Genomic DNA, 72,089 nt, shown 5'->3' with positions numbered 1-72,089 from the left:
CCCTGCCTATAATCCACACTGCCAGAGGAGCTAGGAAACAAGGAGGACCCAAAGAGAAGAATACATGATCCCCAAAGAAGGGGAGTGGGACAAGAACCCCTGAGCAAATTAGGAGCACGGGGAGGGGGGAAGTAGGGGGGAATTGGAGAGGGGGAGTAGTGGAAAAGGGGAGGAGAACAGTATGACTGAGACAGGGGAGGAATAGAGGAGGTCAAGAAAGGAGATGCCTTGATAGAGGGAGACAGTACAGGTTTGGTGGAGAGGTCTGGCTTAGTGGAAATGTTTGGAGATCCGCAGGGATGACCACAACTAATAATCTAGGCAGTGGTACAGAGGCTTCCTTTGATGCCCTTCCCCTGTAGTAAGATTGATGACTACCTTAGTACCATTCCTAGAGCCTTCACCAAGTATTGAATCAGAAACAGGCACCAGCAGCTAAACACTGAGCCATACTCCTGGAATCCAGTTCTGGAGAGGGAGGAGGGATGAGCGAAGGAGTCAAGACTGTGCTTGAGAAATCCATAGAAACTGTTGCCCTGACCTAGTGAGAGCTCAGAGACCCTGGTCATAAAGCTGGGGAACCAGCATTGGATCGAACAAAGACCTCTGAATGTAGGTGACAGCTAGGCTGTCAAGGCAGCCTATGGAAAATCTAACAGTGAAGCCAGTGATTGTCCCTAGATCACAAATGTACTTTGTGAGCCCATTCTCTATGGAGGGATACTATTACAGGTCAGATATGGGAAAGAGTGCCTGTGCACTCCCTCAAATGATGTGACAGTCTTTGATAATATCCTGTGGATGGCCTCATTATCCATGGGGAGTTGGCAAGGGATGGGTTGTGGGATCTATGGGGTGCATGGGAGGATGGGAAGGTGAAGAAATGTGGGGATAGGTATGTAAATGAGAGTTCTTCTAAAATAAATAAAATATGTCAAAAATTCTCTAACTTTTGTTCTCCCTTTGTTGTCTATATATCTCAATCTTCTTAGTCATAAAACAAGAACATGGAGGGAAAGAAAAATCTGAGATACCATATGTTACAGTCAAGTTATTTCAGGAGCAGTGTTCCCATTGGTAGCACAAAGAGTCTGCCTCTAAGGGAATCTGGGTTATTGTCAGAACTGTCTTCTTAGGGACTGTCTGGTTAAGGGGGCTGGAGTTTTATTTGCTATAGAGTAAGTAGAGGTCATTTTGCATCCTATAGGTCACTTCAGTTCCCCTACTTGTGAGATTGTCTGTAGTCAAAGCAGAAAGGAGATCTGAGAGCAAAACAGAAAGGTATCCTCACCCTTTGGTTGCTGACACTTCTCATCAAGTGAACATAACCCTGGATTTCAATGGTCTCAAGCCTAAGTGGGTGGATTCAATCTGGAGCCACCAATGTGCATGGACTTCTGTAGAGCCAGGGCTCTCTGAAGGTCCAGGGACTTACCTGACAGTGAAAGAGCCTCTCTATAATAGGGTTATTTACACTAATGAGATCATGTCACAGTGAAGGCAGGTCTCCTTCATGTCCATGTTTCAGTCCTGTGATTTCTTTCCCCACTCATCATGCTCTCCAGAGTTGCCACCCAACCAGGACAATACTGATAGCAGGGTATGTGACAGAGAGGGTAGGAAGCTCTGCTCAGCTCTCTCACTGCAATGCTAAATGTGATCAGCAGAAACTGCTTGCATGCAATGAGGGAAATTATTGGTTCCAGGGTAGATCTTGTGGGTGTCAGACACTTGCCCACCACAGGGATAGGAATAAAAAACAAACTTAAGGCCAGGAGTCAACTAGTTTTCCCTGCTCCCTGTGCATATAACAGGCAGTGCTAACTTCTAAGGACACAATTTCTCCAGTACTTCATCCTTTCTCACTTGTGTGCTTCATTCTTTATTTTCACTGCATCTATATTAGTTTTCCACTCTATTATATTGAAAAATACATGTTATCTTTAAACTTTCCTCATGTCCTTCATTAATATTTTTTGTTTGAATTAGAAACAAGAATGTTTTACATGTCAATCCCAGTTCCCCCTCCCTCCCCCTTTCCCCTACTACACTGAAACTAAAACCCTACCTATTGCATATCCTTTCTGCTCCTCAGGGAGGGTGAGGACTTCCCTAGGGGGTCATCAGAGTCTGTTGTATCCTTTGGATATGGTCTAGGACCATCCCATGTGTCTTGGCTCAGAGACTATCCCACTATGTGGGATGGGCTCCCAGAGTCCACTTCTTGGCTAGGGATAAGTACTGATAAGTACGGAGGCCCCATAGATTTCTGAGGTCTCCTCACTGACACCCACTTTTCTGGGGTCTGGATGGAGTCCCATGCTGGTTTCCCAGCTACCAGACTAGGGGCCAAGAGCTCCCCCTTGTTCAGGTCAGCTGTTTCTGTGGGTTTCGTCAGCCTTGTCTGGACCCCTTTGCTCATCACTCATTCTTCTCTGCAACTGGATTCCAGTTCAGTTCAGTGATTAGTTGTGGGTGTCTCCTTCTACTTCCACCAGCTGCTGGATGATGGCTATAGGATGGTATATAAGCTGGTCATCAATCTCATTATGAGGGGAGGGCATTTATGGTAGCTTCTCTTCTCCTTAGATTGTTAATTGGTGTCTTCTTTGTAGATCTCCAGACATTTCCCTAGTTCCTGATTTCTCTTTAAACTCAAAACATCTCCCTCTATTATGGTATATCCTTTCTTTTTTTCTTCATTTCTTCTCCTGACTCAAGCTTTCTAGTCCCTCAGTCCTCCTCACCCCTTCTCTTCTCCCCTTCTCATTCACCTAGCTCCCTCCCCCTCCACCCATGCTCCCAATTTGCTCAGGAGCTCTGTCCTTTTACCTTCTCCAGGGGACCATGTATGTCTCTCTTAGGATCCTCCTTGTTTACTAGTTTCTCTGGCAATGTGGATTGTAGGCTAGTAATCCTTTACTCTATGTCTAAAATCCATATATGAGTGAGTAACCAGATGGCTTCAGTTGAGAATCCTACCAGAAATTCAAGGAACAGTTATCATTAGTCCTCTTCAAAGTATTCCATACAATACAGCAGAGGAGTCATTGCCAAACTCTTTTTACCAACTTCAATAACCTTGATACCAAAGCCACACAAAGATGGAACTAAAAAAAAGAACTATGGACCAATATACCTCATGTACATTGATGCAAAAATAATCAAGAAAATACTGGCAAATCAAATCCAAGAACACATGAGAGTAATCATCCATCATGGTCAAGTAGACTTCATCCCAGGGATGCAAGGATGGTTCCACATATGAAATGCAATCCACCATTTATAAACAGAATAAGGAAAAAAACACATGATCATCTCACTCGTTGCCCAAAAAGGCTTTAAAAAAATCCAACAACTCTTCATGATAAAGGTCTTGGAGTGATCAGTGATAACAGGAACATACCTTAACATAATAAATCATTATGCAGTAAGACGATAGCCAACTTCAAATTAAATGGAGACAAACTCAACTCAATTCCTCTAAAACTGGGGAGAAGGCAAGACTCTCTCCATACCTCTTCAAGATTGTCCTTGAATTTCAAGCTAGAGCTATAAGCTAGAGCCATAAGACAACCAAAGGCGATCAAGGGGATACAAATCAGGAATGAAAAAGTCAAACTTTCACTATTTGCAGATGATATGATAGTCTACACAAGCGACCTGAAAAAAATCTACCAGGAACTCATGCAACTGAAAAACACCTTAAGCAAAAAGGCAGGATACAAGATTAACTCAAAACAATCTGTAGCCCTAATATATACAGATGCTACATTCTTGGAGAAAGAAATCAGAGAAACATCACCCTTAACAATTGCCACAAACAACATAAAATACCTTGGGGTAATGCTAACCAAAAGAGTGAAAGACCTGTACCATAAGAATTTGAGTTTCTTGAGAGATAAATTAAAGAAGATACTAGAAAATGGAAGGATCTCCCATGTTCTCTGATAGGTAGGATCAACATAGTAAAAATGACAATCTTGTCAAAAGTAATCTACAGATTAAATGCAGTCTCCATCAAAATACCAACAAAATTCTTCAAAGACCTTGAATGAACAATTCTCAACTTTATATGGAAAAACAAAAGACCTAGGATAGCGAAAACAATCTTGTACAGTAAAGGAACTTCTGGAGGTATAACCATCCCTGTCTTCAAGATCTATTACTGAGCTATAGTCCTGAGAACAGCTTGGTATTGGCACTAAGATAGACAGGTAGACAAATGGAATATAGCTGAAAACCCTGACATTAACCCATACATCCATGAACACCTGATTTTGACAAAGAAGCTATATTTATAAGATGGAATAAAGAAAGCATCTTCAACAAATGTTGCTGGCACAACTGGATGCTGGCCTGTAGAAGACTGCAGATATATCCATGTCCATTGCCATGCTCTAAACTTTATTAATATTGTGTATACCACCAATTCATTTATTGGCGTGTCAATTTTCATTTTATGAAGGAAATTGAAGATCTCTACAACGAAATCATTGGGACATTGACAAATATAGTCACAGAATTCCAGGATGAAAAGATCCCTCAGACTCATAGAGAAAGAGACAGGGACATGATGCCAAGCTGATATATGAATGCAATCCACTTAAATATCCCAGTGACATTCCTCCCAAGGCAGGAAAAGCAATGCTGAAACTTATTATCTCACTAACCTCAAGTGAAGTGGGTGCTTGCAGTTCAGTTGTGGAGTCACTTAAGCATCTTTATCTTGAATTTCACTGGATGTGTTGGAGTTAATGTTGGCTTAGTTTAGGAGGTTCTGCTCCATTGAAGGAAGGTCATGTGTGAGTCTGTGGTGAGGCAGCACACTAGGACAGGAGTGTGTGGAACAAAGCTGAGCATCTTGTCGAGAGGAAAGAGGAGATCACAGGCACACAGTTCTCCCGATGAGCACAGTGTTAGTGACCTCAAAACTTCCCAGTGGCCCTCTATTTATACATGTTCCATCACCATGCCAAAAAGCCAAAACAAAGCAACAAAAAGAAAACCTAAAAAACAACTCCCAAGGAATTCCTCATACTTGGTTGCCTTAACAAGCCTTAATACAAAGAGTGGAGTTTAGTTGCAACTCAGCTTGATGTGCCATGCTTTCTTGACACCCATGGGAGGCCTGCCCCTTTCTGAACAGAAACAGAGGAGTGGATTGGTGGGGACAGAGGAGAGTTGGGGTGGCACACCAAATCCAGAAGATTCTCTGTGACAAGTTCTACAGACAATAACTTCAAAAGAAGAAGGTCTCCTGGAAACAGTTGTGGAACACTCAGCTGCAGAAAAATATTGGGCTGTGATTCTTGTGGCAATTTCTGTTTTTTCTTCTATTCCTTTTTTGCACATTAACAGGATGTTCCTGACAGCATACACTGACATTTTATGCGAGAGATATAAATAAGATTCCATGCCCTGAGGTGGGGCCACTAGCCATGACCTCATCTTAGGAAAAAACAGCACTTTCCAAATCATTCATGTCATTCACATAAGTACAAATAGATAAAACATCATATGGTCATAGCGCTAAATGCCCACATGAAGAAACAGGAGAATAATCACACTAGAAAATTAACAGCACAACCGAAAGCTTTAGAAAACAAGAAGCCAATACAGCCTGGAGGAGCAGATGCCAGGAAATAATCAAATTGAGGGCAGAAATCAATAAAATGGAAACTAGGAGAACAATACAAACAATCAATATAACAAAAAGCTGGTTCTTTGAAAAAATCAACAAGATAGACAAACCTATATCCAAACTTATAAAACAACAAAGAGTGAACATGCAAATTAATAAAATCAGGAATGAAAAAGGGGACATAACAACAGACACAGAGGAAATCCAGAGAATCATTAGGTCATACTTTGAAAACCTATATTCCTCAAAATTTGAAAATCTAAAGGAAATGGACATTTTCTGGACAGATTTCACTTACCAAAATTAAATCAGAACAGATAAACAACTTACATAGACCTATAACCTCTAATGAAATTGAAACAGTCATTAGAAGTCTCCTAACCAAAAAAAGCCCAGGGCTAGATGGCTTCAGTGCAGAATTCTACCATAAATTCAAAGTACAGCTAATACCAATTCTCCTCAAAGTATTCCACACAATAGAAGCAGAAGGGTCATTACCAAACTCTTTTTATGAGGCCACAATAACCTTGATCTCAAGCCACACAAAGACACAACTAAGAAAGAGAACTACAGACCAATATCCCTCATGATCATTGATGCAAAAATTCTCAGTAACATATTGGCAAATCGAGTCCAAGAACACATCAGAGAAATCATCCATCCCGATCAAGTAGACTTCATCCCATGGATGCAAGGATGGTTCAACATACGAAAATCCATGAATGTAATCCACCATATAAACAGACTGAGGAAAAAAATCACATGATCATCTCACTAGATGCTGAAAAAGCCTTTGACAAAATCCAACACCCCTTCAAGATAAAGGTCCTGGAGAAATCAGGGATAACAGGAACATACCTCAACATAATAAAAGCAATATACAGCAAGCCAACATCGAACATCAAATTAAATGGTAAGAAACTCAATGCAATTCCTCTAAAATCAGGAACAAGGGAAAGCTGTCCACTCTCTCCATACCTCTTAAATATGTCCTTGAAGTTCTGGCTAGAGCAATAAGACAACAAAAGGAGATCAAGGGAATACAAATCGGAAAGGAAGAAGTCAAACTCTCACTATTTGCAGATCATAGGATAGTAGGATAGTCTACGTAAGTGACCCAAAAAACTCAACAAGGGAACTCCTACAGCTGATAAACCCCTTCAGCAAAATGGCAGGATACAAGATTAACTCAAAAAAATCTGTAGCCCTACTATATACAGATGACACATTGGTGGAAAAAGAGATCAGAGAAGCATCACCCTTTACAATTGCCACAAACAACATAAAATACCTTGGAGTAACACTAAACATGGGTGGCAATTTGTCATGACCTGGCTTGTCTCAGCTTGAACCCACACAGCCATGAGGTTCAGCCTGAGTGGGGGTGTGAACAATTTCACAATTCTAAATTTTTTCTTTATTCCCTGCCTGGGACTCAATGCCCCTTCAAACTTTTCTATTACTTGCTCAAAGTCCGAAGTCCTAACATCAGGTTTGTAATATCAGTCTTTGAAAGTTAACTAAAAAGTCTCTTGTCCATGTCTTGTTTATTACTTCTCTTTACCTCTGGCTAATATTTCTGTTTCATATTTACAATTACCTGCATTTTTCATTCTGGAGTTTAACACCTTATATTTTACTACTTTATCACCTGACTGAACATTTCAGTCTCACACCTACTGTGTGCATTTTCTCTTATTTTAAGGGTTAAATAACCTGCTTTACCTATTTTCATCAGCTGCTGGCTGACATTCTCTCATTTGCCCATCTTCATTCCTTTAAGGGTTAAATAACCCGCTTTACCTTTTTTCGTCAGCTGCTGGCTGACATCTTCCTATTTTATATTACATATATCTGTTTTCTATTTCTACCATTATATACAGTTTTATTCCTGACTTAACGCTGTTCACTCACCACATTCATCTACTTCTTTCTTCTTTTTCCTGTGCGTGCTTTTTCCCCAACCGGTTTGCCTGCGACTACTACCTCTCCAAAGTGTCCAAGCCTCTGCCTTGCCTGTTTCTTCTTGGTGTCCATGGCTTATGTCCCGTACTCAGCCCCACGTTGGGCCCCAATTTGTCATGACCCAGCTTATCTCAGCTTTAACCCACGACAGCGATGAGGTTCTACCTGAGTGGGGGAGATTGGACCTGGAAGCTTCATGGAACCCAATGTCGATAAAGATCAAACACAGGCATCTTGTCATTTTCAGAGAATTCTCAGTTCCATGTTGTGGAACTAGAGCCATTCCTTTATTAACCATCTTTTCTGGTGTCTCTTAACCATCCTGCTAATACCACGAGGCAACCATTTCTCTCTTTGTTCCCTCTCCTTCCTGCTCTGGCCTCTTGCCTGCTTTGTTCCTCACCTCATACTTTACTCACAGATCTGTAGCCCACAGCCAGGTGAGGGCCTATTCAGATGCTTAGGCACATATAGATGCAAATAAGAGGCATATTACCCTCAGGCCATGGTAAAGAAATGTACCCCTGCTGACATTAACAATACAATAGTGGGCCTGAGTTTCCTGGTCCCACCACTGTTGACAGCCAGAGCCTGGGACCCCATATTCGGTCCCCCACAGAATTTTGAGTCTCTAAAGAAAGAAATTAAAGAAGATACCCGAAAATGGAAAGATCTACCATGCTCTTGGATAGGCAGGCTCAACATAGTAAAAATGGCAATCTTACCAAAAGCAATCTACAGATTCAAGACAATCCCCATCTAAATCCCAACACAATTCTTCACTGACCTTGAAAGAACAATTCTCAGCTTTATATGGAGAAGCAACAGACCCAGGATAGCCAAAACAACCCTGTACAATAGAGGAACTTCTGGAGGCATCACCATCCCTAACTTTAAGCTCTATTACAGAGCTATAGTCCTGAAAACAGCTTGGTGTTGGCACAAAAAGAGACAGGTAGACCAATGGAATAGAATTGAAAACCGTGATATTAACCCACACATCTATTAACACCTGATTTTTGACAAACAATCCAAATTTATAAAATGGGACAAAGAGAATATCTTCCACAAATTGTGCTGGCATAACTGGATGCAAACATGTAGAAGACTACAGATAACACCCAAGCCTTTCGCTCTGCACAAAACTTCAGTCAAAATGGATCAAAGACCTCAACATAAACCCAGCCACACTGAACCTACTAGAAGATAAAGTGGGAAATACCCTTGAATTAATCGGTACAGGAGACTGCTTCCTATACATAACACCAGTAACACAGACACTGAGATCAACAATTAATTAATGAGACCTCCTGAAACTGAGAAGCTTCTGTGTGGCAAAGGACATAGTCACCAAGACAAAACGACAGCCCACAGACTGGGAAAAGATATTTAGCAACCCCACATCTGACAGAGGGCTGATCTCTAAAATATACATCGAACTCATGAAGGTATTCTCGAAAACACCAAACAATCCAATTAAAAAATGGGGTATAGAACTAAATAGACAATTCTCAATAGAGGAATCTAAAATGGCTGAAAGACACATGAGAAAGTGTTCAACATCCTTAATCATCAGGGAAATGCAAATCAAAACAACTTTGAGATACCATCTTACTCCTGTCAGAATGGCTAAAATCAAAATTACCAATGACAGTTTATGCTGGAAAGGATGTGGAGAAAGAGGAACACTCCTCCACTGCTGGTGGGAGTGTCAACTTGTACAGTCACTGTGGAAATCAGTATGGCAACTCCTCAAGAAATTGGGAATGAGTTTATCACAAGATCCAGCAATTCCACTCCTAGGCATATACCCCAAAGAAGCACATTCATATAACAAGGACGTATATTCAACCATGTTCATAGCAGCATTATTTATAATAGCCAGAATCTAGAAGCAGCCTAGATGCCCCTCAAACGAAGAATGGATAGAGAAATTGTGGTACATTTACACAATGGAGTACTACTCAGCAGAAAAAAACAATGGAATCTTGAAATTTGCAGGAAAATGCATGGAACTCGAAGAAACCATTCTGAACGAGGAAACCCAATCACAAAAAGACAAACATGATACGTACTCACTCATATGTGGACCTGTTTTATGATACATAGTAGTGACCATGCTTCATCAGCGGTGTTTTTATTGATGTTGCTCAGAATGGTTTAATCTCAGATGATGATTCAGAAGCTAATTTTAAAAAAAATGGGGTCAAATACCACAAGAGTAACAGAACTGTGCTGTTTTCTGGGATTTTGTTTTTACATTTATGTTGTTGTTGTTTGGTTGGTTTTTTTGTTTGTGTTTTTTTGTTTTTTGTTTTTTTTTTAATGGAGTGTGCTGATGTATCTACAATTTTGTTCAAATGACTGCAGAACCTGGAAAAGCTGTTGCTGCTATTGATGCATAACATAGTGCCATTATTTGTGTATATATATATATATGTGATGAAACTCAAATATGTGATGAATCCAAGGTGTTTCAGTGAGTGCTCACCTGTGCATGCAAATTTGATTTCCTCTTTAGTAAGTAGTAAAGTCATATTCTTGCCAAAATAAATAAGTGATACACTGGAAGACAAATGTCACACAATTTCAATTTTATGTGTTACCTAGAAATGATGAACTTATGTGAGCAGAGAGCAGAACTGTGGCTATTAGGCTTCAATGTGGTTCTTTTAACAATGGGGAATGATTGATTCAAGGATATAAAACTGCAGTTGGACAAGAGGCATGGACTCTGTGATGTCTTAAGGTCTACTGAGAGCATGATAAATATGGTTGATAACAATATGCTATACTTTAAAAGTTGTGAGATAGTATACTTTAAGTGTTCTCAAAACAAAAATGATGAATATGTGTGATAAAACATGTTAATTGGTTTAATTTAGCCATGCCGTTGTGAACATACTGTATTATGTATCATAATTGTGCATGACTTTATTTATGAGCTAAATAAATGAATGAAGAAAAAATCAAATTTTTATAATTTTGCATGATCATAAAAACAATATGAACATGTGCAAATGTTAAAGAAATCAACTCCAAAGCTCTGAGAAAAAAACACTAAAAAACAACTCCCAAGGAATTACTCATACTTGTTTGCCTTAACAAGCCTTTATACAAAGGGTGGACCTTAGCTGTACCTCAGCTTCATGTGCCATGCTTTGTTGACTGACACCTATGGCAGGCGTGCCCCTTTCTGAACAGAAACATTGGAGCAGTGGATTGATGGGGACAGAGGAGAGTTGAAGTGCCACACCAAACCCAGCAGATTCTGTGTGACAAGTTCCACAGGCAATAACTTGAAAAGAAGGAGGTCTCCTGGAAACGGTTGTGGAACACTCAGCCGGAGAAAAATATTGGGCTGTGATTGTTGTGGCAATTTTTGTTTTTTCTTCTATTCCTTTTTTTCACATTAATAGAATGTTTCTGAAAGGTTACACTGACATTTTAAGCAAGAGATATAGATAAGAATCCATCCCCTGAGGTGGGGCCACTAGCCATGACTTCATCTTAGGAAAAACCAACACTTTCCAAATCATTCATGTCATTCACATAAATACAAACAGACAAAACTTTCCCAACAATATTATTTTATATGGCTGTACATGTGTCCTTGAGAGTGGGCTTAGGTTTTTGGTCAAGAAAGCTTTTAGTAAGAAAGAGTTAAAATTGTTAAAATAGTTTAATATTTCAAAAACTCACAAGAACTAGGTAATAGATGTTAAACAATAACTGACCATAAAATTTATTAATTTGTTTCAAGAAATATGTGGTTAATTCTGGATGATTTCATGTTTTGGATTTCTGAATCACTGTGCCAAGTAACAACAATGTCATATCCTTGGGTTTGCTTAACAAAACATCCCCTGAGAAAATGTTTCTATAAAAAACCTCGATTGAGAGCTGCAAAATACACTGAGATTCAAACTGCCTCTGTGTTTGTTTCTGTTCATCACTGCTGAATCCTTATCCACGTAGTCTTTGAGGACATTCATCCCATCGGACTCCCATACCTGACTGGGGTAGTTCGTGGGAATGGGAAGAAAGAAACTGTGGGAGGGGAAACTGTGGTCAGGATGTAAATAAATGAATAAATTTAACTAATAAAAATTCAAAACAAACAAAAATTCAAACAAATAAACTAACAAACAACCCCAAACGAGCCTGGAGGGTTTATCATATGGCCCTTCTGGGGGACAGTCAGGCTACAATCTATTTCAGTCCTTGAGAGGGAGTGCCAAGTTTCACTCAGCCCATGAATTATACAGGTGTTATTTGTGGACACGAGGGTCTAGGGCCTTTCTCCCTGTCAAATACTTGAATTGGAAATGTTTTAGTTTCCCTTGTATTATATACATAATGTTCCCCATTGTCAATGCATCCAGTAATGCATTGCCTGTAATGAAATAGCCCCAGCTAACCTGGGGTTTGTCTTAAAGGCTGCAGTCCTGTGTGGAATTGTTGGTGAGTGTTGGGAGGGACCCAAGTCCAGCGTCATAATCTGCCTTGCATTTCAGACAGTGGCATTGCCATGCTTTCTGATACTGTCCACCAGTTGGGTTTAGAAAGCTGAGTGGTTTTATGACTGGGTTGATTCTAAGTTTAGATTTCCAGCCTCCTTCTTTTATCCCATGCTCACAAATCACTGCTGTTTCTGCTCCTGATGACATTTAGATTAATTCCTCTTAGTAAAGCCAACTTCCCTTATTTTTCCCCTGTCTTATTAAATCTGATTTTTTCTCTTTTTGAGAAGTATTACAATACAAAATATGGTGGTATTATCAGATGCAAATATTAGTTTAGGCAAGTGTGATGGCTTAGTCATTAAGAGCCTGTCCTGCTCTCGGAGAGGACCTGGTTTCACAGCACTTAAGCTTTTCTGAACTGATTTGCATATTGAGACATTGGCAACAGTGCAGATTCCTTAAACCATATTTAAAGGCATCTTCCCAGTGCCCATGAAGCTACCTCTCTGTATTTCAGATCTCAGAGATGGGGTCAGCTGCTCTCCTGCTCTGGGTACTGCTGCTCTAGGTTCCTGGTGAGAGGATGCAGTGTTGGGCATATCCATCTTGGCCATCATTGTTTCTTATGCTTTGGTGTCATGATCATTGAAATTATGGTATTTCATTAGTTTTAATTTTCTCTTTTATTTTATAGGTCCTCAGAATGTAGCTTATGACTGCTGTTACAGATTCCTCATGCATGATAATTTTATAATGGCCTGCTTTCAGTGTATCTGTGACAGTAATATGTGTTCATCATTCCAGGTTCCACTGGGCACATCGTGCTTCGTTGGTCATGTTTTTAGGGCATAGGGACACCATCTCCTGCAAGGCCAGCCAGAGTGTCACTATGGGACCTATTGATTTTATAAGCTGGTATCAGCAGAAACCAGGACAACCTCACAACCTCCTCATCTATGTAGCATCCAACCAACATATGGCATCCATGCCAGGTTCAGTGGCAGTGGGTCTGGGACAGACTTCACCCTCACCATCCATCCTGTGGAGGCTGATAATGTTGCAACTTATTACTGTCAGCAAGGTCTAGTGGTTCTTCCCACAGTGCTCCAGGGCTGAACCAAAACATCGTGGGGTTGCTGTTCATTGAAGCTCAGTCTCTGAGCTGTTTCTCACCAGACATCTCAACCATGTGATTCTAGGAATCTTGTTTGTAAAAAGAGTTAAGCTGTGAAACAGAGATTTTAGAACCTGATACGTGTGTTTGTCCCACATTTTTCATTTTGCTTCATTATTAAATTCTTCCTTTCAAAGCATTTTTGGTGTGTGTTCAAGAGGTTGAGTAGACAATTATTTTAAACTTACAGGAAACTTTTCTCAGTCACTCAAAATAATCAGAGTTTTATATATAGATGGTTCTTGGTTGTCTTGCAGATACAAGCTGACATTCTCACTCTTATGTCACATTTCTACTTGTATTTACTAGAGATGCAAAAAGTCGGTCTTCTGTGGATCATGCATAGAAGCCTCCTGCAGCTGATTTACTGCTTATCTTCTGATTTTCATCTCTGTGTGTCATTAGCTGTTCTTTTCTCTGCATCCAAGACTCAGATCTTTTTTTCTGTAATATCTCCTACAATGTGGACACATTCCCCTTTTTTTGCCTTTTGCTATTATCTGTTGTGGGTAGAGTGCAACGTCTCCCTATATATCCAGAGCGGCCCTGGAAATTACTATCGAGTGCCCAGTGATCCTGAACTGGTGGTTCACCTGCTCCTTCCCTCTGACTATTAGATCACATGACACGATGACCAGCTACTCTTCATTTTCTAGTTGTTCTACCATTGCAGGTGCATGGACTCTACATGCCCAAGAGTGCACAGTCAAGATCATGGAGGTTTACAGCCTAGACACCCTTGACTTCTACATGAGTCTTCTTTGACTTCCTCCCGATGTGGAGTGGGAAACCTCAACACAGGGATTCCTAGCCTCTTCTAACAGATGCACATCTCTGAGGTTTTTCCAGTTTACAGTTCTAGCTTAAGATAGTGAACTTATATTGTTATTAGTTTTCTACTGCTTCATAACAAGTTAAATACAAATGTAGTGGTAACCAGAGCACCTATAACTTGATAGTGTATTGCCTGGGTACTCTCTCAGGTCCTATAGTTACAGTCAAGGTGCTGTCAACGCTTCACTCTCATCTGGGTACTAAAGAGAGTCTTTTCCCAAGGCCTGTGAGGCTATTTGGACCATCTCTTTTAGATGTGTCTTTCTGTAAAGAGGGCAGCCAGGAAACACATATGGAGCTGAGTACTATCCAGTCTTGCACACATACTCTGTGAGTTCTCAGATCTTTCTTCCCTTTGACATTTGCCTGTCTCATCTACTCTGCTTTGTCCTATTTTCTGTTACTGTAACTGAATACCAGAAGCTGGGTATGTAACAGAAAATACATCTATTTATTTCTGCTCTGTGCTTGAGGAATCCTAAGAGCATGTTACTATGATTGTACCACATCTCCTGAGGGCTTTCTTTGTGTTTTATAACATAATAGAAGAAATCACATGTTGATATTGACAGTTTGTCAGATCTTCTACTTTTCTCCTCTAATGATAAAGCAAATGTGCCTCCTGGGGACCTTCCCATAATCTCCCAAGACCTCATGTAATGCCACCTACCTCCCAAACACAATACTATCAAATTCCTTGATCTGAATTTGAACATTGAGTTTCCAACTCTTACATTTGGCATGATGCACTCCTTCAGATACAGCCCACTCTTCCTTAACTTTCTTTTCCACTCTATAGTCACATATTGTCCTTTTTCATTTGTATTCTTTCCTGATAGTTCCTGCTGTGTTGTGTGCTCCACAGATATGTACTTCTGGACGATCTTCACTGGTTACAGTAAGTTGCTCCTCTCACTCTTCTAAACATTAAGGATTTTCACAGTAACCAACAGGGACAGTCTGATTATGTATTTTCTATTTTTTTGATGTGAGCATTTCCAATTACTTCCTCTTCCTTACATCTGATCCTATTATTTAACAATCAGGCTAACCTTTACCTTTTAAATTCAGCATTTCCACCTTCTACTCATTAAGACATGGTACAGATAAAGAACTTAACAACAAATAATAATCTGACAGTTCAGGTTATTAGGGCATTTTCTCCGCACTGATGATGAAATCAGTTTGTCTGAGTCATTCCTAATCCTTTGTATTGCATTCCCATGTTATAGTTAAGTATACAATCACAAAGCATGTTCCTGCCTAGTGTCATGATACACTAAGCAGAGTCAGTAGACCAGCATGAAAGCTTGTCGTGGATTTCGAGGACAAAACATGGGCCTGCCTTGTGGTCTTGGACAGATGGAGCATTGTTATGGTGAGCAAATGTCCAATGTGTTATGGGAGAAAGAGACAAAGAGAAAGGTTCAATTCTATTAGACAGAGCCCTATCTGAAGAAGTGAAAGCATTGAGGAGTGGTATGAAGTGGGTGGCTTGATGGCCACTAGTGACATGGTAATGTCTGGGCCTTGGCTGCTGCTGGGCCCCATGCCTAGGTTTATGACCTTGATGCTGTGACAGTCTGTGTTGATGCCTGATGTCTTTGATACCCCCAGAGAGGATAGAGTTGTACAGAGTTGTCCCAGACCCTCTTGTCTGCCAAGTGGTATCATGGGTATGGGAAAGATCACCTCCTCCCCTTGGCCTTCAACACTGCAACAGTTCAGGGACCTGATTCAATCCCTCGCCAGCTGCAGTACTTGGGATAGGCAGCACAATAGATTTGACCCTGTGGACAGGGACATGTGTGAGCCAGCCCTGAGTGCATGAGTGGGCCATACCAGGTGCTGCCTCTCTCATCTGCAGTGTGGTGGTGGGGGGGAAGAAAAGAGACCATTTCCCCTTCCTCTACTGCCTCAAACTGGTGAGGGACATGACTCTTTTACCAGCTGCAACACTCAGGAAATCAGGCCTTAGGCCTTGTCTGGGCTGACCCCTTTGATGAGTGATAGGCATGGGATGTCTTCTGTACATGTGTTTCTCTTATTGGTAGTTGAATAAAGAAAGCACTGTGGCCAATGAGGCAGGACAATAGTTGGGTCTAGGAGAGAAGGAGGATTCTGGGAAGGGCAGTCACAGAGAGATGTGATGTAGACTGCAATGGAGTAAGAACCCTGGGCATTTTCGATGGTAAGATAAGGCCCCTGTGAGTATGGGAGACCTGGCCCCTTCCCTGATCTGCCATACGTGGCATGGGTGGCGGAGAAATGCCCCCATCAATGCCTGAGGCAATTGGGAGAACTGCCTCTCAGGTTCAAGAGCAGTAGAACTCCTCCTACTCTGACCAGCTGCAACAATTGTGAGAACAGACCCAGAACCTTGCATAAGCAGCACAATAGAGCAAACTCTATTGACCGAGGTGTGGGTGAGCCAGGCCCAAAGTTGTGAGCATGGGATAACTGTCCTCATCCTGCATCTGTCATTTGGCAGCATGAGTGGGGGAGAGATCTTCAGCCCTTGCTTATCCACTCCTGAGGCAGGTGGGAGAGCTGTCACCATTACTCATTAGTCATGTGATGTCATGAGCGGAGGGACAGAATTCCCTCTCCCACCTAAGGTGGGAGAGTCATCCCTGCCCCTCATCAGCCTCAGCACTCATGAGAGTTGTCCACACATCTCAAGTGGTTAACATAGTAGATCTAGCCTTGTAGGTATAGATGTGGGAGGACCAATTTTGGGGATGTGAAAACAGGAGAACTAGCCCCACTCCCTGTTCATTTATGCAAGGGGTGAACTCGCCAGGGCAATGCTGGAGAACTCACCCTGGTGGTGAAGACATGGAGAGCTGGTGGTCTGGCCAACCCTGCAACTACTCAGGTTCAGGTTTATGAGTTGGCTAACCCCATCACCCAGTGCAGCTGTTATCTGTTGGAGCACAGGTGAGTGTGTGTGTGTGGGGGGCTGTTAATATCCAGGGCTAGAGGATCTCCATGGCACAGGGCAGCAACAAGACATCCAGGAAGGGTATCAGTTAGGGACCAGTGTCATTAGTGGACCAGTATCGTAGCAGGCCTTGAACCAAACTAACAGTTCTTTGTGATCAATGTCTACATATGAAGATGTATGGATAAAGGGATTTACATAGTGACTCAGTGTGTCACACTGCAGCCTCCATGAGAAGATTTTCCCTTCTTTCAAGAATATAAATAATGAACAAAGGTTGAAAATTTATGACTTAAAAATGTTTAAGCATGTCTATGCTAGTATGAGACAATGTAGACTCTAGGAATAAAGAAGGGGTTTGTATAACATTAAAATGGTTGATTTATCAGGTAACATTGTAATTTCCAATGTTTATGCAAGCTCTGTTGATATGGAACTTCAAATGTTGTAAAGGAAATTTGATCAAATTAATGAAAAGAAGAAATAAAGTATAATTATACCTGGGGAGATAAACATGTCTCTATATACCATTTTTAGAATTGGAGATAGGGTGTCATGCATGCTAGACTTATGCTCTATTAATAAGATCTTTTACTAGCCCTTAATTTCTGTTTCTGTTTTTAAATAGGGTCTCACTTAGATTCTAAAATTGACCCTGAATTTCCAATTGTCCTTGAAGGAACCAGCTTCCCTTTTGGCAGCCATAATGGTTGAACATGTGCTTCTATGACCTTGACCTAGTCACTAAAGTCAGATGCCTGTCTCGTGACAAGGGGCCAATCAGAGGTTAGCTGGTGGTGCTATGCTTTAGGACCCTGGGTGTGCTTTACGGACAAGCACACAGCAATGACATAGAGAGCATAGCAACCACCCTGGGAGGGCCTATGGGCCATAACAACCAGTTGACCAATCAACACAGGGCAAGCCCTCCAAGCCTGGAGGCACACCAATCGTGAGCCTGTGCGTAAGCCTGTGCGTACCCCTAGACACTCCCCTTACGCTGCCCTATAAGATCTTTTGGGAGATGCTAGGAGCCGTCTTTTCTAGCCGTCCGCCATGGCGGGTGGGTAAAAGACCTGAGCTAATATGGGGTTAACTCGTTAAATTACAATAAAGCCTCTTGCAGTTTGCAGCAAGCTCTCGAATCCGCCTGGTGATTGGGGTGACCGCGAACGTGGCCTGGGACCCCGAATACTTGATTTTTCGGGGGTCTAACAGTCCTCACTCTACCACTCATGTGTCAGTATTAGAAGCCTGATCCACCCTGCCCAATAGTTTTCTCAGCAACTGAAAGATCATGCAGTCATGAAGTCATCAAGGATGTATAAGATTGCAATACCACTCCTACTCCACCTGGACTAGGAGAACTTGGCTGAACTGTATCCCCCAACACAGCAAAATAAGTACTCTTTCAAACTGACAATGAGTATTCCATATAGTGAGTAAATTTGGTTAGATCTATGTGTTAAACAATATTGATGTATAACATCATTAAGCTATAAAGGTATAAATGAAGATATCAGAAAATTCTGAAATATTGGTCACTGCATATCTGTTTTGAAATAACTCACAGACAAATGCAATTAGAGAATATTTGTTCCACCTCCACCTCACAATTTGCTCAGGAGTTCTTGTCCCCCTCTGCTCCTTCGAGAGAATATGCAATCTTCTGTTGGGGTCCTCCTTGTTTCCTAGCTGCTGTGGCAGTGTGGATTGTAGGCTGGTAATCCTTTGCACTATGTCTAATATCCACATATGAATGAGTACATACCATGTTTGTCTTTTTGTTACTGGGTTACCTCACTCAGGATTGTTTCTATTAGTTACATCCATTTGCCTGTGAATTTCAAGATTCCATTTTTTCCCCACTGAGTAGTTCTCTATTGTGTAAAAGTACCACATTTTCTCTATCCATTCTTCAGTTGAGGGACATCTAGGCTGTTTCCAGGTTCTGGCTATTCCAAATAGTGCTGTTATGAACATAGTTAAATATATGTCTTTATTGTGTGTATGTGCATTCTTGGGGTATATGCCCAAGAGAATTGCTGGATCATTAGGTAGACTGATTCCCATTTTAATGCAAAACCGCCATTCTGATTTCCACAGTGGTTGTACAAGTTTGCACTACAGCAGCAATGGAGGAAAGTTCCTCTTTCTCCACATCCTTTCCAGCATAGATTGTCAATGGTGGTGTTAATTTTAGCCATTCTGACAGGAGTTAGATAGTATCTCAGAGTGGTTTTGAGTTGCATTTCCTTGATGGCTAAGGATGTTGAACACTTTCTTTTTTATGATTTTTTTTAACTTTTTAAAATTTGAATTAGAAATAGGCTTGTTTTACATGACAATCCCAGTTCCCTTCTCCCTCCTGTCCTCCCCTAACACCCCCCTCCCAACTAAATCATTTTCTATTTCATATCCTTTCTACTACCCCTGGGTGGTGAGGCCTTACACAGTGTCATCAGAGTATATTGTATCCTTTGGGATAGGGCCTAGGCCCACCCCCGTGTGTCTTGGCTCAGGGAGTATTCCTCTATGTGGAATGGGTTCCCAAAATCCACACCTATGCTAGGGATAAGTACTGAACTACTACAGGTAGTCTGGTAGATTTCTGAGGTTTCCTCACAGAAACCCATGTCCTGGGGTCTGGATCAGTCCCCTGCTGGTATTCCAGGTATTAGTCTGTGGAACAAGAGTTCCCTGATGTTAAGGTCAGCTGTTTCTATGGGTTTCACCAGCCTGATCTGGACCCCTTTGCTTTTCACTGGTCTTTCTCTGCATCAGGGTTCTAGTTCAGTTTGGATATTAGTTGTGGGTGTATGCTTCTACTTCTACTCATTGCTGGATGAAGGCTATAGGATGGCATATAAGTTAGTCATCAATCTCATTATCAGGGGAGGGCATTCAAGGCAGCCTCTCCTCTGTTGCTTAGATTGTTAGCTGGTGTCATCTTTGTAGATTCCCAGATATTTCCCTAGTGCCTTATTTCTCTGTAAACCAAAAATGTCTCCCTGTATTATGGCATCTCCTTTCTTGTTATCATCTATTCTTCCCCTGACTCAACCTTTTTCCTCCCCCATGTCCTCTGCATCCCTCCTCTTCTCTCCTCATTCTACTGGCTCCCTCACCCCTGTTTCCGTGCTCCCATTTTGTTCAGGGTATCTTGTCCCTTTCCTCTTCTCCAGGGGATCATGTATGTCTCTCTTAGGGTCCTCCTTGTTTACTAGCTTCTTTGGCAGTGTGGATTGTAGGCTGGTAATCCTTTATTCTATGCCTAAAATCTGCATATGAGTGAGTGCATACCATGTTTGTCTTTTTGTGATTGGGTTACCTCGATAAGTATGATTTCTTCTTTTTCCATCCATTTTCCTGCAAGTTTCAAGAATCCATTGTTTTTTTTCCCTCTGAGTAGTACTCCATTGTGTAAATGTACCACATTTTCTCTATCCATTCTTCAGTTGATGGGCATCTAGGCTGCTTCCAGTTTCTGGCTATTACAAATAGTGATGCTATAAACATGGTTGAACAGATGTCCTTGTTGTATGAATGTACTTTTTTTGGGTATATACCTCAGAGTGGAATTGCTGGTTCTTGTGGTAGACTGATTCCCAATTTCCTGAGGAGACACCATACTGATTTCCAAAGTGGCTGTACATGTTGGCACTCCCATCAGCAGTGGAGAAGTGTTCCCCTTTCTTCATATCCTCTCCAGCATGAACTCCTATTGGTGTTTTTAATTTTGGTTGAACGCTTTCTTAAGTGTCTTTTGGCCATTTTAGATTCCTCTGTTGAGAATTCTCTATTTAGTTCTGCACTCCACATTTTATTTGCATTGTTCGGTGTTTTGGTGTTAGCTTTTTGAGTTCATTGTATACTTTAATCGTCAGCCCTCTGTCAGATGTGGGGTTGGCAAAGATCTTTTCCCATTCTGTGGGTTAAGAGTTTGTCTTGCTATGTCCTTTGCCTTACAGAAGCTTCTCAGTTTCAGGAGGTCCCATTTATTAATTGTTGATCTCAATGTCTGTGCTACTGGAGCTATGTTCAGGAATCAATCTCCTGTACCAATTTGTTCAGGGTATCACCTACTTTCTCTTCTAGGAGGTACAGTGTGACTGAATTTATGTTTATGTCTTTGATCTATTTGGACTTTAGTTTTGTGCATGGTGATAGATATGGATCTAATTACAATCTTCTACATTTCTGAATACCGTCATGCCATTACCATTTGTTCAATGCTATATTTTTCCCATTGTATATCTTTAGATTCTTTGTCAAAAATCAGGTGTTGTTAGGTCCTATCCCAAAGGATATGGCAGACTCTGAATACCCTCCATGAAATGTCTCACCCTCCCTGGGGAGCAGAAAGGGTGTGGGACAGTTAGGGTGTTAGTGGGGGGCAGGGAAAGAGAGGAGGGAGAAGGAACTGGGATTGACATGTAAAAGAAGCTTATTTCTAATATAAAATTAGTCTAATTACCATTATAAAACAATCAGTCTAATTTAAAGAAAGAAAGAAAGAAAGAAAGAACGAAAGAAAGAAAGAAAGAAAGAAAGAAAGAAAGAAAGAAAGAAAAAATTGAGAATTCTGGCACTAGGGATCTACAAGTTTGACCACTACTAACAACCTAAGCTGTTAGGAGCCGTTACAAGCTATGCGCATGCGCACTAGGTAACTTTGTAACTTTCCAGCCCTTAGTCTCCGCCCCTCCTGTTACGTCATATGGTCTGATCAGCTGACGTCTTATGGTCCGATCAATTGATGTCATATGGTCCGATGAGCTTCAGCCAGTCAGAGAGTAACAGTCTGAGGCGACTGTTGCCAGCCTATATAAGGAGGGGTTTTTGGGTGTTCAGAGTCTCCGCTCTGTAAGCTGATGCTCTCCCTCTCAAGTAAAATTAGAGCTTTACTGCAGAAGGATCCTGAGGAGTGTCCCCGTGTCATTTTTGCTGGTGAGACGGTTAGCGCGGGACACTAAGCAATAGTTGAGAGGATATCTTGAATGTCCTTATCTAATAATGAGATTGATGACTACTTTATATGCTATCATAAGAGCCTTCATCCAGTTGCTGATGTAAGCAGAAGCAGACACCCAAAACTACACTCTGAACTGGACTCTGGAATCCAGTTGCAGAGAGAGGAATGATGACCGAAGTGGTCAAGAAGAAACCTACAGAAACAGCTGACCTGAACAAGGGCATGCTCATGGACTCCAGTTTGATAGCTGGGAAACCAGCATAGGACTGTTCCAGACCTCCTGAATGAGGAGGTCAGTTTGCAGTTCTGGCTAATCTATGTGGCCTCTGGTAGTGTATCAATATTTACCCCTAGAACAGGAATGTACTTTGGGAGCCATGTAGAGGGATAATCTCTCATCCTAGACACATGAGGGACCATCTAGACTCCGTTCCAAATGATTTGAAGATTCCCCATGGAAGGCCTCACCCTCCCTGGGGAACAGAAAGGGTTTGGGACAGGGGATCAGTGTGGGGCAGGGGAGGAGTGGAGGGAGAGGGAACTGAGAATGACATGTAATAGAAGCATGTTTCTAATTTAAAATTGGTCTAATTACCATTATAAAAATAAAGAATATATAAAAAATAAAAACACATGATAATCTAGAAGTCTGTAACCATCTTTAAAAGAGCAAAGATATGTTGATACATTAAAACTTTCATTGCATTTAATCACATATACTTATTTAGAAGTTATTTGAACAATGTTTATTCTTCTGTTCTGTATTTCCTGTCTGAGGATGGCAGAGCTGAGAGAACCATTCAGGGTTGCCTGTGAAACTGTGTTTCCCATCAGGTACACAATTCAGCTGTAATTCATTGATCTGCTGTTTTCCTTATAGAAAAATGTCTGAACTTTTTGTATGATTTTTCAAAGGTAAGTAGCACATGATAACAGTTGCACTGTTTAGGTAGGGAGGTTTTCATTTTAGGCTAAAGCACTGTATGATGTCACCAAAGACTTCAAATACAAAGCCCACATGTTCATTCTCACATGAGGGTCCTAGCTACAAACCACAAGGACACTTGCTCAGCTACATTCATAGCAGCATTATTTGTAATAGCCAGAATCTGGAAACAACCTAAAATCCCCTCAACTGAAGAATGGATAAAGAAAATGTGACTCATTTACACAATGGAGTATTACTCAACAGTATAAAACAATCACATCATCAATGTTTCAGGTAAGAAACAGTCAGAAACAGAAAGCAATAAATGAACTCATGCTGCCTGCTTGTTCACTATTTCGCCTCTTCACTCTTGTACAGTTCATGGTGCCATCCAGGAAATTGTGCTGTTTGCATTCCAGGGGTGTCTTTTGGCCTCAATTAACAATGAAAATAGTCTGTCCCAGAAATGCCCACATGACAACCTCAGCTAGAGAATTCCTCAGTTAAGGGTTTCTTCTCACGTGACTCCAGGAGAAATTAACAAGGCAAGAAAATGAGTTTGACAAGGACAGAGGATCACCACCTGGCAAAGATGTCTCATGTATCCCATTTGAACACAAAACTAGAAATATTCCATGGGCCAGGGTGTTTCTCGGTTAAAATTTCCAAAACAAGGTAGTTTTTCCCAAAATGCTAACACATAAGTCTTAGAGGGTCTTTGTTCTTGGCAGGCTCTGTGTAACTAATGTTTACTTTCCCCCAGTGTAGAGGTCAATCAAACTTACTTTCCAGATTCTGTTTAACCTACTATGTAAACTACATACTATTTGATTTTCCCCTGACAACTGTTTTTCTTTCTTTTACATTTTTTAATTCTTTAATTACTCCTCATGTTTACATATCCATCCCCCCTTCCCTTGCCTTCCTATCCTTCCATGTTCCCCTCCAATCCCCCCAACACATCCCCAACTCCTCCCCAGGGAAGAGTCCATTATAGTCGGTGCAATTATTGTATACTGCAAAGGAGTCAGAGCAAGTTTGATGAACAGATGTTTAATAGGAGAGTATTCACAAGATGAAATCAGTCCAGTACAACCAGGCGAACCATGGATCAGAGAGAGCCTTGTGTTTGCAACCCTCATATTTAAGGTCTTGCTACATCACTCTGACCATGCCCTGGTGTGCTGGGTCAGCATCACCTGTGCCAGCCTAACAATGTGTGTGGCTAACAATTCCCCTACAGTCCCTCATATCATTTTGGGGAGGACCTAGGCCCACCTTGCTGTATCTGGGCTGCAATAGTATTCCTTCATAGGGAATGGGCTCCCAAAGTCCATATGGAATTGATGTGATTGTCTAGAGGGACACCAAGTCTAGCATTATTATCCTCCTTGTGTTTCAGAGAAGACATTACCAGGATATTTGTCACTCTCTCTACAAGTTTGTGAAGACATCGTGTGGGGTCAGCATTGGATTGGCATGAGAAGATGGAGAGACCTGCCTTATCCACAGTGGCATACATTCATTCTAAGTTTAGGTTTCCAGCCTCCTTCTTCATCCCATGCTCTCAGCTCACTGCCTCTTCTGTTCCTGATGACATTTAGAATAACGCCTATATTGCAGTCAACTTCAATTTCTAACCCAAACCATGACACATTTTTTTCTCTGTTACTAAACCAGGTTGTTTTCTCTTTTTGAGAAGTACCACAATGCCAAATACATTGATGCTGTGTTGAGATTCAAAAATTATTTGGGGGATAGAGTGTTATCTCAGTGTTTAATAGCCCTCCCTGGTCTTCCAGAGGACTTGGGCTCAGATTCCAGCATCTATATGGCAATTCATAACCTCCTGTATGCCTAATTCTGGTGGATCACATGTCCCTTTCTGGAATCCAAGGGCAACACAGACACACACACACACACACACACACACACACACACACACACACACAAAGACTCACACACACAAAGAAACACACACAATGCACAGGCATAGATGCAGACAAAACACAATACACATAAAGGAAAAATAAATAAAAGTTTAATTCTGAGGGATCACAGTGCTCTTGCAACTCACATCATTTACAGCAGAGTAGTGACAGTGCTCTCCCCACATGAAACCTCTCAGTAACAGAACATGATGATTCCACAGGGCCTGTCACAAAATCACCTGGGATACACTAAAGTACTCAAGGGGATTCTTTGCTAATCCTAACTGCCATGGGGTGACACAAGAGCAGGTGTCCTGTGAGCACCAAGTGAAGCTCTTCTGAGCTGATTTGCATAATGAGACATTAGCGAAAGTGCAGATTGTTCAGCCATTTTTAAAGGCAGTTTGCTAGGACCCAAGAAACAGCCTCTAGTCCAGGTCTCAGAGATGGGGCCAGCTTCTCATCTGCTGTGGTACTGTTACTCAGGTTTCCAGATGAGAGACTGTAATATTGGGAAAATCCACTGTGGCCATTATTGAATTTTATGACTTGGTATCCTGATCAATGAAATTATGGCATTTAATCGGTTTTAAATTTCCATTTTATTTTCTGTTTCTCAGAGTATAGTTCATGACTGCTGTTACAGGTTCCACATATATGATGGCTTTACATTGGGGTGATATCAGTATATGTGTGACAGCAATGTGTGCTTATCACCACAGTTTCTACTGGGGAAATTGTGCTGACTAATCTCCAGCTTCCTTGACTGTGTCTCCAGGGCAAAGTGCCACCATCTCCTGCAGAGCCAGCCAGAGTGTCAATACAGTTGGTATTCCTCTTATGAACTGGTATCAACAGAAACCAGGACAGCTCTCCAAACTCCTCATCTATGATTCATCCAACCTAGTATCTGGGGTCCCTGCCAGGTTCAGTTGCAGTAGGTCTGGGACAGACTTAACCCACACCATCCACCCTGTGGAGGCTGATGATGTTACAACCTATTACTGTCAGCAAGGTCTAGAGGTTCCTCTCACAGTGCTCCAGAGCTGAACCAAAATATCCTAGGGTTGCTGTCCACTGAAGCTCAGTCTCTAAGCTTTTTCTAACCAGACACCACAACCATGTGATTCTACCAATATTGTTTGTAAATAGGTTGAATCTGTGAAATAGAATTCTCAAAGTAAGTGTGTTTGCCCTATTGTGCATTCTTTACAAATTAAGTGTTTGCTTACTTAATAAAGACCCACCTGATACTATTTTCAAGGCTCTTTTACTGTTCAATAAACTGAGTAGACAGGCTTCAACTTTACAACTTCATTCAATGGCATCTCTGGGGCTTCATCCAGGGACACTACTGATACATGCCTGGCCTCAGAAGCATTCCTTAGTCTCAGAACATTCTATAGCCCTTGTCAAGTGTCCTTGACTCTAAAGCCAGAGCCACAAGCCCAAAGTTGCCAAATTCTGTTGCTTTTCGGGACTGAAACATAACCCCCTCATTGAATTACATCTCCACCAGTTTTCTACTTTCCATGATTTCATTCACTGCCTAAGCTTGGCTGTCCTGGAACTTGCTCTGTGGATCAGACTGGCCTCAAGCTCAGAGATATGCCAGCCCCTGCTTTCCCACTGCTGGGATTTAAGGCTGTACAACCACAGCTGGCTCTAAGCTTCTCTTTAATTCCTTTCACAAGCTGGAAATTTAGCTGGGTAAATCTTTCCCTGTAGTCACTACTCCTTTTATTCCATCTCATAATCTGTTCATCTCCTTGAACACAGGACTTAACTCCATTTCACTTCCAGTTGCTCCTCATATTAGTCTACATTGTGCATTTTGTCTTGTTCAGCTTTCTCCTTTTCATTATATATCTTTATTAGAGTTACCATTAAAAAGTACATGGCAGAGCCTATACAATGCTGTTTTTGAGATTACCTCTGTCAACGGATTTAATCCAAATCTATCACTTCAGCCTCAGACAAACTTTTTGGGACAATTGCAAAAAGCAGCCACATACTTCATCAAAATTTCAAAAGAGTAATCACTAGGTAACATACTAAAATTCTTCTGCGAAACCCCTTGAAGCAGTGCCTCTACAGTTCAAATCCAGAAAAATATAGGATCTACAAATTAGACTTAATGTGTGACATACATACACACACACATACACACAAAACCTTTATGTGTATATTAAACAGCACTTCTGCTTTCTTCTTTCTTTATGGCCTGCATTCTACTTTGATGTCTCCCTACTGGCCTTTGATCTTTGAATACTGAGAAACCTCAATCTATCCTCATTGAAGGTGATAATTTTGTGTCACCATGACATCTCTTCTATCCTTTATATCTTATGATGATGAATAGAATTTAGGACTTGTGGAAGGGAGAGCAATTTGCCAAGTGAAATATTGTGATATCTTATCAAATTCATGTATTTAATAAAAACTATTTGATTAGTCGCTGTAGAACACAGAAATTCATTAGGGACAAAGTCTTGTAGACCACAATAGATAGTCTCAAACCCATGTATCTCAGAGATGTTTGGTTGGGAATAAACCTGTTTTATAGTTAATGTTCTATTCTGTGGAGAGATGCCATGACCAATACAACTCATATAAAGGGAAGTCATTGGGTGTTTGCAGTTGTCCTTGGTTGCCCCCCAGAGTTGGAAGGTAAGTAAGACTCTATTACTTTTATTTTTTATTTTAGAAGCACTCTTATTTACATATTAATCTCCCATTACCTCACATTCCCATCTTCCCATGCTCCCCACTGACCATTCAACCCACACCATACCCACTTCCCAGGGATAGTGAGACTCTCCATGGGGAACCAGCAAGGTCCATCACATCATTTGGGGGTGGGCCTAGGCCCTCCTTCCTGTATCTGGGCTGCAGTAGTATCCCTCCATAGAAAATGGGCTCACACAGTCCATTTGTGCTCCAGTGGTCCACTGTTAGAAGTCCCATAGACTGCCTTGTCCTCCTAGCTGGCGCCCACATTCAGAGGGCTTGGTTCAGTCCAATGTTGGTTCACCAGATTTATGACTAGGGTCTCTGTGCTCTCACTAGGTCAAGTCAACTGTTTCTGTGGGTTTCTCCAGTACAGTTTGTCTCCTTATGAGGCCTCTGTGCATGTGTGTACTCAGGCTGTGTGAGAGTAGCATGCTTCAATGATGGTAAGACTCTGTTTCTAAAGACACTACACATTTTGTTCACAGGAATTTGAAGATTCTGTCAGGATCTGACTTGGAAGACTCTTCCATGGGAACTAGATCAACCACTACTGTAAGGTTCTATATAAGCTGCCCCGTGAGAAAAATATTCAACATATATGTTCCTGACTCTAAAGCCCATGAATCACAACAATGACTAACTCAGAAGGATATCCTCAGTGTTGCAATAGTAGCCTTTTTGTTTTTGGAGTGAACAAAATTGGCCTCTTTGGTTTTAAAATTTTCTCAGTGGGAAGGTATTCATGCCTGGTACTGGTAAGTAAGACAAGTATTTTTGCTAGGAGTTTTTACAACCTTTAGAAGAGAACTCACTGTTATTCTTTTGTTTAAATTAAAAATAAAGAAGAAAAGAGGCTGATGAGACAAAAGACTAAGATACATATTAGACATATTAAGCAGTTTATTATAGGCTCAGCAGAGTAGGGAGACTAAAGGAGAAGAGGAAAAAGGGTTAATGGCTGACTGCCATGGCTGGTTGCCAGAGAGAGAGAGAGAGAGAACAGAAACAGAAGCAGAAGCAGAGAAGAGGAGAAGAGTAGGGAGTGTAGAGAGAGAAGTGTAGAGAGAGTGTAAAATGGCAGGGATCAGTCTTTTAAAGGTGTTCTCTGCATCTGCATGCAGATTTAGTTCCCATGGAACCCTAGGCTGACCAGGGTACTGCCTGTTCTGCCAGGTAATGGGGCAGGCCAGCATAATGCCTGAATCTTTCATTCCCACATTTACTTATTATTAAAAAAAAAAGATGGGCTATTATTAATGGCAGATTAAGGAATAAGAGTGTCAAATTCTCAAGACTACTTCCTGCTGACATGGGGGATGTTGACCATCTTTGTGGGACCTGAGGACATTGGGGTGCTGCCATTTCCTGGGGTAGCTGGTTGTTTCATCACAGTTCAGGGTGTATGGAACTCCCTGGCTCCTCTTAGACCTGGCAAGATTTTGGCAGAGTAGAGGACAAGGTTAAGTTTAGAAAAAATTTTTCTTAGGTCCTGTCACTTGAGCAGAAGATTGTAAGATGAGGGAGGGGTTCCTGAAGAGTTCCAACATGAGGGAAGGGAGTCCTGGGACCAGGGAATGATTGAATAACTGGAGTGACTCTGACCTGTTTGTTTGGATTCAATTGAGCTCCCTGGAACTTACAAGAATCCTTAGTTTGTGGAAACATAAGTATTAGACATATTAGCAGCATATTTTGTTAGAAGCAACTTGGCTGAAAGCATTAACAGTTTAAAATTGACAGATATATTTTTAGGACAATGAAAAGCATCTTAATCTTGACCCTGTACTTATGATCCTATAGTGGTATTACAGAACTTTACTAAGCACAGTACCATGAGAAACAGAGAAATCCAAAACATATTTCATTCTTTTTAATGTCTCAACTCACTTTATCATCACTTAAGCCTTTTTATCCTCAGACCTTCATAACTTTAATTCATACATCTTACATTACCATCTTAGACCTTCCATTTTCAGACCTTTATACCTTCCATTCTCAGACCTTCATAACTTGTATTTATCCACTGTATTAGACCTTTCCATCCTCAGACCTTTGTAAGTACATTCCCAGATCTTCATACACCTTATACTTTCCTATATTCACATAGGAATACCCAAAATACCTGTTCCTGAAATCTGTTTTGCTTTAAGCTGGCAAGACTACCAGTCATCAAAAGCATCAGAGTTCATGAGAAAGATAAGATTTTACCTGAATTAATGATTAAAGAATAACAGAGACTTGCCAGAAGGCTGCATGGACAGCTACCCCCAATTTCCTCCATCCATAGTAGAGGGATGCATGACACTTGCCTTCTTGCTGATAGCATGTGACCTATGGATTATGGACTACAGGAAGCCTCCCTACCGTTGGCCCAAGAAATGCAGGGAAAGTGGATTCCACTGTCTTCTTGTCCATGGTCTGGAGTATTTTGTAGCAACTGAGGTAAAGGCCAGGGTGGCTCAGTGACTAGCGTTGTCACTGACTCTAGATGAAGTTTCTTTAATGCCCATCAGTCTTCTTGAAGGAAATTGGGTGGTGCCAGCAGCTGGCCTGTCTCTCTGTTGTGAAAAGCTTTTAAACAAAACATTTTAAATGCCATGTTCTCTAGAACTCTTAGCATTTGAGGGCTGCCTGTCTGATTAGTATCTCAGCAGTCAAAAATTTGCCTTTAGTTAGAGAAAACTCCCTTTTTGTAATAAAAAAGCTGTACCTTTGTAAATGGCTCACAGGATGGACTGAGTGGTATAAATATTTTGTTAATTTGAAATAGACCTTTATGGTTTTAAGCTTTCATCATCATTTAAAGATACATGAGGTAAATTTAAGTTGTATAGACTTAGCTTATATTTTAAGTATAGTGAAATTAGATCTTTATGACTTTAAATGTCTACCATCATTTAAAGATACATAGCAATTTAGAAATATGAGTCTTAGCACAGTTTAATTTAAATTGTATATAGTTAGATAGGTATACAGTTAAATTACAGGTACAGAGACAAGCAGGACTGGATAACAGTAAAAGGGTGAACCAGAATGTAATCTCTGATCCGTACATTGTAGTAAACAGACATGAGATTTAAAAGGACAGAGTAGACTTAAACAGAGGGCCCTGAAAAGGCACAGTATTCAGTAAACGAGCCATGAGCAATAGAGCCAAGAAAGAAGAAATCACAGTTAAAAAAAAAAAAGCAAAAAGAATCTGAGAGAAAGCAAAAATCCAGCATTCAGGTTTGCTGACACAGGCCGTGGGAGTAGGTGTGCCTACAGGTAGATCACATGGCCAAGATGGCAGCCCCCAGGTTAGACATGGCCCAGATGGTGGCGACCATAAGCCACATTTTTGTCTGTTCACCTGCCTGTTGGCTACAACCAGAAAGGTTCCTCTATACATTTCCCATGGGTGAGGCAAATGGAAAAACTGGCAAAAAGCTCCTCTCTGGATTCCTGTGTGCCCATGAGAGTTGCCAGGGGCCTGGCCCGGAAGGGGACACAGCTGTTCTGAAACTGAAAATGACCCAGGGTTCTGAACTGAAAAAGCAAAAAAGCACCACTCCTGGAGCGGGATCCCAAACCTGACCCATGGAAAATTCAAGGGATGTATTACCGGATTGTAGTGAACAGGCAGATGAGTGGGTTCCAAAGATGATTAGTTGGAAAAGCAGCGAGTAGAAGTGTACAGAGTTACATCATCTCAGGCAGCTGCAGGCAGGAGGAAGTGCCAGGAAAAGTAGAGATGGAAAGTGGGTTATGAGTTCAGATTTTATGATCCCTGAAATTTCCCATGTCCCTGGCAGGATAGGTTACAGAGAAAGCCTAGCCCTCCAGCAAGCTGCAAGAGCGCTTACAGAGAGAGCCTAAACTGAATTGGGCACTAATGTTGTTCATTTGTTTAAATGAAAAATAAAGAAGAAAAGAGTCAGATGAGACAAAAGACTAAAAGACACATTAGACATATTAAGCAGTTTATTATAGGCCCAGCAGCGTAGGAAGACTAAAGAAGAAGAGAAACAGGGTTAATGGCTGACTGCCATGTCAGGTTGCCATAGAGAGAGAGAAGAAAAGCAGAAGCAGACAGAGAAGAGGAGAAGAGTAGAGAGTGTGTAGAGAGAAGTGTAGAGAGAGCATAAATGGGCAGGGGTCTGTCTTTTAAAGGGGTCCTCTGTACCTGCGTGCAGATTTAGTTCCCATGGAACCCTGGGCTGACCAGGGTACTGCCTGTTCCACCAGGTAACAGGGGCAGGCCAGTGTATTGCCTGAATCTTTCACTCACAGTGGCTATTTTCCTCATCCAATGTAAGTACTCAGTTTATCCTAAATAATTATGGCTGTACTCTCAAATAACTGAAGCTCTCACTCCTCATCAAAGAATCTTCTCTTTTAAATAGGAAGTATTACAGAGATATATAACTGTTCAAAATGCAAAGCATAAGTGGTCATGACATGGCCAGCCTCAATCTACAGCACAGCATCTGATTTTCTAATAGGTTTTCTAGTCCCCAGTGGTCAGCCTCAATAAATCCACATAAGAACAACACTAAGAGAACTCAGTAGTGTGTCCTGTGTGTGTTTGTATGTGTGTGTGTGTGTGTGTGTGTGTGTGTGTGTGTATGTGTGTGTGTGTGTGCAAATAGTAATTAAAGAAGAGATCACTAAGTGAAGAAGTTGGGGGCTTAGAGGAGGAGCTGAAACAGAAAGGCATGGGGTAAAAATGATATACATGTACTACTTATGTATCAATTTCTGAAAAAAATTACATGTCTTTTTATCTATATTTAATTACTCTTATTTTCATTTATTAACTTGCATATTTGTCCAATCTTACAGCTTAGTTGTTATCAGTTCTTACACCTCCCATGCAAGCACCTTTCTAACGTATATCCACAGAGCTTCGATACTCCAATATTCCTTCAGTGACCATCATCAGGTTCTAACAACACTGCATTGACACCTACCTGACCCAGTCAGAGAAACTCCCACCTAGAGGACTTTTATGCAAGTTAACTCTTCCTACCTCTTAGGAGAATACTCTGAGCTCCCGCTGAACCACTCTTCCACTTTCCCTTTAAAAGAAGGAAAATCAGGCATCCTTAATACAGGCAGGTATCAAGAAAATAAATGAATCTATGAATCTTTTTGCACATCTGAGATTGTGACATAGTGAATGATCATGTCCTAGATACAATAGTACCAATAACATAATGTGATGAAACATGGAATATTCAAAATAACATGCACCTCTCAAGGCTCAGGATTCCTTTGGTACCTTTTTCCTCAGAGGAACACACATTCTTTCTATTAAAATATGCTCATGCCTGGTCTGTCCTGAGACACCAGGAAACCCTGATTTCTTGCTGAATTAATGAACTGAACCAGGCCTGCAGCTGTGCACAGCCCCTGGGGATTTGCATGTGCTCAGAGTACAACCCATCGCCCTGAGGACTTATTCATAAGACTGTCACAGTTTATGCTGTACCAGTTCTGAGCAGGCCACAGCATGGACATGGGGTTCCCCACTCAGTTCCTTGTATTCCTGCTGCTGTGGATCCCAGGTAAGGAAGCACAGCAATGGTCATTTATTTAGGCCAATGTGATTGGTCCTGACTGAAATTATCAGGTAATTTGTCTTTCCACATGCTTACTCATTGGCTCTGTTTTGTGATTTTAATTGTAGGTGGCAGATGTGACATCCAAATGACACAAACTCCATCCTCCTTGTCTGCATCTGTGGGAGACAGAGTCAGCATCACTTGCAAGGCTAGTGAGGGCATTTCTGATGCATTATCATGGTACCAGCAGAAACCAGGGAAAGCTCCTAAGCTCCTGATCTATTATGCAAACAGCTTGGAAGATGGAGTCCCATCGAGGTTCAGTGGCAGTGGGTCTGGGACACAGTTTTCTCTCAAAATTAGCAGCCTGGAGGCTGAGGATGCTGGCATTTATTTCTGTCAGCAAGGTTATAATCCTCCTCCCACAGTGATACATGCCATGTCATAAACCGTCCAGAGATGCAAAGTGTGAGGCCGGGCTGCCTCACCTGCTCCTCCTGGTTTCTGCATCAGCTGAGAGTCATTGTCAGGCACTGTGTGGCATTGAAAGACACTGGAGAGGGAGGGTTAGTATAAGCAGCCAAGGGAATCTCATGATTTCCCAACTTTTAGTTTTTTTGTCATCAGCAGCACAAAAATAATTATAATCTCAATTTCAGTACATAAAATGTTACAATACTTAGTGCTCTGAGCTGTATATTCAGTTGAGATCGTGAAACAAAGCAGAAGACAGCATAAACACAAGAAGCTAGGATTTGGGTTCTATTCTGCAGCCATTCACTTGCTTAAGTCGAGCAGTGTCAGGTGTTCAGGAAGGTTGGCAATGTAAGTGAGGGATAGTCTGGTTGTATAGAAGTTAGAGTTCATTTGCTAAAGAACTTGTGGACTGGGTAAACATGTGCTCCTGATACTTAGCCTTGTAGCATAAGTTTAGGGTGCCCCGGATCCCAGCTGTCTGCAACAGCATGATGGTGATAATACTATATCGCTTACATATATCCTTGCATCTGTCTAAAGTTGCTGATGGATATCGTACTGTGCTTTTCTGACTCTGAGATCTTATGTGAGGGCTCATAAATGAGTATTTCTCTGAGAAAAGATACATAGTCCAGAATTCACCAGCACCAGTTATATAACTGTCATTTTATTGGAAAGTTAAAGTAAGTTAGTGTTCTGGCTTCTGGAAGATTTTAAACATCAATACATTTGCATATTAAGAAAAAGAATCTTTTTCTTTAAATTTCTATGTATGTCATGACATTCCTCCTTTTCCATTATGTTTTAATGAGGATTCTGAATTTGTTCTTTTTTGTATTTATTTTACATATCAATACCAGGTCCCTTTCATTCCCACCCTTCTTCTCCCCTGTCTCCTCCCCAACATAACTCCATCCATTCTTCAGACAGAGTAAAGCCTCCCATGGGAATCATAAAAATCTGTCATATCAGTTAGGCAGAACCAAGGCCCTCCCTTCTGTATCTAGGCTGAACAAGGTATCCCACCATAGGAAATGGGCTCCAAAAATCCAGTTCATCTACTAGGGAAAAACACCAGTTCCACTGCTAGTGGCTACATAAAGTGCCCAAGCTTCCCAGTTGTCACCCACATTTAGAGGGTCAAGTTCAATGTTATGCAGTTCTCTGGCTGTCAGTCTGGAATCAGTGAGCTCCCACTTGTCCTGGTCAGCTATTTCTATTGGTTTTCACATCATGATCTGCTCTTAATATTAAGTATTGTCTGCTCCTCCTTATCACCACTTTTTTGGAAGCCTACTTTCCAGATATTCTTTGTCTTGTCTGTGTCCTTCAACTATGGGTCTTGCTTTACAGTATGAGACTAAGAGTAGAATGAATCAATATCCATATCTAAGTATGCACATAAAGATGCTGGTAGAAATGAGGACTGGAGTACCACCCAAAAAGTACTGTGGGGACTAAAGAACATTAAAACCCCATCCCTAGGCTTCCTGGACATATCTGAAGACAAGAGACCTAAAGTCTCTACCTTAACATAGATATCTATAGGAATACATAATATGAATCTCCTATTAGAGTTATAGACCTTCTTGAAATAATAGATTCCTTTATAATTAATTAATTTTGTAAGGCTTATTCTAAAATTTCCATTAGATATAGTTTAAGATAATCTCAGCACTCAGGAGGCAGAGGCAGTCATATTTTTGTGAGTTCAAAACCAGCATGGTCTATAGAGTGAGTACCAGGACTACACAGAGAAACCCTATCTTGAGAAATAGTTTAAGAAATAAAGGTTAATTTTAGTTCATGTTTTCAAATGATTCAGCCCATCATATAATGCAAATACAAGGTATGATATTTTTAACACATATGTGCTAATCACAGGTACACTCAATTTCCTAAAAGACATAATATTGGATTTAAAAGCATAGATCAACCATCATATAACTATAGTAGATGACTTTAATGACCTACTTTCAGCAGTAACAGTTCTTTTGGGAGAAAATAACCAGAGAAATACCAGAGTTAAAGAAAGCTTAAACCAAATTGACCTAACACACAATCAAGAAGAACATTTTGTTATACAGTAATGAATATACTTTCTTCTTATGAGCACATGCAAAATTCTCTCAAAATCAGGTCTCAACAAACATAGACCAATCAAGTTAATATTATGTATTTTATATGACGACAAGAAAATAAAACTGGATATGAAGAGCAATAGAAAGCATAAAATGTGCATAGTCTCATAGGAACTATGCAGCACAGTATTTAATTATTATTGATTCAAGGAAGAAATCAAGAAAAAATTTAAATTCCTACAATGAAATGAAATAAAATATGGAAACTCTCCAACAAGCCATGTCTTTGATATCCTTCTCCTCAGATTAATTCAGTGAGTCTCCCTGTCCCCCTTCTGTCACACACCTTCCCCAATTTACCAGACCTAGCTCCAGTCCCACATTCATTGTCCCACCTTTGTCTGGCCACCCCTATCTGCCTGTGTACCAAGCAACATCTAGGATCCTGCTAGGTTTTTCCTGCCCTCCTAGAACCTTCATCCAGCAGTTGATGGAAGCAGAAACAGACACCCACAGGTAAGCACTGAACCAAAATCCTGGAATCCAGTTGCAGAGAGGGAGGAGTGAAGAGCACAGGGTTCAAGACCAGCCTGGAGAAACACACAGAAACAGCTGACCTAAAAAATGGGAGCTCACGGATCCCAGACTGATATCTGGGAAACCAGGATAGGACCGACCCAGACCCCCTGAATGTGGGTGTCAGTTAGGAGGCCTGGGCAACCTATGAAGTCTCTGGTAGTGGATCAGTATTTATCTCTATTATATGAATGGATTTTGGGAGCCCATTCCACATAGAGGGATACTCTCTCATCCTAGACACAAGGGAGAGGGCCTAGTCCCTTCTCCAAATGATATGACAGAATTTGAAGATCCCCATTGAAGGCCTCCACCTCCCTGGGGAGCAGATATGGTATGGGATTTGTAGATAGTGGGAGCAGGGGAGGAGGGGAGGGAGAGGGAACTGGGGTTGATATGTAAAACAAGCTTGTTTATAATTTAAATAAAAAGAAAGCCATTAACTCAAAGTGATATTGGAGCTTAAAATTAAAACTAACAATCCAGAGAAAATGGAAGTGGGTTTGAAGAGGCCAAATGCCTCAGGAAAATCAGACACTGTGACTCATCCTCACTCTGAATAGCCAGTAGCCTTAGAAACAATTATTTTCACACAAAATAGATAAACACATATGCACAACACACATATTCATACATTCCAAATCTTGTTTGACAAATCAGTGAGGTAGTATATCCAATGAAATAATGAATGGAATAGAGGTTTAAAAATTCTATTTCTGCATGTGCTTTACCTAGGAAGAAGCCACTCCCTGTTAACAAAAATGAAGAGATTGAAATAATTGTAAACTCATCAATCCTGTTTAGACTCATAGGAGAAAGGAGGTCCCAGATCAGAGTCCACTCCCTGAGATTACAAGGCTGTTACAGAGAATCACAAGATAAAAAGATATAATTATCCCTTGACGATGGTAAGAGGGAAAACTCTGAAGTGTTCTGATGATTGCTGGAGGCTCCCTGTGGACAAGTCTAAGAGTGAACGCAAACTCAGAAACTAACACAAGTCTAGGTGTGTTGCTTGGGCAGAGTGTGGGCTATCTTGAGGCAAGTGAGGGAGAGGGAAAACTCACTGTCTCATAGCATGCTTCTTCCAGAATACACCACTGAATATAACTTGTGTGTGTCAGTGAATTGACCTTCCCTGCCACTTTTTTTTCTTACGGTCAGCCTTTCTCTCCTCATGACTTCAGAAATGAAGTGGCCATTTCTCTCAATATATTATGAGATACATGAATTGAGAAACCTTTTCTGGAAGGTCATCTATGTTCTGCTGGATTGAGTTCTGGGATCTAAGGTACATTTGGTGAGCATTGTTATTGAAAAGGAAAGGAGCCTAAACAAATGTGTAGAAAGTTGCAACCAAAAAGAATGAATCCTGGTGGTCTATTGGTAAAGGGACTAGAGTTGCAAGTGATATATATTTCAATATTTCTATTTGATCTTAATTCATGTACCTCAAGGAAATGGTAAATGATTGATGTAGAAGAACTGATGATATACCTATACATATACGTATATGTACACATACATGTGAGATTATCTAGGTTAAAATTGACTTTTGTGAGCCAGGCGTTGGTGGCACACACATTTAATCCCAGCACTTGAGAGGCAGAGGCAGGCAGATCTCTGTGAGTTCGAGGCTAGCCTGGTCTTGAGCGAGAGTGCCAGGATAGGCTCCAAAGCTACACAGAAACCCTGTCTCGAAAAACCAAAACCAAACCAAAACAAAACAAAAAAATTGGCTTTTGTGAATGTCTGAGAGGGATTATCTTTATTAGGTGAATTGATGTTGGAAAACCCTTTCACCTGTGGGCAAAACCATGCCCTGTGTGTGGCTCTTGACCTGCACAAAATGGAGAAAGCGAGTTGAGCTCTAGCTTCCTTCACTCTCTGCATCTTAGTTGTGGTTGTGATGTGAGTAACTGCTTGAAGCTCCTTCCACTGTGTCTTACAAATTATAATAGTTTTACTCTCAAACTGTGCCCTCAAACAATCTATGTTCCAAAGTAAGGAACAAAGCTTACTCAGCTTGCTTTTGTAGGTGTTCTATCACAGCAACAAAGAGAGACAAGGACACATTCCCGTGTTCTCAGAAGTTACGTCTTTACTCCTGTGGTTCCCCCAGAAATGCACTCAGACTCTTCAGTCATGATGGAGAGGAAAATTGGATTCTGCATCAAGGTAATCCCCTGGTACCTGAAATAAGAAGAGAGAAAAGAAAGATTAGCTACAAACTCCTGGTTTCAAATGAAGTAATTTTCATTTGTAAGCAATTTGCTTTGCATCTTGGTTGAAAGAAGAACAGACTTTACAAGGCACAAGGAACCTTTAGAAGCCATTTAAACATCCTCCTCTTTCTACTGCTCTCCTCTTCCTGAGTCACAGTCTTTATTGGTGCGCGGGTCTTTAATTTTTCAGCAATTTTCCTCATTCTCCATCATGTCTGTTTACTCAGAGGGCATTTGTATGGCTGTGGAGCTGTCTCATTGTTTAAGAGAACTCACTGGCTGCTCTTCCAGAAGATCTGTGTTCAACTCCCAGTACCCACATGGTGGCTCACAATGATTTCTGACCCCATTTTCAGGGAATCTTCCTCCCTATTCTGTCTTTTATAGACCCCTGGCACGTGTATTGCACAGACATGTATGCATACAAGACACCCATAGACATAAAAAATTAAAATATATGATGCTGGCTCCATTTTTATTTTTCTACTAGTATGCCATCTATGGCTGTTGAAGCTGATGGGTCACTAATGGGCTTATTTTAAATGCATTTTGGAACAGGCTAAGACTCCTCAGCTATGACAAGCTTCTTCTCCACCTTTATCCTTTCACATAGACTCAGAGAATCTGCAACCCCCCCCCCCCCGAGAGAAGCAGCATCCATGACTCTGGGCTCCGTGAGCAGGCAAATTTTCTTCATGGCTGTCACTCTGTGTAAGAAACTCTTTTATGTATCTTGAATTCAGTACTAAACTTCAACGTTCTCAGTTACCTCATTGCTATTTTAACAAGGAATAATATGCCAATGTGTTATTTGAGTTACTAAAAAACTTCATATGTCTACCATTTCTTGTTGTGGATATTGGGTAGCCACAGACTGTCATCCAAAGAATCAAAGATTCTATGTGATGGAACAGAAAGTCTGAGTTCAGTGTTGAACTGTCTCAAGTTAGCATTAATCTAACATTAACATTTCCTGGGCCTCCATCTACAGTGGTGCCTGTGGAAGAGAGTGCTGTATCCCATGAGCTCAAGGTCATCAACTTCAGACTCCCTGATTCCAAAGCTTTGAGCAAATCAACCAATATTGTTTTCAATCCGAAGGTTTATAGTTCATCTTTAATCACAGCTCACAGAATCTAATTCACCAAGAATGCTTTTCATATTATATTATACATTATATAACATGAAATTTTCATCTTTAATACCAGTACTCTCCCCATACACACTGTGAAACCACACGATTAATGGCAGGAGCCTTTAGAATTGTAAGCTCCCGTCTCCATCTGTCCAATCTGAATGAGAAGCAGTAAATGACATGAAAGCATGTTCTGAGCTCACTGCAGCTGTCACAAAGCAAAGTAAAATGTTTATCAAAGATGGAGAGCACATGACAGCTTGTTAGACACTGACAGGGGCAGTTACTCATCTGTCACATTCTTGACAGTGAGATTGGGAACATTCTCAACCTATACACTGTTGGTCTCACTCTTATGATGGTGGGTTAGCAGCTGACAAAGGAGACTGAATATGCTTACCACATAAAATTCACCATTTTATCCTGAAAAAGTATTGTATAAAATTATATATTTAATTAAAAATAAGATGGAAATGCATGGTGCTTAAATGCATATTTAATTTTCAGTAATATTCTTGGATTAATGCTAACTTGTTAACAGAATAATAACTTCAGATATCAAATATCTTGAGGAACTTTGGAATCAGTTGGTTAATGACAAATATTTTTATGAGATTATCTCCATGCATAGCTTAGACTGGCCTAGAATATGTTATGTACCTCACACTGGTCTCAACCTCATGATGCTCCTGCTTCTGTGTCCCCAGTTTTGGGATTACAAATGTGAATCTTGACTCATTGCAACATTTTATTCATTTATTTTTCTGTTTCTCTTACTTTATACATAATAATGGGTTTATAATTCACTTCTTATATATACACATTCAGAGACTACTAACCTGAAGTCCAGGCAGGTTCTGTGATTTTTTATTGCTATTGATTTTCATTCATACTCAAACATTATTTCCTTTATATGGCAACAATCTCTAATGTTGAGGTCCATTGGTCTCTGTAAAACTGTTACTTAATTCAGGATGGCTGCATCCCCCTCTGGAATATCTTTTCCTGTTCACGATGTTAGTAAGACCATCTTAACAAGTTTTAATACTGATAATTTCTAGATTACTCTAGAATATGCATTTCTGGACTAAACCCTTTTGGTAGTGTTGGTCTACATCTACGGTTTCTTGAAGAAATCTTATTGTTTTCATTCCCCAATTTAAAGCCTTCTTTCTGTTTCATGAAATTGTAAGGAGTATGTATACTTGCTAGTTTCTGTTGTGTTTACCTTTGCTTGAAGATTAAAGTTCCTCTGATCTCAGGTTTAAATTAATGCCCCAAGGATTTCCACAGAGTGAATATGGGCTACTCTTTGCATCTCTGTTCCATGTTTGGCCCAGAATCTGCAGCCCAAATGTCTGAGTCACTGTTCATCTTGCTTAGAATTAAGAATGGCCTTGGAGATGGGAGATAATGAAAAACATTAGCATGAATTCTCTAATTTTTTGGCTTTACTCTTTTCTTCTGTAACCCTTCTTTTCTTTTGTTACATGTTTTTGTTTACTCTGTTACATAATTTGTTGTTGTAATTTTTTGAATATATTGTTTCCCTAGGACTGACAATCCGATAGAACTAAACTAATGTTTCTGCAAAGGTCACCTGATTTAAATACTCCTTAGATTTTAACCAAAGCTTGTATTAGGGAACCTAGTAGACTTCTGTTGGAGAGCTGAAAGCCAATATCTTCAGTGATATTTCATGGTCTCTGTGATGGTATATTTGCCTGCTGATTGACACAAGCCTCTCTCACACCTACTGCCCAGGCATCTGCTTTTGTATTTGTTGACTGTTTTGCATAGGGGCCTCCAGCCTAGCCCAGATGCTTGGAGTTTATAAACCAGGCCTTGATAGGGAGAACTAAGCATCATCAGACAGGCAGGGGAAGCAAGATGGAGTCACACACCCAGGTCCTCATGTCTCTTCTGCTCTGGGTGTCTGGTGAGAAAAGTATTATATTATTTTCAGAGTCTCTTCTTTGTATCTAAGAAATTCACAATGTGTGCCAGGGTTCAATATATTTTATGCCATAGTAGTTTGACAATATGACACTACAAGAACATTAAATGACTTATTTGATATTTATTAAATCCTTTTTATATTACACATGATTATTGTTTTTCCTGATTGCAGGTGCCTGTGCAGATTTGTGATGACGCAGTCTCCATCCTCCCTGGCTGTGTCAGCAGGAGACAAGGCCACCATCAGCTGCAAGACCAGTCAGAGTCTTTTATCCAGTGCAAAGCAGAAGACTACTTGGCCTGGTACAAGTAGAAAGCAGGGCAGTCTCCTAAACTGCTGACCTACTATGCATCCATTTGGCTCACTGGGGTCTCTGATCACTTCATAGGTAGTGGGTCTCAGACAGATTTCACTCTCACTATCAGCAGTGTCCAGGCTGAAGACATGGGAGATCACTACTGTATGCAGAGTTATAGTACTCCTCCCACAGTGCTTCATCCTCCAACAAAATCTGTCTCTGAGAGTCTTACCAGCTGCTTGCACCACACACAGCCCTGGACCTGCACACTTCCCTCTTCTGACTGAAAGCCTGAATACTCATGAAACACCCATTAAAATGTTTGCAAAGTCCAGCCAAAATAATGGGTTCAATATCTCTTATGTCTTCTGGTATAAAAAAACTACTATACAAAAGTGCAAAGGAGAACTCAGTATTATCCTATCCCTTCTGTAATACATTACCACAAATTGTTGTTTGAATATGAAGGATTTATCTTTTTTTCCTTTTCAAATTTAAATTAGAAACATGCTTCATTTACATGTTAATCCCAGTTCCCACTCCCTCCCCTCCTTCCCTAGCCTCCATTTCTGCTCCCTCCGGAGGGTGAGGCCTTCCATGGGGATCTTTAAAGTCTGTCACATAATTTGGAGCAGGGCCTAGGCCTTCCCCATATTTCCAGGCTGAGAGAGTATCCCTCAATGTGGAGTGGGCTCCAAAAGTCTATTTGTATACCAGGGATAAATACTGATCCACTACCTGAAGCTCCATTGATTAACCAGACTCCAAACTGACATCCTCATTTAGGGGGTCTTGCACAGTCCTATGCTGGTTTCCCAGCTATCAGTATGGGGTCCATGAGCAACCCTTTTTTCAGGCATTAAGGTAGCCTCTCCACTATTGCTTAGGTTGTTAATTGGGGCCAACCTTGTAATTCTCAGAATATTTCTCTAGTGCCAGATTTCTCTTTAAACTTATAATGGCTCTGTCTATTATGGTATGTCTTTTCTTGCTCTCCTCTATTCTTCCCCTGACTCAGTCTTCCTACACCCTCATGCCCTCCTCTCCCCTCCTTCTCTCCCCTTCTCTTTCTTCTAACACCCTCTCTTTCTCCACCATGCTCCCAATTAGTTCAGGAGATCTTTTCCCTTTCCCCTTCTCCAGGGGACCATGTATGCCTCTCTTAGAGTCCTCCTTGTTTCCTAGCATGTCTGGCAGTGTGGATTGTAAGCTAGTATTCCTTTGCTCTATGTCTAAAATCCATATATGAATGAGTACATACCATTTTTTCTTTTAGTGGCTGGTTTACCTAACTCAGGCTGGTTTATTCTAATTCCATCCATTTGCCTGCGAATTTCAATATTCCATTATTTTTTTCTGCTAAGTAGTAGTCCATTGTGTAAATGTACCACATTTTCTTTATCTGTTATTCAGTTGAGGGGCTTCTAGGCTGCTTCCATGTTCTGGCTATTACAAATAATTCTGCTGTGAACATGGTTGAACATTCTTACTTGTTGTATGAATGTGCATCTTTTGGGTATATGCCTAAGAGTGGAATTGCTGGATCTTGTGGTAGACTGTTTCCCATTTTCTTGTGGAGTCCCCATACTGATTTCCTAAGTGGCTGTACAAGTTGGCACTCCTACCAGCAGTGGAGGAGTGTTCCTCTTTTTCCACATCCTCTGCAGCATAAAGTGCCATTGGTGTTTTTTGATTTTAACCATTTTGACAGGAATAAGATGGTATCTCAGATTTGTTTTGATTTTCATTTCCCTGATGGCTAAGGATTTTGAGCACTTTCTTATGTGTCTTATAGCTATTTTAGTTCCCACTATTGAGAATTCTCTATTTATTTCTGTACCCCACCTTTTAATTGGTTTATTTGGTGTTTTGGTGACTAGCTTGTTGAGTTCTTTGTATATTTTGGAAATCAGCCCTCTGTGGAATGTGGGGTTGGTGAATATCTTTTCCCATTTTGTGGGCTGGCTTTTTGTCTTGTTGACTGTGTCCTTTTCCTTACAAAAGCTTCTCAGTTTCAGGAGGTACCCTTTAGTAATTGTTGATCTCAGTGTCTGTGCTAATGGTGTTATGTTCAGGAAGTGTTATCCTGTACCATTTCATTTGAGGTTACCACCTAATTTCTCTTCTAAGAGTTTCAGTGTAGCTGGGTTTATGTTGAAGTGTTTGATCCATGTGGACTTAGTTTTTGTGCATGGTGATAAATGTCCATAAGGTTAGGCTCCAGAGATTAGCATTGGATTGGCAGAATACAATGCTTTTTGTAGCTCAGAAGTAGGGGGTTTCCAAGTTGGGGGTTTGGCAGGCAAAATATGTGGGGATATAGGAGTAGAACACAATATAATAAGTTTGTCCCTCCTGAAACAAAGACATGGCTACAACATGGCCATAGCAACAAGTAATCATAAGTGGTCATATACCTTTTGAAACAAAGGTAGGGTTAAAAGATGGTTATAAAGAACTTCTTGAAATAAAGACATGATCATCATTCCTGGTAGAGTCAATCCAGAACCACATGTAGTTAAGATCGGGGTGGGGGAAAACAAAGATTTAATCATAAACAGGACTCGGTTTGTCTTCATGGGAAGGTGGCATTGAAGACCAAGATGGAGGCAGGCTGGTTCTTCACAGCCTTTCCTACCCATGCCCACATCTTTGGATTCCACAAGACCTCCTAATGTTCTATCCCCTGCTTGTGAAGGGCTCCCATTCCCAACTACAGTGTCCATCTTCTGCTAAACCACAAGACAAGCCTGCCAGAAAACCAGGTAGGCTGCCTGCAGGACTCTTTTTCCCCCCACACTGAATCCCTCAAGTCTTGTCCCTAGAACTTTATCACATCACCATCTGAAGTCTTCATTTTCTCCTGGCTTCATCTCTTGTGGATTCCACAACCATCCCTTCCCCTCCCACCCCTTGCTCCTTTTTTATAGAGGCCAGGACACCAACAGGAATTTCTGCTCTTTCCTGAGAAACATACAAATATGTATGCTTTTGATCTCCTTTTTGCTCTATCTAGAACCTCAAGTACTGTATTGAATAGATGCTGAGAGAGTGGACAGTCTTATCTTGTTCCTGATTTTAGTGGAATAGCTTTGAGTTTCTCTCTGTTTAATTTGATGTTGGCTGTGGGCTTGTAGTATATTGCCTTTATTATGTTTAGGTATGCTCCTTGTATCCCCGATTTCTCCAAGAAGTTTATCATGAAGTGGTATTGATTTTGGTCAAAGAACTTTTTAGCATCTAATGAGATGATGCTGTGACATTTTCCCCTCAGTTTGTGTATAAGGTGAATGACATTGAAAGATTTTCTTTTTTACCTTTAAAATTTTAAATTAGAAATAAGCTTCATTTACATGCTAATACCAGTTTCTTCTCTCTCCTCTCTTCCACTGCCCCCTTCCAACTCCCTATTCCATACCCTTTCGGCTCCCTAGGGAGGGTGAGGCTGTCCATGGGGGATCTTCAAAGTCTGTCATATCATTTGGAGCAGGGCCTAGACTCTCCCCCATGTGTCTAGGCTGAGAGAATATACCTCTATGTGAAGTGGGCTCCCAAATTCCATTTGTAAACTAGGGTTAAATACTGATCCACTTCTAGGAGCCCCATAGATTATCTAGACCTCCAAGCTGACATCCTCATTCAGCGGGTCTGGGTTTGTCCTATGCTGGTTTTCCAGCTATCAGTCTGGGGTCCATGAGCAACCCCTGGTTCAGGTCAACTCTTTCTGTTGGTTTCTCCAGCCTGGTCTTGAACACTTTTCTCTTCAGTCCTCTCTCTCTGCAACTGGATTCCAGAGTTCAGCTCAGTGTTCAACTGAGTGTCTGCTGCTGCTTCCATCAGCTACTAGATGAAGGCTCTCAGATGGCATGTAAGGTAGTCATGAATCTCAGTATCTGGGAAGGGCATTTAAGGCAGCCTCTCCACTATTGCTTAGATTGCTAATTGGGATCAACATTGTAGATCCCTGGATATTTCCCTAGTGCCAGATTTCTCTTTAAACCTATAATGGCTCCCTCTATTTTTTATTAGAAAGAAAATTATTTTACATGTCAATCCTAGATCCTTCTCCCTCCACTCCTCCTCTACTCCCCCAACTAGCTCCCTACTTGTCCCATGCCCTTTCTGCTCCCCAGGGATCATGAGGCCATCCATAGGGGGTCTTCAAAATCTGTCATATTCTTTGGGATAGGGCCTAGGCCAACCCCCTTGTGTCTAGGCTCAGGGAATATCCCTCCATGTGGTATGGGCTCCTAAAGTCCATTCCTATGGTAGTGATAATTACTGATCCACTACAAGAGGCCCCATAGATTTCTAAGGTCTCCTCACTGACACCCATATTCAGGGGATCTGTATCAGTCCCATGCTGGCTTCCTAGCTATCAGTCTGTTGAACGAAGAGTTCTCCTTTGTTGAGGTCATCTGTTTCTGTGGGTTTCACCAGCCTGGTATGGACCCCTTTGCTCATCAATCCTTCTTCTCTGCATGTGTATTTAAGTTCAGCTCAAGGTTTAGGTGTGGGTGTCTTCTTCTACTTCCACTAGCTGCTGGATGAAGGCTATACTATTGCATATGAATTAGCCATCAATCTTATTATCAGGAGAGGTAATTTATGGTAACCTTTCTTCTGTTAGTTAGTTTGTTAGTTGGTGTCATCTTTGTAACTCTCCATTTACCTAGTGCCTGATTTCTCATATCATGTTCATAAGACAGCATTTCACAGCTCTCCTTCTCATTTTTAGTTCTTGCATTTCCCCCACCCACTAGAGATACATTTCCTCATTGGCTGGTAACTTTCCCACTAAGATAGGCTGTGTGGTGAACAAGTCCCAGGGACTGATCTGTCTCCACTTCCCTGCAATGAGATTACAAGCTTGCACCACCAGACTTGGCTTTTTGGTTTTAATTGGCTCTGAAAATGGAACTCAGTGTCTCATTTTGCCAGGTAAGTACTTTATCAACTTAATCATCTCCCTGATTTCAAAATATTACATCTGTGTTTATAGGTTCCATCATGGAATTTCAAATCAAAAGGCCTAAGCAAATAATGGGTGAAAATGAAGTACAATATGGGACCAATTTAAAGGGATTTAGTAGATTTTACAGAAAACTAAATGTTGGTTAACTATGACTGTGATCATCAAAAAAGCTAGTGCAGTGCATGAATGAAACTGTTGAACTAAATATGTATAACCAAGAAAATGAAACCCCTGTTACATTCAGGACAGTCAAGATCATGCCCAGGTAATTGTAGTTCATTTTGGGTGTCTTTTTAAAAATAATTTACTTCTTATGTATACTTTCAGAGTCCACTAAGCAGGAGTCCAGGCAGTTTCTGTGATTTTTTATTGTTATTGATTTTCATTCATACTCAATCATTTTTTTCCTTTATATGGCAATAATCTCTGATGTTGAAGTCTATTGCTCTCTGTAAAACTATTACTTGAATTACCAAGGCCTTGCCCCATTTTGGGAAGGCCCTTTCCTATTTACTATGCCAGCAAGTTCATCTTTTTTGCCATTTTTTAATTTGAATTAGAAACAAGATTGTTTTACATGTCAATGCCAGTTCCCTCTCCCTACCCTCCTCCCCTACCACCCGCTTCAACTAAAACCCTACCTATCACATAAACTTTCTGATACCGAGGGAGGGTGAGGCCTTCCAAAGGGGGTCTTCACGGTCTGTCATATTCTTTGGGATAGAGCCTAGGCCTACCCCCATGTGTCTTGGCTCAGGGAGTATCCCTATATGTGGAAAGGGCTCCCAAAATCCACACCTATTCTGGGGATAAGTACTGATCTACTACAGGAGGCCCCATGGATTTCCGAGATCTCCTCACTGACATCCACATTCCTGGGGTCTAGACCAGTCCTGTGCTGGTTTCCCAGCTAACAGTCTGGGGACCAAGAGCTCCCCATTGTTCAGGTCAGTTGTTTCTGTGGGTTTCACCAGCCTGGTCTGGACCCTTTTGCTCATCATTCCTTCTCTGCAACTGGATTCCAGTTCAGTTCAGTGATTAGCTGTGGGTGTCCAGCAAGATCATCTTAACCCAGTTTCAATACTGCTAATTTCTATATTACTCTAGAATATGCATTTCTGGATTAAACACTTTTGATAATGTTGGTCTACATCTACATCTTTTGAAGAAATCTTGTTTCTTTCATTCCCCCCAACTTAAAACCTTCTTTCTGTTTCCTGAAGTTGTTGTGAGGATACGTGCTAGTTTCTGTTGTGTTTACCTTTGCTTCAAGATTAAATTTCCTCTGATCTCAGGTTTAAATTATTGCCCCAGGATTCCCACAGAGCGAATATGGGCTTCCCTTTTCATCTCTGTTCCATGTTTGGCCCAGAAACGGGATTCCAAATGTCTGAGGCATTGTTAATTTTGCTTAGTATTAAGAGTGTTTTTGGAGATGGGAGATAATGAAACAAAGTAGCATCAATTCTCTCATTTTTTGGCTTTCCTATTTTCTTCTTTCCACTCTTCTTTTCTTTTATTGCACACTCTCTTACTTTATGTTACCTAATTTTTCGTAATTTTTTTATCTTATAGTTTCCCTAGGACTGTAATCTGAGATAACTCTCCTAATGTTTGCACAAATGTATCTTGGATTTTAACCAAAGCTTATATTAGAGAGCCTAGTAGACTTCTGTCAGAGAGCTGTAAGCCAATATTTTTCAATGATATCTCAGGATCTCCATGATGGTATATTTGCCTGTTGATTGACACATGCCTGTCTCACAATTCTTCCTAGGGGTCTGCTTTGGTGTTTGCTGACTGATTTGCATGGGTCCCTCCAACCCAGACCCTCTGCCTGGACTTTATAAACCAGGCCTCTAATGTCAGAACTAAGCATCATCAGACAGGTGGGGGAGCAAGATGGAGTCACAGACACAGGTCCTCATGTCTCTTCTGCTCTGGGTGTCGGGTGAGAAAAGTATAATATTTTCAGAGTCTCTTCTTTGTATACAAGAAATTTACAGTGTGTGCCAGGGTTTAATATTTTTTATGCCATATTATTTTGACAATATGGTGCTACAATGACATTAAATGACTAACTTGATATGTATTAAATTCTTGTTTTTTATTATACATGAGTATTGGCTATCCTGATTGCAGGTGCCTGTGCAGATATGGTGATGACACAGTCTCCATCCTCCCTGGCTGTGTCAGCAAGAGAGAAGGCCACCATCAGCTGCAAGTCCAGTCAGAGTCTTCTATCTGGTAGCAGTAAATACTTGGCCTGGTTCCAGCAGAAAGCAGGGCAGTCTCGTAAACTTCTCATCTCCTGGGCATCCACTCGGCCCAACGGGGTCCCTGATCGCTTCATAGGCAGATGGACCAATCTCATTCAGGCAAGGACCCAGGACTGCAGACCCTGGAATGTCTTTTGCTTCTGCCGTGCCTCTGCAGGAGTGCTGCAGCTCTCTTTCTCTGGTATCTAGCATGTTGTGAGTAGATGCATGGAGATCTCCACTGTCTGCATCATAGCATGTTTAACTCTTGGAAACATCCCATTCTCCTGGGCATTTTTACCTGTGAATATGGTAACCTGTCCTTAAGCTCTACTGTCTAATTTGATAACAATAATGAGAGCCTATACAGAATTTTGATGAATAAAAATAAATACAAGGCTATGTTTCACAGCTAAGGCTCATGAGTTCCAACTTAACAGCTGCTCAGGTTAATGATGAAAATAAAAGCACCTGAGATGCTCATGCCCTGGTTCAGCAGTAACTCAATGCACATCATATTGCCACCTCTACCTCTCCCTGGAATTCCCCAGTATTTGTGGTGCAGATGGTATATAAGTCAACTCCCCTCTAAATAAAATTGTCATTCTTCTTTCAAGAGTGACTGGCTGTTTTGTTTTTACTAATCCACAGATCCCTCACTCGAACCCTTAAGAAGTAGTAGCACTGGACGCTACATTCTTGTTCTAAATCTTTCAGTTGATTTAATTCTCTAGTGTGACTATTCTCCAGTTTCTTCATGTGGGCACATAGTGCTATAAACTTTCCTCTTAGAACTGCTTTCAAAGTGTCCCATAACTTAGGGTAAGTTTTGGCTTCATTCTCATTAAATTGTAGGAAGTCTTTAATTTCTTTTTTTATTTCTTTCTTGACCCTGGAATGGTGCAATTGGGCATTATTCAATTTCCATGAGTTTGTAGGTTTTCTGCAATTTGTGTTGTTGTTGAATTCTAACTTTAATGCATGGTGGTCTGATAAGATACAGGGGTTATTCGAATTTTTTATATCTGTGGAGGTTTGCTATATTGCCAAGTATGTGGTCAATTTTAGAGAAGGTTCCATGTGGCGCTGAGAACAAGGTATTTTCTTTTGTGTTGGGATGGAATGTTCTATAATGTTTGTTAAACCAAATTGGGTCATAACTTCTGTTAAATCCTTTGTTTCTTTGTTAAGTTTCTGTATGGTGGTCCTGTCTAGTGGTGAGAGCCGGGTGTCAAAGTCTCCTACTACAAGAGTGAGGGTTTTATGTGTGGTTTGACCTTTAGTAATGTTTCTTCTACAAATGTGGGTGCCTTCATATTTGGGGAATAGATGTTCAGGATTGAGACTTCATCTTGATGGACTTTCCTGTGATGAGTACGAAATGCCCTTATTCATCTCTTTTGATTGATTTTAGTTTGAAGTCTAATTTGTTAGGTATTAGGATTGCTACACCATCTTGTTTCCTGGGTCCATTTGATTGGAAAATTTTTTCCAACCCTTTATTCTGAGGTAGTGTCTGTCTTTGAAGTTGAGGTGTGTTTCTTGTATGCATCAAAAGGATGGATTCTGTCTTCGTATCCATTCTGTTAGTCCATATCTTTTTATAGGCAGGTTAAGACCATTGACATTGAGAGTTATTAATGTCCATTGATTGTTGGTTCTTGCTTGTTTTCTATTTATTGTTGGTGGTGCCATTGTATGTAGATTTCACCCTCATTTTTCTTTTCATGTTTGGTAAAGTGGGATTATCTATTGCCTACATTTTTGTGAGTGTAGTTATTCTTGTTGGGTTGGAGTTTTCCTTCCAGAACTTTCTGTAAGGCTGGATTTGCGGATATGTATTGTTTAAATCTCTTTTTGTCGTGGAATATATTGTTTTTTCCATCTATAATGATTGAAAACTTTGTTAGGTACAGTAGTCTGGGTCTTCCTTTGTATGTTACTCGTCCATTTTCCTTTGTTATTTTCTCTTTATTCTGTAAGTTTTGGTGTTTTGATTATTATGTGTCAGCGGACTTCTTTTTGTGGTCTAGTCTTTTTGGTGTTCTGTAAGCTTCTTGTACTTTCATAGGCATATCCTTCTGTAGGTTGGGGAAGTTTTCTTCTATGATTTTGTTGAATATAATTTTTGTAACCTTGAGCTGTATTTATTCACCTTCTTCTATACCTATTATTCTTAGGTTTGGCCTTTTCACCATGTCCCATATTTCCTGGATATTTTGTGTTAGGTAGTTGCTGGACTTGAGGTTTTCTTTGGTGGATGACTATATATCCCCTAGTGAGTCTTCAACACCTGAGATTCTCTCTTCCATCTCTTGTATTCTATTGGTTATGCTTACATCCTTAGTTACTGGTTGTTTATGGAGTCTTTCTATTGCAAGCATCCCCTCATTCTGTGTTTTGTTTATTGTTTCTATTTCAGCTTTCATGCCTTGAACTGTTTTGGTTGTTTCTTTCACTTGTTTGGTTGTGTTTTCTTGGCTTTCTTTAGATTCTTTAAGAGAACTATTTATTTCTTAAAATTTTTTGTTTGTTTTTTCCTGTTTCTTTAAGAGATTTTTTTATTTCCTATTTCTTCTTCCTCTGTGTTGTGGTTTGGTCTTTCTGTTGTTAAGTGTTTTCTTATTCTATCTTCTTCCCATCTCTTCTTGCAGTGGGTTCAGGTGGGGTCTCTTTGTCTCCTCTTGTCACCTGGTGGTGTGTCTGGGCCTAGACATCAGTGTCTGCAGCTCTGGATGGTCTTGCCTCTCCTGGTATTCTTTTGTCTCAGCAGAGGTCAGGGTGAATGGGGAACTCAGCAGAAATCAGAGCAATAGGGAAACTGGAAGTGAGGTGTTTCCAGATTCAGAGAGATCCTCCCTGTCTGGGTGGGTCCACTCTATGCCAGGCTCCTGCCCACAGAGATTGAATGAAGAAGTGTTGTCAGGAATTGGGCAGGTAAGAGGGAACACTCACCTCAGCATAGGTCAGGGCAAAGGGGGAACTGAGAGTGAGGTGTTTCTCACTCAGAGAGATCCTCCCTGTCTGGGCAGGTCCACTCTATGCCAGGCCCTGTCCCAGAGAGTTTAAAGAAAGGGGTGATGGTGGGAGTCAGGCAGGAGAAGAGGGGACACTCACCTCAGCAGAGGTCAGGGTGAAGTGGCTTGGAGAAGTGCTTTTTAGGTAGCCTCTCGACTATAGCTTAGATTGTTAGTTGGGGTCAACTTTGTAGGTCTCCTGACATTTCGCTAGTGTCAGATTTCTCTTTAAACCTATAATGGCTCCCTCTATTATGGTATCTCTTTCCTTGCTCTACTCCATTCATCACCTGACTAGATCTTCCTGCTCCATCATGTCCTTCTCTCCCCTCCCCTTACCACTCTTTCTTTTTCTTTTCTTTTTTATTTTAGAAAACATTCTTATTTTATACAACAATCCCCCCATTCTCTCGACCTCCCATCCTCCCATCTTCCCATGCATCCCACTGACTCCCCACCCACACGCTACCCATGACCCAAGAATAATGAGGCCTTCCAAAGGGGATCATCAAAGTCTGTCAGATCATCTGGGGCAGGGCCTATTCCCTGTCCTGTTTATCTAGGCTGAGAGAGTATCCCTACATAGGGAATATGCTCCCAAAGTCCATTCAGGCACTAGGGATAAATACTGTTTCCACTCCCATAGGCCCCTCGGACTTCCCAGGCCTCCCAGCCCACAGCCATGTTCAGGGGACCTGGTTTGGCCCTATGTTGGTTCCCGAGCTTTACTCCTGGGGTTTCTGTGGTGTCACTAGTTCAGGTTAACTGCTTCTGTGGGTTTCTCCTGCACGATCTTGGCTCTTTTGCTCATCCCCCCTTCCTCTCTACAACTGGATTCTGGACACCCAGCTCAGGGGTTTGCAGTGCTTTCTATTGACTTAGGACACAAGTGACTTCAAAGCTCTGTAATTTTCGTTGAGTTTGGTAAATGTTGGTAAATTTCCACTTTCGCTTTCTGATTTTCCTTTTTAATCCTTCCCTTTTATTCTTCCACTCTCTTTTTTTCCTGCTCTTTCTCATTCTCAAATTTCCCCTTTGTCCTTTCCTCCCATCTACTTCTCTTTCCTTCCTTCCCTTATTACTTCCTTTCCTCTCTCACTCCCCCTTTTCCCTTCTGTCCTTTGAAATTTATTCCATTATAGTTACTTTCCCATCCCTTTTCCTTTGGTGATTTCTGTTTTTACTCACCATATTTATTATTTCATAAGGATTGTTATACTGAGATAGTTCTTTCATGTCTGAAACCTGATAAAACATGCCATTGATTGTGAACTGAAACCTGTCATTAGAGCATCTAGACATGTGTGGTTTGGGAGCTCTGAGTTAGACCTTGATTTTCTATGTTGACTTTCTTCTCAATGAGTGCTCACACTCTCTGATGGTATTGACTGTTGATTGACATCAGCCACTCTCACATGCTGCTATTCATTTTGCTTCCTCATTTGCTGACTGCTTTACTTTGGCACATACATGATAGCCCAGATGAGCAGATTTTATAAACCAGTCCTCTTCTTGCACACTGAGTTGCATCAGAGAGGCGGGGTGGCATGAGATGGAAACACAGACCTTGGTCCTCATGTCCCTGTTGCTCTGGGGGTCTGTTGACAAATTTAAAAGTATTATAATCTTTGGCCAGGTGGTGTGGTACATGTGGTACATGTGGTACATGCCTTTAAACACAGCACACCAGAGGCAGAGGCAGGTGGATCTCTGTGAGTTCGAGACCAACTTGGTCTACAAGAAGTAGTACCTGGACAGCCTCCAAAGCCACAGCAAAACCCTGTCTCAAGAAACTAAAAAAAGGTATTATAATCCTTTTAGAGTGATAGGTTTATAGAGAAAAACCATGTAGTTTTAGAATATACCAGGAGATACTTTACTGTATCTTATATTAACATAATAATATACAGACATTTGAGAAGACTCCTTTTTTTCTGATACACATTCTATTCAGATAGCCAGTTTCAGTGTTGTAACATTATATATCTGCATGTGTATGTTTGTATGATATTGAACTCTTGTCAATTACAGGGGCCTTTGGGGACATCCCAATGACCCAGTCTTTATCTTCCATGGCAGTGTCAGCATTAGAGAGGTTTTTCATCAGTTGTAAGTCCAGGCAAAGTCTGTTTAGCAACTATATCCAGAGAACCATTTGGCCTGGCACCAGGAGCCTTCTAAACTGCTGGTCCTCTGGGAATCCACATGGGCATCCTGAGTTCCTGATCTGCTCCCTGGGAGTGGATGTGGGTCAGAGTTCACTATCACCAACATCAGCGTCCATGTTGAAGACCTGGAGGATTATTACTTTTTAGCCGCATTACAGCTCTCCTCTCACAGTGATTCACTCTCCCACACAAAACACCTCTCTGAGTTTCACCAGCTGCCTGAACCACACACATCTCTGTGTATTTTTTTCATTTGTGTCTGGCACATTGATGAGTAACACTGTAAAATCCTGCAGGTTATTTATAAGCACAGTGCTTCTAAGATTTATGAAGTACAATGTAGTTAAGTTCTCTGTGTAAACTGCTAATTGTTTTTAATAATTTCCCACAGAATCTGGCTTGTACAAAGGAATTTCATCATTTTGTTGTTCTGGAATCTGGAAGTCCAACACAGGACTCGACTGCCTGAAGTTAAGATTTTGGCAGCTTCCATACAGTACCTGTTTGAAGCAGAAACAGGCACCCATAGCTAAGCACTGAACCATACTCCTGGAATCCAGTTGTGGAGATGGAGGGGGAATGAGCAAAGGAGTCAAGACGGTGCTGCAGAAACCCAAAGAAAGAGTTGACCTGACATAGTGAGAGCATGGAGACTCTAGTCATAAAGCTGCGGAAACAGCATTGGACAGAACCATGCCCTGTGGATGAATGTGCCAGCTAGGATACCAAGACAGTTTATGGGACCTCCAACAGTGGAGCCAGCATTTAACTGTAGAGCACAAATAGACTTTGGGAGCCCATTCCCTATGGAGGGATACTATTGCAGCCCAGATACAGCTAGGAGTGCCTAGGCACTAACCCCAAATATGACAGACTTTGAAGGTCCCTGGTGGAGGGTCTCACCATCCCTGGGGATGGTTGGGGGATTGATAGGGAACTTGAGAGGATGGGAGGGGAAGGAATGGGGGGATGGATATGTAAATATGAGTAGTAATAAAAGAATTTAAATAAAAAATTGGCAGCTGATAATTCCATATCAGTGCTTTAAGATTAATTATTGTTTATGTGCCTGGATGTTCTACATTTGTGTATGACTTGCACCTTGTGTATACAGTGTCTATGCAAGACAGATGAGAGCATTGTTTCCCCTAGAACTGGAGTTACAAATAGTTTTGAAGTGCCATTTGAGTGTCAGGAATTGATCCTGGGTTCTATGAAGAGCAACCAGTGCTCTTAACTGCTGAGACATCACTCCAGCCCCTACATGTCAATGTGGAGGCTCAGGAAGACACTGTACCTCTTGCTTTTATTTTTGTGCTCTTTTGGGCTCCTCAATCTCAGCATTGTATTTTCCTTCATTCTATTTTTTGTTTTATAATTATTTGCTGCAACATATTGTCTGAAAATTATTTAAATTCCTTTAAAATATAACACTCATTTTGAAAATGATCCACTAATTTGCCCTCTTCTTCTTTTTTATGTAACATTTTTTATTTGAAAGTTCTTTACATTAAAGTTTTATTTATAAAAACAAATAGATATTAAGGTAAATAAATAAGGTAGATAAATAGGTAAAAGGACAAACAACTCATGTCATTCAAAACTACCTGTAATAAGAGACACACATAAAATATAAAGGGTGAACATTTGTTTAATGACAAGTGTTGACAAGTTTTATTATAGTAATAATCGTAAGCTGCTGTTGAGACTGGAAAGTGGTAGGGATACTCTAGTAAACAGGTTATAGTTTCTTAAGTTAAACATTGTCTCATCTCATAAGCATCTATGTATTCAACCAAAGAAATGATTTCAGGAAGCATGTCACTGTACATACATATATAAAATAACATGTTATATCATAAATGCACAGCATTCTTATTTGTCAAATGTACTTTAATGAATTTGGGAACAAAAAGTATACGCATGCTTCCAGAACTCTATGCAAAATTTCCTAGTGGCTTTATTTATATTTACCTGAATCTAAAATCTCAGAAACTCCATCAAAAGCATGAGACAAAATGTGTTATATTCATTCCCAGTAATGAAATATTAAACATGCCACAATATGGAAGAATGATTGAAAACATTGTAAATGAATGAAACCAGACATAAAAGGCCACATCATAAGATACAACTTATATTAATTGTGAGAAAGGGTCAACCTATTGGAATCAAAAGTAAATTAGTAGTGGCTTGTAAATAATAATGAGAAAACTAACTGAAAAATAGCATGACTGAATCTAGGGGTGATAGAAGCCTTCTGTATCTCAGATGTGGTGGTATTAAACAGATGCATATATTTGCCAAAATCCACTAACTGGATAGGAATGGTGCAGACCTTTAATCCAAGCATTCTGGAGGCAAAGGCAGTTGGATCTCTGTGGGTTTGAGGCCAACCTGGTCTATATCATGAATTCCATGCTGGTTGGGGCTACATAGTGTGATCTTGTCTCCATAACCGAAACCAAATCATTAACTAAGCTTTTCAAATAAATTAATTTTATCTTGGTAAATTATATAGCCAATAAAAGGTATTTTAAGCCAGCTTTATTTGTAGAAATTTAGAAATTTGGGGGAGTATGACTTATTAGAAAGAAAGAAGTATTCATGGCCTTTCTTGAGTCTGGGATTCAAAGTTTGCATTTTGAGCCTGTTACAAGGAAAGATCATAAGTACAGTTAACAGTGTTTTCTCACCTGTGGGGGATATTAAGCAGGGAGCTGTTTACTTGCTACCTATGAAGTATCAGTTCTCTTCATTTGTCCTCTTCTTACCATTTCCCCCTTTCCACATCCTACTTGGTTCCTTCTCTGTTTTTGCTTCTGCTTTGCTTTCTCCTCCCAGTTTCTCCTAAAAACTTATATACACATGAGAATTTCTATATCAGTAAATTTTAGGGTCTAAATATCATAGACTGAAGCTATGTTACACTTAAAAAAATCATTTCTGCTTTCTTTCCTTCTTTCATGGTCCATATTCTTCTGTGTGGAGTCTGAGAAACCTGACTGTGTCCCTATGATGCATCTAACTCTGTGTCATCATATTATATTTTCTAGTCTTTATGTCTTACAATAATTTTTTTTAGAATTTTGCAATTGTGGAAATGAAAGTAATATGCTCCATTGAAAATATTATAATATGTAATCTCACCTATGCATTTATTAAAAACTATTTGATCACTTACTATATTATAGAGAGCTTCTCTTATAGACCACAAACTATAGCCACAAACCCAAATATCTCAGAATTGTTAGGGCAGGAATCAGCCTGTCTTAGTGTTCTATTATTGTGAAGAGATGTAATGATCAAGACAGTTCATATAAAAGAAGGTAATTAATTTGGGCTTGCCTACAGTTTCAGAGGATTAGTCTATTATTTTCATGGGAGAAAGAGAGAGAGGAAGAGAGACAGAGAGAGACAGAGAAGAGAGACAGGGAACAGTGACAGAGAGAGAGAGAGAGAGAGAGAGAGAGAGAGAGAGAGAGAAGGAGGTAGAGGAGGAAAGAGGAAAGAGAGGAGAGAAGAGGGCAATGGATTTACTCCCATGGCACCTGCCTTCTCTTACCATTCCACCTCTTGACTTTCATCAACTTTGGATAAGGTCATTTATCATGGGCCATCAATACATTAAGCTAATGATTATGTTACAAACTTCATGATCCAATCATTTCTCAGTGACTGGATACACCAGGGAAAAACCAAGCCTTTCATATACAAATCTTTGGGAAGACAATTCATAGGCAATTCACAATTAAATGCATTAAAGCATGGCATTTAGGACTCAAATTTGATTGGGAGAACTAAATATATGAATTAGTATTTAACATAAATGTAAAAGAAATAAAAAATAACCATATACACCTATAATGACATAACAATGTGAACTTTGGTAATTTTCTGTAGGGAAATCACCATTTGTATTGGGCACCTGAAACATCTAGATCAATTCATCCAATATGTATGCAACAATGAAGTGCACGTCTGTTTGGCTTATCCTACATATTTCCTGGTCCTTAGACAAAACTGTCCAGTATTTGTCTGGACAAATCATTGAACATGGATCTGAATACCAAAAGGATAGAACATAACCTTCTTCAGTGCTTATTATTTCTTTTTTCCTTTCTTTTATTTAAATCACAACAATCTTATTTTACATATCAATACTAGTTCCCTCTCCCTTCCATCTTCCCATTCCCCTTACCAACACCCTATCCGAGCTCCATTCATTTCCCCAGGGAAAGTGAGGCCTTCCATGGGGGAAATCGTCAAATCTGTCACATTATTTGGGGCAGGGCCTAGGCCCTCTTCCATGTATCTAGGCTGAGAGCGTATCCCTCCTTGGGGGAATATGCTCCCAAAGTCAATTCATGCACTAGGGATAAATACTGTTTCTACTACCAGGCATCCCATAGACTGTCCAGAACTCCTTTCTGTCACCCATAATCAAGGGGCCTGGTTCAGTCCAATGCTGGCTCCCCAGCTATCTGACTGGGGTCCATGAGCTCCCACTTGAGCAGTTCAGATGTTTCTGTGGGTCTCTTCAGCATGGTCTTGACCCCTTTACTCATCACCCCTTACTCTCTACAACTGAATACCAGGATTTCAGCTCAATGCTTAGTTGTGGATCTCTGCTTCTGCTTCTGTCAGCTAATGGATGAGAAAACAATCTCCTCCACACACAACAGGCCTGATGAACATAGGAACTAACTGACTGTGGCAGCATGCACAGCTCCAGCACAGGTCTAAGATAGATGGGGTCCCAATGGTGAGTAGGGGAAACAGACATGAGCTCTAACCCCTATGAAACTATTTCCAAGTGTCAACCACTTGCAAAGTGAAAATTAATTCTTTTCAAAAGCCTCATTGTGGTTACAAACTACACTTAAGTGCAGGCCCCATGCCCAGTATATGGCTAACACAAAATGAACTCAGTGTTTTTTTTTATTTATTTTTTGCTCAGTTTGATTTGTTTTGGCATTTACTACATTAGTGATGTTTACTTATATAATATGGTTTCCAATTTTGTGTTTTATGGTGTCTACCTGTGAGAGTGTGTGTATGTATGTGTTTATCTTGCTTTATTTTTCTTAAATATAGTTTTTTTCTTTTTATTTACCATTCCTTTTTCTAAAGAGAAAGAGAAAGCAGGCATGAGGTGGAAAGGAATGAAGGAACTGGGAGGAGATGAAGAAGGGGAAACCATGATTAGAATATAGTTTATAAAACAATTTATTTTCAATATAAATAAGCAACTTTAACTTCACAATCATGAGTATGTATACAATATAAACACAGGAATATCATATGTATACTCAAACATTCTTTTAAAAAACTAAACAACATTTTGTTTTGTCTCTCTAAGTATCCTGTGTGTATTGCCACATGAGTATGGGTTACTACATGGGCTGAAAAAGGGGACTGAGTTCTAGTGGATTTGTGTTGGAAACCTTTAATCTGATATCTTTCTGTGATTGCTAATGCTCTCTGTGATGGTATTTTTGGTTCTTGATTGACACCATCCACTTTCACACACACTGCTCAGGCATTTGCCTTGTATTTATCAACTGCTTTGCATAGGCCTCTCCAGTCCAGCCAAACTGTTCAGAATTTATAAACCAGGCCTTTGCAGTGAGAACTGAGTGTCATCAGACAGGCAAGATGGAGTCACAGACCCAAGTTCTCATGTCCCTGCTGCTCTGGGTGTCTGGTGAGAAATTAAATAGTATTACAATCATTTCAAAATCACCTCTTTGTATATCAAAATTTGACAATGTGTGCCAGGGCATATTTCTTACATAATGATGCTTTGACAATATGACATTACAAGGACATTAAGTGACAAATCAACTGTCATAGTATGTGTTTGTTTATCTATGTATGTTCATTGTCCTTTCGTGAACAGGTATCTGTGGGGACATCATGATGACACAGTCTCCATCATCAGTGGCTGTGTCAGAGGAAGAGAGGGTTTCTATCAACTGTAAGGCCAGCCAGAATGTTTTTGGAAGCAGTAGCAAGAAAAACTACATAGCCTGGTACAATCAGAAAGTAGGGCAGTCTCCTAAACCGCTGATATACTGGGGATCCACTCGGCACCCTGGGATCCCTGATTGATTCATAGGTATTGGATTTGAGACTGACTTCACTCTCACCATCAGCAGTGTCCAGGATGAAGACATGGGAGACTATCACTGTCAGCAGCATTATAAAACTCCTCCCACAATGCTTCAGCCTCTAACAAAAACCTCCTCTGAGAGTCTCACCAATTGCTCACACCACACACAGACATGGACCTGCACACTTCCCTCTTCTGCCTGAGTGACTGGGCACTCATGAAAACACTTGCAGAGCCCAGCAAAAATGATGCGTTCAGTGTCTCTTCTGTCTATCATTATGAAAAACGTATATATGAAAATGCAGAAAAGAACCCAGTATTGTCTTTCCATTCCTGCTATAATCATTTACCACAAACTCTGTTGTTTCAATATTAGAGATTCATCTTTTTATAGATATTGAGTTGTGGTATTCAACAAATGGGCTGAAGTGATGTAGAAAAATTGTATTTCAGATTGAAGGCCCTAGGAAAGGGTGTTTCTTGCTTTTTCTAGCTTCTAGAGATTTTCTTACTTCTTTACTGCTGAACATTTCTTTACTATTTTCTTTTTTTCATAAATTCTTTACTTTTAAATTACATTTTAGTTAATTACATTTTGGTACAGTCATATATGTGTGTGTACATGTAAGTAGTTGGACAAGTGCAGTCAGATGACAACTTGAACTTGATTTTCCCTTTTCATGTGAGTTCCAGGATCAAACTGAGGTCTGATGTCAAAGTTTGTGGCAAATGTCTTTGCCTTCTAAGAAATCTTGCTTTACATTAAATTTCTTTACTAATGTATAGTCATTGTATAAAAATGTTATAAAAGTATGTCATATATTTTGTGCACATCCACTAACCATCCTCATTTCTCCTTACTTTCTTCAGTTATGTTTTTTGCTGTAATCTCTCTTCTATTTTTATCACACCTACATATATACATAGATACTACATACATATACACATTTGTACACAAATAACACAGATATCCACATATACACATACATACATACATACATACATACACATAAAATCATGCACACGCTCATGTATATACACACAGAGAGACTCATGTATATACAAACTTAACACACAACACATTTAGGATCCACAAAGGAAAGATAATGTGGTATTTTTTGCCCCTATTTCTGGGGCCACCTCTCCCTCTGAAAACCCTTTATCTGATTTTCATCTGTGGAGACTGAGAAACCTCTTTCCACTCTAATGTTTGATATAATTTTGTGGTATCATATGCTATTCTCCAGTCTTTCCATCACATGTCAATTACCAGAATTTAGTGTTTTTGAAAGGCAATACTTTGTGCTCCTATATAAATAATATAAGACCAATCTCATCAATGTTTTCATTATTGAACACCTATTATGGAGCTATAGCCAGGTAAACGTTAGTTATAGACCAAAGGAAATTGCTGGAGATTTCCAAACACCTTAAAGCTGTCTGCTTAGGAATCAGTGTGTCCAAACTTTCATGATGGGGTTGTGCCTAGAAAGACAGCTATGCCAGTTGTTTCCCAGGAAAATCTTGAAGTGATAATAACTGTGATGAGTTTAACATTTTCTTCACTGTGACAAAACATCTGAGGAAAACAACTTAAAGAACGAGTTACTTGGCTCATAGTTTCTTTTAGCATAAGGTAAGATAGCATCATTGCTGTGGACCCAAATGAAGTTGAATATCATGGGAGAGACCATGACAGGGGGAAGATATTTACCTCATGGCAGTTGAGAAACAAAGTGAGCTAGTATGAAGCCGGGGACTTGACATAGTCTTTAGAAGGATTCCTCTAGCTTCTCAATTAGCACTGACCCCTACTTTCCACTAGCTGCTGATAATGCCATTTAATTATGAATCTGCAATGGATGAATCCAATGATTGAGTCAGAGCATGATCCACTAACTTGCAGTGGTTCAGGATCAAATATTTCACATAGAAGCCTTTGGAGTCACACTGCAGGAATAAACCACAATACCAAAAAAAAAATGGTGGAATGACGTGTAAGCTGATTCAGGATTGGAATATATGTAGAACTGAAGAATAAGCATTATATTATATAACTCCAACATGAGTTATAAGAGAGATGAAAAGCATGCCATATGCTTGCTTCAGCAGCACATATACTAAAATTGGAATGATGCCACGATTTTCATGGCTCCTGCTCAAGGATGACATCCAAATTCGTGAAGCATTCCATCTTTTTATAGTTTACATAAGTGACCCGAAAAACTCTACCAGGGAACAACCACAGCTGATAAACACCTTCAGCAAAGTGGCAGGATAGATCAACTCAAAAAATTTAGTAGTCCTACTATATGCAGAAGGTAAATGCCCTGAGAAAGAAGTCAGAGAAACATCACTGTTTACAATAGCAACCTAGATGCCCCTCAACTGAAGAATGGATAAAGAAAATGTGATACATTTACACAATGGAGTAGTACTCAGTGGAAAAAAAAACAATGAAATCTTGAAATTCACATGCAAATGGATGAAACTAGAAGAAACCATCCTGAGTGAGGTAACCCGATCACAAAAAGATAAACATGGTATGCACTCACTCATTTTTGATTTTTAGACATAGAGCAAGGGATCACTACAATCCACACTGCCAGAGGAGCCAGGAAACAAGTATGACCCTAAGAGAAGGTAGCATAGTCCCTTGAAAAAGGGGATGGGGACAAGAACTCCTGACCAAAGTGGGTGCCTGGGGGCAGGGAGAGGATGGAGAGCCTTCATTCTGTTGCTGTTCAAAACAGAAACAGACAACTACAGCTAAGCACTGAACCATACTACTGGAATTCATTTGAGGAGAGGGAGGAGGGATGAGCAAAGGAGCAAAGACGGGGATGGAGAGACCTGCTGAAACAGTGGACTTGATCTACTGATAGCATGGAGACCCTAGTCATAAAGCTGGGGAAACAGCATTGGACCAAATCAAGCCCTCTGAATGTGGGTGCTGGCTAGAAGGCCAAGACAGTCTATGGGACCTCTAACAATGGAGCCAGTGTTTATCCCTAGAGCACAATGGACTTTGGGAGCCCATTCCCTATTGAGTGATACTATTGCTTCCCAGATACAGCAATAGGGCCTCAGTCCTTCCCCAAATGATATGATAGAATTTGAAGGTCCCTGTTGGGGGGGGCCTCACTAACCCTGGGGAAGAATTGGTTGGTGGGTTGGGTTGGTGGGGAACATGGAAGGATGGGGGGATGAGAGATTGGAGGGGATCGATATGTAAACATGAAGAGTAATTAAAGAATTTAAATAAAAAACATATAAAGAAAATCCTATTACAATATTATATCCCTAAGATAGGGTTGGGACAAATTTGAAAGTATGATACTAGTCTTAAAAGAATTAATCATAGCTAAGTGGTGGTGGCGCATGCCTTTAATCCCAGCACTAGTGAGGCAGAGGCAGGCGGATCTCTGTGAGTTAGAGACCAGCCTGGTGTATAAGAGCTAGTTCCAGCACAGCCTCCAAAAAGCCACAGAGAAACCCTGTCTCAAAAAAAAAAAAAAAACAAAAAAAGAAAAAAAATTCCATAACCCATAATAGTTAATAGCATGATGTGAAGTAATAAGTAATATTACCTATTTATTGATTGGTTGATTGATTGATTGTTTTTTTTTTTGAGACAGGGTTTCTCTGTGTAACAGCCCTGGCTGTCTTGGAACTCATTCTGTAGACCAAGCTGGCCTTGAACTCGCAGAGATCCACTAGCCTTTGCCTCTCTAGTGCTGGGATTAAAGCTGTGTGCCACCACTGCCCAGCTGTAAAGTAATATTCCTCATGTCTAAAAAATAAGCTTATTCCTTTATAAGAACATTTACAAAGCACCGCCTAGTGTATATTTTAGTCTGTATTAAACATTCTGTTTTTAGTAATTTAGAGAAGCAAGATACTGGGACATATACTAAAGTACTCAGAGAACTGCCTGTCTCTGCCTCCTGAGTGCTGTAATTAAAATCCTGTGCCACCACCACCTGGCAGGCATTCCTTTGAATCCTCAAAATTATGCTTTCTAAAGAATTAGCAGCTGTGTACAGATGATTCAAACCATATGTGATGGCTCTCACAATTTGGAGGATGCTATTTTAATAACACAAACATGATTAACTTTCACATAGAGATTTCTCTTGCAAAAATCATTCAATTTTGGCATAAAAAGCACATTGATATTTATGCTCACTTTATGTAAAATTAATTCCAGTAAACTGAAAGAGATGGAAAGGAAGAGACAAATGAAGATGACGGAGAAGGCTTGAAGATTCAAAATACCTTTACTCAGATAAATATCAGTCAAGCACAAGCCAGAGCGTGCCCAGAGGCATCAAGGCAGGGAGGCCAGAGAGAAGGTATCCCCACATGTCTGCAGCCCTTTAAGAACCTATCCTGACCTCCCCTTGACCACCCCCTGACAGTGGTGGTCAAGCACACCTGTAGCCAGCCCTTAGGAGGTGTGGTTACAGTGTCTCCCTACCTTTCCCCTTTTAGTCTAAAAGGATTAAAATTTAATCTAGTGTAAAATATCCAAAATTAACAATCATAAAAGTGAAATACAAGAAGATACAATAATCTGGTATTGCACATCCTATTTATGTCTATTCCAGCTAAGCCCTAAAGTCATTTGAAAGGGGCGTACAATGTGAACACCTCCTTACAATCCCAACTCTAAACAATAGGAAGGTCATTCCTAACTAGGCTTACACTACCCTAATAAACAATAATGAAGAATGGGGGCGTAGCATCTTCCACGTTATTTCCTGCTGAAATGGGACAATGGTAGCATTGTGGGGTCCTGTGGGAAGAAAATATTAATATGGTGAAAGTCTCTAATGGGTTATATCCAGTCCATGTTAAATGGGATTTGCTTGATTGAAGATCTAGGTTGAAATCCTTAACTTGATTCAAGTCAATACTCGAAGCTCTGGTCAGAGTGTCAGTTGAAACCAAGTAAGTTGGATCCAGTGCAGTCTAGGAGGTATGGCCCTTTTTTTTTCCAGAGCATCCAGGGAATGTTGTCAGGCGGGTCTTCATTGGCTGTGTGGGACTCGAACATAAGTGTTAGCAGAGAAATGTTTTCTTGTATATGTATACATGCTGGGAAAGGCAACCATGAGAAAATAACAATTATGAGAGGGTGTACACCTTGAAAGAAAGAGCCAAGAAAAGACAAAAGACAGTCTTCAATTTCTTTATTTATTCTGTATTACATCAATTGGCTCCTTGATATAATACAGAAACTCTAAAGTTTAGTTAAACAACATGCTTGGATTTTAGGGGAGGAAAGCCAAATCCAACTCTAAATCCAGCATTGATTTACTTGAATAGGGACTAGGAAATGAAGGGAAATAGTGTTATTTGAGAGATAGTTGTAAAGTTTACCGTATGGCACGTTTCTTTTGTTTGATGGTTATAGCTACCTTCTCTTCTTAAGCATCTACCCATGTAGTGTTATTGTACTTCTGGAGATGAGTTTTCCTGTAAAGATAGAAACAAAGCACTTCCCTTTCCCTTGGGAGGTTTTTTATTTAGTTTATGAGATATACCTCAGTAAAATACCTGTCAGTTGTCCTTGTCGAGAGGGTTCTTTTTTGACTCGAATTTTGATCAAATTTGATGGTATCCAAAGTTTTTCTTCTCCTGTGGAAACAAATGCAAAACCCTTGCCACAACATAACACATATACAGTCTTCTATACTGAGGTCAGTACATCTTTGAAGTACACTGGTTGATTCAGTTCAGCAGTTTTTTTCCATAGTCCAGTGTCTTTCTGCAGCTGTTTGTCCACTGTAATTGGCATTAAGAAAGTTTAGTGTCAATAAAGCATTATGTAACCCACGTTTGGGGGGTTTTGACTATGGAGCATCTCCATAAGCATCCTATTAGATCTTTCAACAACTGCTTGTCCTGTAGGATTGTGTGGTATACCGGTGACATGCCTTATGTTATAATATTTGAAGAACTGTTCTATTTTTGTGGAGACATATGCTGGAGTATTGTCAGGTTTTATCTGTGAAGGTATATCCATAACTGCAATCACCTCTAGCAGGTGTGTAATAACAAAATCAGCTTTGTTCAGAGTTGAGAGCAGTAGCCCATTGGAAACCTGAGAATTTGTCAATAGTATAATGCATATATTTCAAATTTCCAAATTCTGTAAAGTGAAAGATATCCATTTGCCAGATCTTATTCTTCTGAATGCCTTTAGGATTACAGCCTGCTGGCAGTGGAGTTTGGTTATAAAAGGAACAAGTAGGATAGTTTCTCACTATCTCCTTGGCTTGCTGCCAAGTGATGGAGAAGTCCTTTTTTAAACTTTTGTTTTTACATGATGTTTGTTATGAAATTATGAGGCTTCTAGCACAGTACCAATTATTAAATGATCAATCTTTTCATTGCTTTTTGCTAATGGGCCTGGCAGACCCATATGGGATCTCATATGCATAATGTATAGAGGATTGCTTCTGTTTCTGATTGTTTCCTGTAACTAAGAACAATGAGGTTAATTCTGTATTATCAGGGACAAATTCTGCGGTTCTTATGTGTAAGACAGCTCTCTCTGCATAGTGGGAATCAGTAACTATGTTAAGAGGATCTGTAAAATCCGTAAGCACCATGAGAATTGCATATATTTCTGCCTTCTGTACAGATGTGTATGGACTTTGAACTACTTTACTTACCTCACCTGCTTTACAACCAGCCTTACCTGATTTGTTAGCATCAGTGTAGAAGGCAAGAACTCCAGAAATGGGAGTTTGTCTTACAATGCATGGAATAATCCAGACTGTGTTTTTTATGAATTTAATTCTGTCAGCTTTGGGATAGTTTTTGCTAATTGTTCCCAAAATGTCAGTAAGAGCTATGTGCCAATATTCTTTATCGTTTCATAAGGAGGAAATTTCATCATTAGTTAAAGTTACTATAATTTCTGCTGGATCTTTTCCAGTCAGCTGACGAAGTTTTAATTTGCCCTTTAAAATCAAATCAGAAATCTTTTCTATATAAGTCTTTAACTTTTTATTCTGTTTATGTGGCAGAAATATCCATTGTAATATAGTGTCTTCCTTCTGCATCATAATTCCAGAAGAATATTCTCTGGATTGCAAGATAACCAGAACATTGTCTAAATCAAGGTTTATCCGATCTACATGCTCATCCAATATTCTGTTTTCTACCCATTGTAGTTCTTTTTCTGCCTCAGCAGATAATATTCATGGACTGCTTAGGTCCAAATCACCTTTAAGAGCCATTTTTAAATGTTTTAACTCATGACCTTCTACCCCAATAATCGTCTGTAATTGAGAAATTTCTCCTAGCAGCTTCTGAAGACTATTAAGAGTTTGATAGCAATCCCTTCTAATTTGCACATTCTATGGCCTAATTTTTTGTAAGTCTATCTTAAAACCTAATTAGTTAATAGAATTTCCTCTTTGTATCTTTTCTGGGGTTCTCTGTAACCCCCATATAGGCAGAACTTCCTTCACCATGTCAAACATACGTTCCAAAGTTCCCTTATTGGAATCTGATAAAAGAACATCATTCATGTAATGATAAACAAGTGATTGTGGAAATATTTTATGAATTATTTCCAAAGGTTGTTGTACAAAGTGTTGACATAAAGTAGGACTATTTAGCATCCACTGAGGTAAAACGTTCCACTGATATCTCCAAACTGGCTGTGAGTTATTAAGAGTTGGTACAGTAAATGCAAATTTCTCTCTATCACTTTCTTGTAATGGTTTGGTGAAATAGCAGTCTTTCAGGTCAATTACTATGATTGGTTGTACTTTAGGTATTAAGGAAGGCAGTGGTATTCCAGGCTGTAGAGAGCCCACAAGTTGAATTACCTTATTTATGGCTCTCAGGTCTGTCAGCATTCTCCAGTTACCTGACTTCTTGATAACAAATACAGTAAAATTCTAAGGGCTGGTAGACTCCTCTATGTGTTCAGCCTGTAGTTGTTTCTGTACTAACTTTTCTAGAGCCTGTAGCTTCTCAGAGGTCAAGGGCCATTGCCCTATCCAGACAGGTTTATCTGTAAGCCATTTAAATGGCAGGGCCTTTGGTTCCTCTGAAGGTCTATCATTTGTATTTAGTTTCTATACAGCCTGGATGGTTTGTAACTATTTTCCATAGCATCTTACCCATTACTTCCTACTATCAAGCATTTTTCTATCATTTGTATCTGACATTGGAGGGATGTTAATTTAAGTATTCTATTGCTGTAAGAGATCATGACCCCAGAGGTTTATAGTTATATTTGCCACATAAGATTTCAGTCTCCCTTTCTGACCTTCTGGTCCAATGCAGACTACAGAACAAACACTCTATTGAACTCAAGATGGTGTTCCAATACCTAAAAATTGTATGTTTGCTTCCCTGAGTGGCCATTCCATTGGCCTGGACTTTTGGGTAATGATAGTGATGCCCGCACCTGTGTCCACTATCCTGTTAATAATTTTATCATTAATTTGTAATCGTAAGTGAGGTTGCTTGTCTTTGATGAAGGTCTGTCAAAATATGTGCTTTTCGTCTTGTCCTGATTCTTTTTCTCTAGCCAAACTACCATCTATGGCATTATCATCTTTCACAATAGATGAAGAACTATCTATTCGTCCTGTGACAGACTGTCTTCTAGAGTTACTGGAAATGACTGAACCTTCTTCCATGTGGGGGACTTCTGGAGGCACCCCTCAGAGTTTCCCGGCCTTAACAGTTTCCCTTGCATGTCCCTGGTCGATCTACACTCATTTGTCCAATGTCTGCCCTTACCACATCTCCTACACAAGCCAGAGGGCAGTGACCTTTGGCATGAGGGATCATTAGAATTTCTTTGCCTAAAATTTCTCCTTATATGTCCCATTCTACCACATCTGAAATATATATTCTCCCGACACTTCTGTGGACTCCTGGATTGGGTTCTTCTACCTCGAGGCGCTCTAGTTCATAGTAGTGATGAACCTTAGCCTCTTGATACCTGTATCAATCCCTATAAGGTGTTTCTCCTTCCCAAGTCCATCTGTCATCATATCTTGGACTCTTAATCTCCTTCTGCCTTTTGAAATCTCTTGGAATAGCTTCTCCTGCCCAGATTCCAGCATCTTGTATAGTACAGTCAATGTGGGCAGTATGCAAACCCATTTTTTTAGTGAAGCTGATCTGATCTTCAAAGGCAAAAGTATTCTTTTGCATATTGGGTTTGCATTGTCATAAGCTAAGTTATACACAATCGAATGTCTTATCGCTGAATCTGTTACTTGTAAGTCTACTGCTCTGATCAACTGGTATAAGAAGTCCTTAAATAGTTCTGTTTGTCCCTGTTCTATTCTGGTATAAGCTTCCAGTCATTCTCATGGCTCATAAACCTTATCCCATGCATTTAGTGTTGCTTTCCTGCATAGAGATAGCAGATAGTCATCATATTCAGCCTGAACCTGTGGGTCAGCATAAATACCTTCACCTAGGATTTTTTCAAGAGGCACATCAATACCGTCTCTAATGGCTTGATGCTCTAGAAGCTTTCCTTCCTCTGTCAGTAATGCCTTCTATTCGATTTGACAAGAATTCTCAAGGACAGGTGACACCAGTCCTACACAATCTGAGGGCGTCACTTTGGTAAAAGTAGCCCATGAATGTAAAAGCTGTTTTAAGTATGGGCTATGAAGACCATACAAGACAACTGATTCTTGCCAGGCATTGGTCGTGCATGCCTTTAATCCCAGCACTCAGGAGGCAGAGGCAGGAGGATCTCTGTGAGTTCGAGGCCAGCCTGGTCTACAAGAGCTAGTTCCAGGATAGTCTCCAAAGCCACGGAGAAACCCTGCCTCGAAAAACCAAAAAAAAAAAAAAGCAACTTATTCTTTAATATGCTTAAGGTCTTTCAAATAGATAGGCTGCCATACCTAAGCCGCCTGTCTATGGGAGTGTTATTTATTTGGTGGCTTTTCTACCAATGTTGCTGGGTAGACCAATGGTATACGTCTAAGGACTTTAGAATGATTGAAATACCTGTTTGGAGTAGGTGCCTCAGAGTGGAGCAATTCTGTCTCCTCATCCTCAAATCGATCCTTGAGCCTAGCAACGACATCCTCATGGGAAGTTTTAATCCTATTCATCATGAAAGATTCAAGGCATGATAGCGAATCCATGAATTGCTGTGACTGTTTTTCTACAAAGTTTCCTAGATGTGCAATACATTCGTCCCTAGCTAGCATCTGGGTGGTATGGAGACTGCCATCTAGGAATTGAAATTTAGAATCAAGGTCATGATTTGCCTCAGCAATTGACTTGATAGACATTTCTAGTTTGTTAGCTCTGTTCTGTAACTCATCTTGCAAGCTTTGAAACTTAGATTCAACTCTATCATTGTGTCTCTCGTATTTTTCAGCCATTGATTTAATGGCATTATCCAATGTCGAAACCTATCATGGGTATCTTGCATCTTAGTAACAATGCTTTAGGACAGAGAGGCCACCTGAGTTTCCAATTGGTCACATATATTCTTTAATTCACCACAGTCCTCTGACTGCCTAGCCTCTAACACCTCTGAAATGGAGCAGCTCTCTGCGTTTATCTTATTACAAATCTACTGCATTTCACCTTGGGTAGTAGACAGCTCTGTCTGTATCGTATAAAACATAGAGTAAAGCTTATCATCTAGCTTCTGTTCAACATGCTGCATAAATGTATCATGGGTCAATCTGGTCTCCAAAACCTCATTACGTAAAGCTTGCATGTCCTGTAGGCAGGTGGTGAAATTAGCCTTATTACTGTTCCTGAGCTTTCTGGCTAATGACAATATGTATATTAATACATTCACAGCTAATAAAGCATATAGGCCAATATTCAGCAGGTAAACCTCTTCCTTGAACATTGAATTTACATAAGAATTGAAAAATGTTATCAATGGGGAAAGATGATAGAAATTCGGCCATATTTACCAGCGGTGTCATCTCCAGATGTAGTAACCACTTTTGACCATCAGGTGGTAAAGTTTCATTTATTTTGAGTAGGACCTGAAATTTTCTGAAAAATACTAGGTATGGTAAAACCTTTGGACTGTACCTAGTGGAGACCAAGATTGGCAGGTGTAGCTAGGCTGAAGTCGGGGCGCAGCTTCGGGGTCGGTCGCTATGCTGCGGGGGCGCGTCGGTGAGTTTTTCCTGTGGATAAAAGCTGCAAGCCCACGGTTGTGCCAGCCAGGTGGCTCTGGATTTCTGGCCGCATGCACACACAGCTAGATTTGAGCGAGTGTGTGGTTGAAAGAGGAGGAAGTGGACACAAGGTTTTTCTCCCAGCGGCTACAGGTCACAGAAACTATAAGGGTCCGCACAGAAAAGACAAGCCTGTTTTGGTTGCAGTCAAGGGCCGCTGGAATATGCTAGCCGGATAGCAGTAAATGAAGGCACAGCTGCAGCACAAATTGCTGCTTGGAGCAGTAAAACCCGCAGGGGCCTGCAGAAGATTTAAACTCTCCAGCTTGGGGCGGGAGGGAGGTACAAGTGGGGCAGCCTAGCAAGAGACTACACCCACACCTGCTGGTGGGTGGGAGGGCAGGTGCAGGAGAGAGTCTTAATGGTGGGGAGGGGGACAGCAGCGGTTTCCGTTCCTGTTGGGGCTGGAGGCAGAAAAATTGCGGGGCGGTAGGCGTAACTCACTGTT

General features: G+C 40.5%; 2 pseudogenes and 2 gene segments (V, D, J or C); all 4 read left to right on the top strand.

The window, feature by feature from the left end:
• Positions 1–33,088: 33,088 nt before the first annotated feature.
• LOC103159583 lies at positions 33,089–33,588 on the top strand. The segment is given in 2 exon segments: positions 33,089–33,143; positions 33,266–33,588. Coding segments are annotated over 2 exon segments (378 nt in total).
• Positions 33,589–41,524: 7,936 nt separating this feature from the next.
• LOC107976972 lies at positions 41,525–42,179 on the top strand. The segment is given in 2 exon segments: positions 41,525–41,573; positions 41,766–42,179. Coding segments are annotated over 2 exon segments (463 nt in total).
• Positions 42,180–59,968: 17,789 nt separating this feature from the next.
• Positions 59,969–60,628, top strand: LOC118237987 (annotated as a pseudogene).
• Positions 60,629–62,525: 1,897 nt separating this feature from the next.
• Positions 62,526–62,625, top strand: LOC113831995 (annotated as a pseudogene).
• The last annotated feature ends 9,464 nt before the right edge of the window (positions 62,626–72,089 follow it).

The sequence above is a fragment of the Cricetulus griseus genome, chromosome 8 (assembly GCF_003668045.3).
Source record: "Cricetulus griseus strain 17A/GY chromosome 8, alternate assembly CriGri-PICRH-1.0, whole genome shotgun sequence".
NCBI lineage: Eukaryota > Metazoa > Chordata > Mammalia > Rodentia > Cricetidae > Cricetulus > Cricetulus griseus.
The sequence above is the reverse complement of the archived record's forward strand: the minus strand, read 5'-3'. Positions and strand labels throughout refer to the sequence as shown.